Source organism: Lonchura striata, chromosome 17 (genome assembly GCF_046129695.1).
Source record: "Lonchura striata isolate bLonStr1 chromosome 17, bLonStr1.mat, whole genome shotgun sequence".
Taxonomy (NCBI): domain Eukaryota; kingdom Metazoa; phylum Chordata; class Aves; order Passeriformes; family Estrildidae; genus Lonchura; species Lonchura striata.
Window position 1 is genome coordinate 2206516 of NC_134619.1, and position 71337 is coordinate 2277852.

The following is a 71337-nucleotide window of genomic DNA, read 5'->3' on the forward strand; positions in this document are numbered from 1 at the left end:
AGGATCCCAGTGTACCCCTCATTAATGACTCAAGGATCCCAGTTACCCCACTGTACACCACATTAACAACTCAGGGATCCCAATGTACCCTACATTAATGACTCAAGGATCCCAGTTAGCCCACTGTACACCACATCAACAACTCAGGGATCCCAATGTACCCCTCATTAATGACTCAAGGCTCCCCACATTTATAACCCAGCCGATGCTGGCAGCTGTGGCTGCACCCCTGCTTTACTCAGGCAGCTGATTGCACCAGAGCCTCGTTAATTATGGCCACCAGCAGGCAGTTCTGGGTCTCAGAGCAGTGCCCTGACTGCGGCCTGAGCTGAAAGCACACCCTGACTGTACAAGTGGCAATAAATACATGCATGGCTGTAAATCACATTAAATCACACGCAGTTGTCTTTGCTTCCCCCTGTGCCATTGTCAGCCATCAGCAGCGTTTCCATTCTGCACAAAGCCCCCTCCAGTGACTTCCAGGGGTTCCAGCTTTCCCGGGGGCTGGCAGTGCTGGAGGGAACCCTGCACTGAGACCTCAGAGTGCAGGCTGCTTCCTGAGAGGCTCTGCTGAGAACAAGCAGCAGTTTTTCTTCAAAGCCCTGTGGTGAGGCTCTCAGGTGAGCACGTTTCCTCTCCACCACGGGCTTTGTTCCTCTCCTCAGCAGCTTTGTTTTAATTTCATTCTGACTCTGAACGGGACAGTAAGAGAAGAACAATACCACATTCACAGCAGCACAAAAAGTGACTTCCGTGTTATGGCATGACCAAACCTCTCCTGACCTTTTTGTTTCTTCTGCATCTGAAAGACAAAGGGACAATGGAGCAGGGAATATGTCTTTTCATATACATCAAGCACTTAGTCTCATTTATCCTCTCTCTTTTTAATTTAAAGGCACTTCTGTGGTGCTTGCTTAGCATTCTCTCACTGTGCAGAGTTACATGTTTAGTTTTAGTTGCATTGTTTTTTCCTGCCCTAAGCACATCAGTTTTTGCAGGATCAGTCTCTCATTTCCCCTTTAGCATCACCCCTTTCCCAGCACTCCTTGGCTTTTGTTTGCCCCACATCAGCTTTTGACCAGTGGGATCCCAACAAAGGCACCAAATGAAACCCCAGAGAGGCCCCAGCAGTGCCAGGCAGGAGCTCCCTGGGCCAGGAACTGGGACTAAACCACTCAGGGGCATCTCCTTATGGACAGCAGGAAACCTGAGCAGAGATCACCAGACACAACCCCCAGCCCGAGCTGTAAATCCTGGAGAACATCAAACCACCCCAAAAGAGCAAACAGAGGAGGAGCAGGGAGGCTGGGGGTGCTGAGCTGCAGCTGGGAGCAGCCCTGGTTCTGCTGAGGCTGCAGAAGTTTATTTACCCAGCACTGTGCAGAAATTGCTCCGAAAACATCTCGGAGGAGCCGCTCGTGATCTGTGGGAATCCAGAGCATCCCTCTGCTGTCCTGGGACCCTGGCAGGGGTCAGAACCCCCTGGACAGAGACCCCAGAGACACTGGCTGTGATCTCTGGCCATGGAAAAGAGTTTTCAATCTTACAGGATCAATTACCAGCTCTGAGGGTTTGATATACATAAGAATTAAGTGTGGCACGAGTGCAAAAGTAAAATTTTAGGATTCTAGATGAGGGGTCCAAAGGGGACAAGATGGAGGAAATTGGGTGTGCCTTGTCCTTTTTCTCCTTCTTCATGCCCTCCATGTCTCACTGTGGTGTTGGCATTTTTCTGTTGGTTCAGGCTGGGGACACACTGTCCAACGTAGGTGACAGATATTGGCACGTTCTTGTAAATGCAGCCCAGGGAGTTTCTGGTATTTAATGTTTGTCACATCCCACTGAGGGCAGAGCCCCACACGCTGCCCTGCAGGACAGAGCTGGGCAGGGCAGCAGAACATGTGAGAGATAAACAGAATAAACAACCTGGAAACCAGCACAGACCAATTATGGCTTCTGCTTTGGCAGGGGGCTGACAGACAGAGACTTTCTGCAATCTCAGAATCATCAATAGCTCCGATTCTGACAGTGATCCTCCCCCCAGGATGAGCAAAATCCTCTCCCAGAAGAGAGGAGCTGGAGTTGAGCACAGTGGGGAACCCTCAGTGCCACCCCAGCTCCTGCCCGGGCTCCATCCCGGATCCCAAACTGGGATCAGGCAGTTTGGGATTATGGCCTTGTCTGGGGCTTCTCAGGGGGGGAAAAAAGCCCAAAAAACCTGTAAGAATAGTTTTAGAGCCTGAACCATGCAAGAAATTAAATCCAAGTGCCCTCTGCTGGCATTGGAGAGAGAGATGGGGCTGAGGAGGGGAGAGAAGGAGGGCGCACAGAGGAGGGAAGTGATGTGAGGCAATGTTCAAAGGAACTGTGCCAGGAAAGGGGGAATGGCCGAAATTCGATCAGCCACAGGCCTGAGAGAGCCTGGGCTGCGGCTGTCAGGCTCGGGACATGAGAAAGAACATGAGAAAGAACATGAGAAAGAAAGAACATGAGAAAGAACATGCCTGTGGCAGGCACATTCTTCTCTCTCTCAGGATTTTTCATAGAGGAGCACAGAGAGAAGAAAAGAAAACAATTTCTATTTCTGCTCCTTGTTTTTCCTATGTGGAATGTGTTTGGACAATTGTATCCCTGGGGTGTTGCTTGGTTGGATTCTGGTGAGGATTGTTTGAGCTGGTGGCCAATCCAACCCACCTGGGGCTGGGCTCTCAACAGAAGTTCATGAGTTGTTAGTTAGATATAGTAATTAGGAAAAGCAGGTTTGTAGTTTTGGTATCTCCTTTAAATTGTATATTAATGTATTATAGCATAGTTATAATAAAGAAATCATTCAGCCTTCTGAAGTGAGTCAGACATCAGCATTTCTTCCCACTGGGCTCACCTGCATTTCCAATACATGCCAAAGAATATTTTTTTGTGTGAGAGCAGAACCAGGCAGGGTGAACAAACTGCTTCTGGTTCAGGGGCAGGGAAGGGAGATAAAACTATTTTTTTAATGTCATTTCTATGTTAGGACAGAATATCACTCTATTTTTTTACATTTAAAAAAAATTACACATTTTCAGTTTCTCATAGGAAAAATCAGTGGTGGAGGCAAGGAAGAAGAAACATTTTTGATAATTTAGCACTTCATGTGGTTATTTTAAAGCTGAGCAGTGTAACAGTGACATTACCACATGAATCTGGTCCTGGAAGAAATGATATCATCCATGCTGATGGGAACCTAATCCCTGAGGTCCAGCAATGCTGGGGTGGTGAGGGTGTGCAGCACTGACGAAACACTTCATGGAAAATCAGTTTCAGGCAGACATTTCTGCACAGAACAACTCATTCCTGCCCTGTTAGACAAGCAGCAGCTCTGATTTTATTGCTGACATTGGGTTTGAATGAGGAAGTTGTGTGTCAAACAGGATTGGAGGGCACTGAGATTTTACTGAGCTCACTAATCCACAGGATGCTCTCAACCGCCTTCGTAAAACTTAAAACAAAGTTTACTATAGATTAACTGCAGCACCAACAGCAGGGCTATGGCAAGAAAAGAATAAAATAAATAAAAGAAGAAAAAATGAAATAAAACAAGAAAAAATAAAATAAAGCTGCTTCTGATGGTGGAAGTTAAATGTGCAACAAGGAAAAAAAATAAAGAAAAGGTAAAAAAAAAAAGGAGAAGCCTGTCTTGCCTGAATGGCCACGGGGCAGTCAGGGCTGTGGCACCAAACCTGGCTGGTGCAGACACAGCTCAGGGAAATTAAAAATGCTGGGAAAAGGGAAATTAAACAATGGCTGGAGCTCCCTCATTGTGTGTTCTCTGCACCTCTGCCTTGAATGTAAAAAACCCCAAAGACATCCAAGAAGTGTAAACAAATGTAGGAAGAATAAAGCATTCTCCTCCTGGAGGGATCTGATTTGAAGTCAGCACTGCATTAACTTGCAAAAACTGATGGTTATTATTATTTTTTTTTTCTACAGACAGTTAACAGCAAAATCTAAATTCAGGCTAACAACTGGAATAAAAATGTCACTTTAAATATCTGAGATGGCTGTTGGTGATAACAGCTAGGCTGCTACATTAGTTTTAATTGCCTCGGATTGCAGATTGAGATCTTTCAGGAGTACTTTGTGTTCTCCTATTGGCAGGGCAGAGTTCAACTGCATGTGTTAGGGAGTCAGATATGAAGAAGTACTTAGATAAATGTGGTCGATATGTGGAGTCTACCAAATATTCCACAAAAACAGTGATTTGTCCCCAAACTTCCCAACTAACATAGTATTTTTCACCTTTTAAGAAGTACTTAGATAAATGTGGTCGATATGTGGAGTCTAACAAATTGAAAATAGACAATATTCCACAAAAACAGTGATTTGTCCCCAGACTTCCAAACTAACATCATATTCTTCACCTTTTATAGGAACTAACACTACAATCTTATGAAGGGTCAGTCAGGAGTAAATTCAAGGTAAAGGAGAAGCTGAAAACGAGCTGACAGTGCCAATTTGGGGTGACCTCCACAACATGTCACTGCCAAAGAATCAGCATTTATAAAACCTTCAGTTCTTGGAGGAATTACACGCAGAACCCCCCAAATTTAAAGCCTGCATAATCAGTAGTTGCTTAGGAATTTCTTGGCAGCCGAGTGCCCATCAGAACAAAGCTACATCTGTGAACAACAAGCCTGAGGAACACGTTCTGCAAACCCCGAAATTCTATTTCCAGCCTCCAATACAGACATTTACAAGCATTTCTGCCAGTAACCAGCAGTAATTTTAGTGCAATGTTTGTTTCCAAGCTCTTGAAAGCACCTACTCTGTGTAAAGGACTGGGAATAGCAACTACCATCTTTACCCTGTCTGCAGCAATTACATTTTTCCTCGCCTTGAAGCTCAAAAAATCCAGGCGCAGACTGGATGGAAAGTGAGGAAATTTTTCTGAATTCTTCCCCTTTCAGCATATGGCTTAGTTTCAATTTTTTTCCAAGCTAGAACAATGTGCTGTACAGGGGACAAGATGATGAATGCTTAATTTTGGGCTCGGTTAAAACAAACAACTTTCTCTAAAAGCAGATGCTTTGTTTCAAAGTGACATTTGGTAAAAACCTCGGTGTCCACATTGTGTTACATCACTGCAGGTCAGCTCCGTGACTGACACACGGGACCAGGGGAAAAAAGGAGATTTCCCTTAACCCTCACCTTGCCACAGCCCCCGGGTGCTCTGAAGGCAGAATTCAGGTTCCTTTCACACCATTTCTTAATCTCCCTGCACTAATCAAGGCTGTTACAAACTTGAGAGATGCTGTAATTTTATCTGTTGAGAATTAATAGAACAGAAACAATTTCCCACCAAGATTAACCCAGGAAAGAGTATTTCACAACTTCTTTCACCAAGAAAGCTTTTCTGATGCTGGAATTTGGGTTTCTTTTACACCATTTCTTAATCTCTTTGTACTAATCAAGGCAGTTACAAACTTAAGCGATGCTGAGAATTTTGTTTGTTGAGAATTAATAAAACAGAAAAAAATCCCCCACCAAGATGAACCCAAGAAAGAGTATTTCACAATTTCCTTCAGCAAGAAAGCTTTTCTGATGCTGATGCACCAAAATCCATCATTTTTTCACATCAAAACTCTCAATGCCAGCCCTGTTTGGGTCTCTCAGAGGCTTTAGTGTCACATCCCCTCCTTCCCAGCACATTTTACAGGGAAAGACAACTTTAAAAACTTGTTATTTCTGTGATAAATGTTTCCCTGTACTTCCAGGCTCCACTAAATTCACATTTTAGCATTGCTGTTCACCTTTAAATAGATATTTAAGGAGGTCAGAGTTATTTACGCTCTCAGGGTTTAATTAGGTGGCCAAGGCCACATTTTGGCTTCCAGTAAAAAGGTGGGAGAGCAGAGGGATGTGCTGGGCTGCAGGTGGGCAGCACTTCCCAAAGGGTGGGGCTGGGTGGGGATGGAGCCAAGGAACTGCACAGCACTGCCAGGGGAAGCACCCCACAAAATCCAGGGGGAAGCACCCCACAAAATCCAGGGGAATCAGCCCAAACCATGGAGGAACCATCCCACAAAATCCAAGGGAAACCACCCCACAAAATCCAGGGGAACCACCCCAAACCATGGGGGAACCACCCCACAAAATCCAGGGGAATCAGCCCAAAACATGGAGGAACCATCCCCCAAAATCCAAGGGAAACCACCCCACAAAATCCAGGGGAACCACCCCACAAAATTCAGGGGAACCACCCCATAAAATTCAGGGGAATCAGCCCAAACCATGGAGGAACCATCCCACAAAATCCAAGGGGAACCACCCCACAAAATCCAGGGGGAACTACCCCACAAAATCCAAGGGAATCAGCCTAAACCATGGGGGAAACACCCCAGAACCATCCCACAAAATCCAAGGGAACCAGCCCAGGGGAACCACCCCCCAAACCACAGGGGAGCCACCCCCCAAGCTCCAGAGAAAGCTGGAGCATAGAACCCCATCAAGCTCTGCTGTCTCCTTGGGCAGACACAAAAAGACTGAAAAGGCTCCAAGCCACCCCCGAGCTGCCTGGGCACAGCTTTAGCTGCCGTGCAAAGCCAGCCCTTCCTCCAGCAGCTCCTGGCAGCTCTGCCTCCCTGCCCCAGCCCTTCAGGGGATGAAACCTTCCATCACCTCCCAAATGAACCCAACTGGGCTGAGCCCTTAACCCCCTCCGGGCCCCGTGGCACCTGCAGACCCCCTCAGCAGATGGACGTGGGCAAAACCTCATTTTTACTAGCAGTTTTACTGGGTGGAGGCAGCAAAGTGGGAGAAGAGAACCAAAAACTGAGTTTCAAGTGTAGCCACAATGGCAATAAAAGCCTTTGCATGGATTTAGTCTTGCTGGAGTGAAATTTGTGTGGCTGTGTCTCTGGCGGGGCTGCTCTGCTGGAAGCACCAAAATCCTTCTGGTGTGGCCCTGGGGTTCTTGGGGTAAAGAGAATTTTTTCTATAACATCTAAGATTGGTTCTGCTCCGTAGCTGGCGTTGGGAATGTTGATAGAGCATTTTGTGGCAATAAACAGGGAGTAATAAAGTTATCTAGCCCTGATTGCTGAATTTGATGAAGGGCTCCCGAACAGGGCATTTGATCATTATGTGCCTTTTCAATATCTGAATATATGAAGGTTTAAAAAAAATTAAAAATATTTTTAAAATAGAAAAAAGATTGCTTCAGCTGAATTTTACAAGCAAATTTTTCACAAGCAATTATTTTCTTTCACTCATGGCAGCCTAGCCAGGGCTCAAAAGCTGCAGAGAGAAAAGCTTCCTGTGATGATGGAGTCCCAACATTCTGGGCTACTTCAGTTTATTTGCCAAAGCAATAAAATTTCAGCCTATACCAGCTCAGAATCTATTTCTCCAATGGACTCGAAACTGCTGACAGCAAAAAAAAAGTGAAACCTCTGCAGCTTAATCCCCACTTCCCCTCTGTTTTCCAGACAACTCCAGTGAAGTGATCACAAACATCCCTGAAAGTGGCGCCCAAAGATGAGTCTGCAGAATTCTAATTGTGTTTTCGGTGTCATTGTGTTTTAAATGCCATCGTGTTGAGGCCTGTCTTGTGATCAGAATAAAGGACCTTGCTGTGTGCAGAGGCAGGTGAAGGGGCACTGCTGGATTCTGCATCACCTGGGCTGTGATAAAGGAGGAATTTGGAGTTTGTCCTTTCCGGTTTAAAGTTGAATCTCCGGTGCTTCCTGTGCACGAGGTTCTTTCCTCTGCCCTGCAGCAGGTGACAGATTTAAGAGGAAATGATGAAGTAAAAGCAAAGAGTGGTGATAAGAAGTTTATTCTTCTTCGAGGCTTTTGAGAGTTTGTTTCCAGAAAATGACACTTCTTGAAGGAATTTGTAAGCATCTTCAGCCTGCTCAGGGCTGCTGCAGAATTTCCTGTTTTTGTGTTTTCAGAGCTGCTGAGCTGCTGAAATTGCCAGTAAAGCCCAGGGTGTGCTATCCAGAAGAGGTGGAGTCTATAACAAATCCAGATTTCTCACTGATATTCTCAGAGATTGTGTGACTGGACAGAATTCCACCTCCAGTCCCACAGCCACAACCCCTCTGTGTTTATCTCCTGACACACCATCCTTCCATGCAGGAAACCATGGGGATTTCTGCTTTAGGAGTGGCTTGAAAGCCAGCTGCAAACATTTACATCCCAAAAGGCGTCAGGTGTTCATAAAAAAACCTGATTTTGTTGTGGGTGCAGAGCTGTGAAACACAAACTGGAAGTCAGGGCCTGGCTCAGCGTGAGCAGACTCGGCTCCCAAAGTGGAGGATTTTAAACTTCCAAGGGGGCAGATCCCGCTCACATCCCCTGCTCTGGGGCAGATGGGTCTGGCATGGCCAGCAGGGAGGGATTTGGTGCTTTCTAGGCACTCTCAGAGGAGTTTATGGCCCTGCAGCCCACCTGGGAATGCACAGTGGGAGCTGAGCTCAGCTCCAGACACACAGAACCCCACTGGGAACCTGCAAATAAACCTCTGCATGCTGTCAGACAGCATTTCTTGCACAAAAGCTTGCAATTTGGATCCATTCCCTTTTATATTTATCAGATGTGTAAAACCCTTCCAAAATGCCCCCATGAAACACTCCCTGAGACCCTTGATCAGCATGATCTGCTCCAGTTGTGCTCCAAAGCATAAAAGCAGAGAATATTGTTGACAACGGGCTCCAAAGGCAATGTTTGGCCTTGGCTGCTCTTTTCCTTAGTCCTGCAGCCCTTTCCAAAGCTTTGATTTCCAAATGACTTGTTAAGTTTTCCTGGACATGAAAGCTGCACTTTAATATTCCTTATATCCATGTGGAATGCAGAAACTCTGCTGAGCTGGGGATGCTTCCCTAAGACCTTTCTGAGCTGGGGATGCTTCCCTAGGATTCCCTAAGACCTTTCTGAGCTGGGGATGCTTCCCTAGGATTTCCTAAGACCTTTCTTCCTCTCGGTGGCTGCTATGGGGAGCCTCAGTGGCTTCCTCAAAGCTGCTGGTGCTGCTGCTGGCAGGAGGAATCAAACAAAACCAGGCAGTTCCTGCGTGGAGCCCATGCCAGCTCTCAGAGTGGTTTTATTTCATCTGCAATGAGAGCCCTGTGCCAGGGAGGGCACCCACAGCCACTCGTGGTTCTTGTTTCTGTGCCAGGAGCGTTTCCTCACTCCTCAAATCAGCCCCTTTGCCAAGTGATGGGGTCAGGGCAGCAGCCCAAATCCCTGGGAGCAGAGAGTGCCCTCAGCACAGGCCTGCTCCCAAAGGGGAGAGCTCTTCTCCTCCAGAGAAAGCCTGCTCTAGCCAAAATATAAAAATAATTTATATCTACACAGTCTATAATATAGTAATATATATATATATATATATAGTAATATATATATATTCTATATATATATATTCTGTATTTTCAGCCTGGAAAAGAGAAACTTTTTTTCTCTTCCACTGCCTGAAGGAGCTGCAGGAAAAATGGAGAAAAAGGATTTCCAAGGGATGGAGAGGCTGGAAACAGGGGATGGAGGTTTGGGTGGGATACAGGGGAGGAATTCCTGGTTGTGAGGGTGGGGAGGGGCTGGGATGGAATTCCCGGAGCAGCTGGGGCTGCCCTGGATCCCTGGCAGTGCCCCAGGCCAGGCTGGACACTGGGGCTGGAGCCCCTGGGACAGTGGGAGGTGTCCCTGCCTTGGCACTGGGTGGGCTTTAATGCCCCTTCCCACCCAAACCCCTCTGTGATTCTGTGCTAATATAACTGGTCACAATCATAATTTTTATTTGAAAATTACTGAAATACTCTTACTGAGGTAATCACAGCAGTGTGATCACATCATTTATTCCCCATGCTTTGATAAGAGCTCCTGTCTCACACCTGGCACTCCCACAGCCCTGTGTGACCACGGGGGTTGTCTCCCTGCCTGTGCTTTATTCAATTCAGTCTCGTGTCATGTAGATTTTATTTTATTGTTAAATTTTATTATTAATTAAAATATTAAATTTTGTTATTAATTTTATTTATTAAAGCTTAATTTTATTTCTTTCTTTCTGTGGAGCAAAACTGGGTAGGACAACCCCAATTCTTTCATGCTGGGGCTGCACAGGAGTCACTGGTCCTGCCCAGAAGGACAAGGAGGGGCTGTGGGTCAGGCTGGAAACCTGGGAGCAGTCCCCAGGGATGGAGAAATCCCTTTGTGTGGCATCAAAGTGCCAGTGGGGGGAGCAGAAAGAGCCTTTGTAATTAAAGAACCTCTGGTCTGTGCTCTCTGCACAGAACCAGCTGCAAGTTTTGGCTGGGCACCCCAAAGCTGCAGCCAAAACCCCACAGAACTGCAGGGGCTTTTCACCTCTGTCCTCTCTGCTTACTAGAAACACAGTTCTGCAGAATTTACAGAATTCTCCCTTGCTTTCCAGGTGTAATCTTCACTCAGATAAAGAGAGGATAACTATTCCCTCACAGGCAAGGTTTGTCTGTGCTGATTTATAACTTAATGTGACATCAATCATCAGACCACGGGGGATGGAAATAACAAACTTGGTTTGAGCACTGAAGCAGCAACTGATTTTTTGTTTCAAAGGATAAGTATTAGTTTATTTAAAGATAAGGATGTCAAAATATACAGTATTGCATCATTAAGATCAGTGTGGATTAAAACGTCAGGTCCCTGGCTCCCTATACAGGCTAGGATGGAACGAGCAGAAATCTTAATTTTCTGTAAAATTTATTAACTACAGTTATTACAGGAGTCTTGTGAAGCAGAGAGCTGCCTGGGCAGCTTTGATTTTGGCTTTTATTAGGATTAATTACAAGTATGGATATAAACAAACATCGGGATGAACAACTAAAGTTTCCTACGACCTAAGGAACATTAATTGCGGGCTGGCAGGCACAGCCCGGCGTTAGGGGATGTGGCTGCCCTCTTGCGTCCTATTAGAACCTTAAATAGCTTTTAATTAGTTATCCCACCCGCCCGGCCAGGAGAGGAGCCGCCTCAATGGCGTCAAGCCTTTGCATTTTAGCGCTTTAATTTCCATTGATGAGCCGGGGGAGCAGGGCTGGGTCACCAGGGGCTGGGTCGGGCTGAAGGCTCCGCTGCACTTCAGCTCTGCGGGAACCCCAGCAAAGCCACTGAGCTGCTGTTCGGCTGCAGCAGAACATTTCGCAGGGGATTTGTGCTTTCCTGGCTGCCCTCGAGCTCTCTCAAGTGAAGGATCCTCTGCCCGGGCCTCGCTGCCATCCTCTGCCACGTGCTTTGCTTTTCTGTGCCATTCATTGAATTCTGTAAATCACAATGGGCTGAAAAATCCTATATGAAACCGGTGGTAACCTTGTGCAGCTCTGGCAGATTCTCTGCTTTTCCTGCCATTTATTGAATTCTCTGCCACCCTCATACCTAACTTACCCTCCACTTAACTCACTTCATCCACAGCACCTTACCTTTAACACATTTCATGGGGATCTTTAGAGCTGCTTTCTACAGGTGAGCAACAAACCCTGCCAGTGACTACCTGCAGTGATACCCCGGGGTTTGCTTCAGCCTCGGGGGTTTGTGGCAGCGTGGGGAGGAAAAGGAGTTATTCCTGCTGCCAGAAAGGAGTCATTTCTGCTTCCAGAAGGGAGTCATTCCTGCTGCCAGAAGGGAGTCATTCCTGCTGCCAGGAAGGAGTAATTTCTGCTGCCAGGAGCTCCCCGAGAGCTGCTGAGCCTCCCTTCAGCAGCCACGGCTGGGCACTACTTGGATTTCCCAGCAGGGAGGATGGACACGGGATCTGTCTGCACTTCAGCATCCGACATCCTTTTGGAGCCCTGTGGGACGAGAGAGACACCTTTAGGAACATTTCCAACTCTTTCGGAGTGGTCAAGTCTGGAATTGTGTCCTAGACTTTTGCTGCCAGGTATTTCTCACTGATTTAATCTCCCTGCTTCTCTTCATTTAATATGCACAAATATATGAGCACCATCTGCATCATGAGAACCACACGAAGTTGCTGCCTAAATGTGGGGGTTATCTCAATATAATTGTCTCAATTGGCATGGAAACAATTGTTTTCAGGAGCTGGGCTCACACAGCAGAGCCAGGCTGCTGTGTGTCTGTAGTACTGGAGTTTTGGCATAACTTTCCCTAACATTTCCCTGCCCTAAATGCTTCACTGCAGCCCTTCTAAGAGTCCTTCAAGCATGATGAATGGTGTATTCTAGCCAGCCCTGCTCTAGGTTAAAGGAACATTAAATACTTTTATGCATGACAGGTATTCGACAATGTTCGAGTGATAAAGGTTTTTTTTACACTGCAAACATAATTCTAGGTTTGGAACCACTCCAAGACACTAATCCAGCTTAGATGAAGGAAATGTATAGCTCTAACTATACCAACTACATTTTTCACTAACTGATAAAAACTTGGCTCTGGTTTAACGTGCTTGACCTAATTTTGCTGGCCTTGAAGCTGCCAAAACTTCAGCAAAACGGACCCACAAGCAGTGTTTGAGGTCACTGTTAGCACTGCGGGGTGTCAGTGCTGTTTGTAACCCAAATCATGCCTTGCTAAGCAGAAAATCCAGCAGGACAAAGCTAAAGGTGACTCTGTGCTTTCCCTAGGATAGGAACCAGGCAGAACAATGTGTGAATTGTCCTTCCCTGAGGCTTCTGTGTTACACAGGGAGAGTGAAAGGTCTCGACTTATTCATCCCCTTCAGGGAAGTAAAACCAGCAAGGTTTTTGCACTGATAAGACTCCACCTCACTGATCTTTCTTTAATTTTTCACCTTGGAGGATCTAAGTATGAAAATGAGCAGCCAAAAACAACAATGGACTGAAAAATCCCATCTAAAACTGATGGTAACCTTGTGCAGCTCAGCTGCCTGCAGTGGCTTTGCTTCTGCTTCCCCTGATGTTGAGTTTGGAGGAAGCTCTAGAGCAGAATAAATGGGTTTGGCCACTTACAGGTAGCAGCGAATCCATCATTTATCCATCAGCCAATACTAAGTGAGCTCTTCGTTCCAAATTTACCCAGAAACCCTAAAAAACCTCCACATCAGGTAAGGATTTTCCATATCACAGGAGTAATGGGGTCTGCCAGCTCCAGCTCCTGTCTGAACATGATGAAGCGACTTCTAAACTGATTAGGGAATAAGATGATAAAATTTGCCTTTCTTCCTATAAAAGGGTGGAGGGAGGAGACAGGAGAGGAGGCTCCTGGGAGATAATTCCCATTTTTGCCTCATTTAGCACTCGCTTTGCTGCAGTCTCCTGCTGCACCCATTTTCAAGGTGCTTGCTGATTAAAGCAGGAAGATCAGCCTGGCTGATGATTCCTGTTGAACTGGAATTTCCAAGCCCTTCTTTCTCCTGAAAGAAAGAACTTTGTTCTGCCTTTTTTAATGGACAAATTCCAGCTCTGCCCTGGGATTCAGGAGCTCAGGTACCACCAGCTCATGGCTTTGTGGCAGCGAGGTTGGAACATTTGGGCAGAGCATTTTAAAGTGCACACATAGCAAAATAGTGGTGCTGGAGTACTTTTTCCACCAGATTTTGCTCAGGAAAAGCCTGGCTCAGTGCAGCACATCCTCTGATCAGAAAAAACCCAAATACTTTCCACGTGCTGAGCACTCCCAGCTCCTGACAACTGCACTATGAGTTATTCCAGCTCAGGAAACAATGTTATTAATCTTTTTTCCCCCCTTTTTCTTTCTAATCTAATCTTTCAAAGACTCCCTTAATACACTTGCTACAGTTTATAAATTAATCTCTTTTACCATAGGAACAACCTTATCTGTGCTCAAACCCCGCAGCTGGGCACTGATGCTGTTTGCTTGCGAGAATGGCTCCAGCTGTAGCCAAAATTTCAGCATTTGTAGCCCAAATTTTGGCATTTGTAACCCAGCAGCTGGGAGCAGAGGCTGGAGCTGCAGTGTTTAATCTGCACTCCTGCCCTGTGGCATCCTCCTGCTCTGTGCCATTCCCAGGGGACTCAGGATCCAGGAGAGGGTGGTGTTAAAATCCAGAACAGGAGTTGTTGGGTGGGCACAAGCTGGCTGAGCTGCTGATCCCCTCTCCAACATCTCCTGCTCCCATTTTATCAACTAAAAGCTGAATTTCTCTGCGGAGTTGCTCGCAGACAATCGAGCTGTTACCTTGGGATGGCAACGCTGGCACTGGTTGGTGTCTGTGATCTAATTATTTTAGATCAATGATTGCAACTTCTGATCACCTAGGAGATGAGGAGATTATTTTTTTAGATTGAAGAATGAGTTTCTTAGTTCCTGGTAACCTTGAGGATATTCTAAGAGAGGTAATAATAATAATAATAATAATCCATAATTCTATTTAATGAGAATTTTTCCCATATACGGACTTCATTGTTATGTGGTTTGCTGCCACGTTGAAGCACAATAAAATGACCAAACCAACTTCACTGTTGTCAAAAATGTCTCTTTTTTTAGAGTTAACAGGAAAGGGAAGCTGCAGGAGCACTCTCTGTAATTGCAGCAGAAGATAAGGCACTGCACAGCCAAACTGAGGCAGAGTGAAAAAATAAATCCTACAGAACTTCTCCGCTTCCTCTACACTGATTCTGTTTTATTCCTCAAACGGTCTTTTTCCCTCTCACAATCTCCTCCTGATCTAAAAGCTTTTCTTGCCTTTTCAATCTGAGCCACCTTTCCTGCGTCTCTTCTTTCATGAATTTTGAAGGTGTTTCTGCACTCCTTCAGATCTCCCTTCCTGGAAGAATTCTAAATGTGTGTCTCTTGTTAAACTCCACGAAGGAGTTTTGATTTTGATCCCCTCCCTTGATTTGGAACTTGCAGGGATTTTGTCTTGCAGGGATTTGCTTTGGCAGGGATATCCCAGCTGCACTCTCACGGGGGCAGGCAGGTTCCCTTGGTAAACCAGCCCCACCTCCACTTTCCCTTAATTTTTTTCTTTTTATTTTAATTCCCTGTAATTTGTAGGAACATCGAGCCATTGAGGCACGAACCCCAAACCCAGCGCTGTGCCAACAATTCCTGGGTCAGCACCCAGGCCTGAATTTTCCTTCCTTTCCCAAAACCTTGCTGCTCCTTGGCCCGAGTTGAAGCTGAAGCACAAACCCCACATGGAGCAGAACCTGCGTGCCTAAACCAGCTGGAAAACAGCAAAAAAAATAATAAAAAAAAGGAAGAAAAATGAACGTACAAGGCCTTTAAAAAACCCTCCCAGGGACTGCCTCTTCTCTGTCTTCTTGTAGGAGGGCTCCTTGCTGTCGCCGCCGTTGTGGATGGAGTCGGGCTCAGGTGCTGGCTGCTCCCGGGGCTCTGGCTGCTCCTTGCCCTTCTGCTTGCCCAGCTCCAGCGTGGATTTCTTGTCTTTGGAGCCCTCTTTGCTCCTTGGGCCCCCAGGGTCGCTCTCGGGTGGGGCAAGAGGCTTCTCCGTGGCGTTCAGAGTCTGCAGCGGTTTCAGACAGGGTGTTTTTAGTGGGGAATGGAAAGAGTGCAGAAGGAGATCCATAAAAATGTTAGGGGAAAAAAAATCATAATTGGAAAAATGAACGGGCACCTGGCAGGAGGAATCCTGCTGCCCCAGCGGGTTTGCATTTCCCCAGGTTGGGGTGAAGTCCTGCAGTGTTGGCTCAGGGAGCTGATGGAATTCCATGAGCAAAGGCTGCAGGATCAGAGCATCCCTGCCTGGGGCAGCTGCACTGGTGGGACTGCTGGAGTGGGCACAGAGTCACTGCCCACTGCAGCACCCCCAGAGTCTGCACCCCGAGCTCGGAAAGCACCCAAAAAGTGCGAGGAAAAGATCCGAGAGAGGACAAAGATCAAAACACCCCATAAAGCAAAGGATGAAAACAAATTCCCTGTGAATGAGCAACACTCCAGCCAAAAACTAACAACACAGGGTTTGCCTGTGGAAAGCCAGAATATGATAGAAAATTTCATGTACAAGGGCAAAAGAACAGACAGGAAATCTTCCAAAAAACCACAATCACAAAGCACCTGTCTAGAGTAAAGGGGAAGATTCTGGAACTCAGAGAAATTCAGGATATATTTGAATTTCACACAAGAAAAATCATACCTGGCAAGCAAAGGATCAGACAATGAAATTGTCACTGTTTGGAAAGTAGTAAATGAGGGTGTTTTTGCCAGGAAATCTGTCTGTAAATTGGATTTTCCTTTTTCTTATGAAAAAAAACCAAAACAACAAAACCCAAACCCATATGGCTTTATTTATTGCCATCAGTAAAAGAGCACAAATTTGCCATGTTGAAAAGCTGGAAATCTCACATCTGCTCTCAGACCATGGCTCAAGCTTAAGGCTGTGTATTATTCCAGCATTGGGAATTTTACCATTAGTTTTGAAATATTTGGTGTTTTTCTGAAGGCCTGGGGTTGTGTGCTCACACGCCAGGCTTAGCTTACATTCAAAACAAAAACATTTTTAGATATCATAATTTCAGAGAAAACCCTGAAAGCAGAAACTCTAGAGAAACAGAATGCAATACACCTCTTGTATTTAAAAATACAAAATGTTCAAGCCTGTCTAATTTTGGGGAAACAAGAAGGAGAGGGGACAACAATCCTGCTGCTTGCCTTTTTCACTCAATTCAGCTCCTTGCTACCATATCTTTGAAAAGTTCCATGTTTAAATCACAGAAACTATTTAATACAATCAAACTTGACCAGGGGACTCAACTCCTTCACTAAATATGAGGTTTTGGAGTGATTTATTTTTCCAGGGATTGATATATGTGGGCAAATATTTCCTCACACCTGGATTGCTCTGCTCTTACACTTAAAAAATCCAGTCTTGTCCTGAAAGTTCCAGCAGCTTGTCTTTGTGCAGGACAAGGTGAAGGAGGGGATTTATAAATTTTTCAAGCAGGTTCAGTGGGGTCAGGGGGGAGCAGAGCTGTGGTCTGGGCTGGGTCATCTCACCTGGGAAGTGACACTTTGCAGTGCCCAGGGGATGCAGGAGGATGGACACCAAGAACATTTCAGGCTCACTTAACTCTGGGAGCTCTGAGCTGCTGCCCCAGCAGCTCTTCCCAAGTCCCTTCTCACTGGAATTGGCCCCAGCTCACCTCTGGAATGGCTCAGTTAATTCTGGGAGCTCTTCCCAAGTCCCTTCTCACTGGAATTGGTCCCAGCTCACCTCTGGAATGGCTCGGTTAAATCTGGGAGCTCTTCCCAAAACCTTTCTCACTGGAAATGGACTCAGCTTACCTTCGGAATGATTCCCTGGCGAAATTTTAAATGTTCACCTTTGCTGCAGCGACAAGCACAGCTCTGGGGCTGAGCCCAGACTCTGAGTTCAGAGGGGCCAGAGGAGCCTGGAACCCTCAGAAACACTCGGTGAAATCTGTGGCTTTGCTCTGTGGGTGTAAAATTAGAGTTTTTCCTCCCCACACGTGCCCGAGACGCTGCAGCCAAAGCAGAACCGTCCCCATGGCTGAGAGCAGGTGGGGCCTTTGATGTCAGGCAGACAAAACACTTTAAAAAAAATATTCATAATACATTTTTCCAGGCAAAAAATACCCAAGTCGAACCCTATCAGATAATCTCTTTGAGGTGTTTCATATTAACCTTGAAAGGCAGGAAATGGGCAGATTTGATATTGATGGAAGCAGCTCAGGAAATGCGGAGTGAGGCCAATGAATAATGAAAGATTTGGATGTTCCTTATTCCAAAGAGGAGCTGCTCCTGGCAGTTTGCTTTGCCTCCCTCAACATTAGCAGTGCCACTGAACTAAAAGAAGAAAAATGCACAGCATTTTCCCCGTTATCTTACAGGAGACCTTGGGCCAAAGCTGATTTTTATACCCAGGATTTCTGTGGTTTTGGAGCAATTTCTGGAGGGTGAAGAGTGGCAGGGATGAGGAGAAAAATCACAGCATTCCAGAGGCACTATGGCATAATTTAAGGAAATCCTTTCAAAGAAATCCCCAAAAAAGGAAAAAGTCAACAGCAGATCCATTTTTCCTTGGGCTCCTCTGAGGAATAAAATTGTTCTGCTTTACACCAGGGCAAGGAAGAGAAAGAGGAAGAACAATAAACTGATTTACAAAAATGGAAGGAAGCTGGCTGCCCATTAAAATAATAAAATAGATGCAAGCTGAAACTTTTGGTGTCTTACTCAGATCACTTCACAAAGCTCTTCCATGAAATAAGGATTAAGTGTCACAAGACAAGGCCCTTCTATATTTAGGATGCTTTTAGAGACATAATTCATAAAAATTAACCTTGGTGTCATCAGACATTGTGAAAATAGGAAAAGAGAGATATAATTTTACAGCTATTTATAAAAGGAAATTCTGAAATGTCAGCTGTGAATGCAACTTCAGTTTTCCTCTTAAAGGAAACTCTCAATAGACAAAACCTTGTTTTAGTTCTCATTACTGAGGGGTGAATTCTTCTGGATATCTTTACTTGCAAGTGAGGGTTTCTCTCAAATTAATAGAATTTGTATTTCTAATGAAAATATGATTTTTCTGAAGCATTTTGAAAGCCATGAAGAATAGAATGCAAATACCACACCCAAAGGTTGGGTTTAGATTTTATAAACACAGAATGAAAGAAACAAAAACAGAACAAGAAACAAATATTTTCATGGCTTTTGTTACATTGCAGTGCACAGTTTTCATTCTCATTTTCGGTTCTCTTTTGTAGAGTTTCCACCTAAATGATCCTTTCCTCAGAAGACAAGTAAATCAACAAAGTAAAAATAATTCTGTGTGTTTTTAGTTCCACTGCCTGAGCCAAGGTTCTTGCAGAAAGTCAAAAAGCAGCAAGAGAGAGGAAGAAGACTGAACACAGACACACTGATCACTGATTATTTTAACAAAAGGAACACACCCGGAAAAAAGCTTATTTAAAAAAAAAAAAAAAAAAAAAGATGACTCTTTAAAATCTTGTTTAATATTATGGATAGATCAAAGAAACAGAAAAGTTATGAGTAAATACACGAAGCTCAGGGAGTGCAGCACTTTCAGTGATTTTACATTTCAAGAGGCAGAGCTGTGTGGAAGGAGGTGACAAGAACCCATCACCAGAGGATGAAGAAGTCCAGGCCAAAAACACAAAGTCCACTTACGTGGTGTCTGGGGCTGGGACCATCTCCCTCTCCTGAACGGGGGGTCCCTGCATCCCCCTTGGCTGGCTAAAACAACAAAGGGTCCTGTTTGAGAGCTGCATTTGGGATGAAAACTCCCAGGAATCAAGGCTGGAAAGCACTCTGGAAATACCCAATGTCCAGGGTGGGTTTTGCAGGTTCTGTTCTCTGGGATTGTCTCTTGCCAGTCAGGTTTCCCATCAAAGCCTGAGCAGGGATCATTTCAGCCACTAAACAAGAACCTGCTGCCAGAGTTTTCTAGGAAAGAGCTTTTCTTTGCTTTCCAGAGCCAAATCTGTCCTACAAGACCTAGTGGGACTTGTTCTCTATTTATCCACCCCACTAAGTGCATGTGTAGTGAATAATTAAAGCCCATCAGCTTCAGAGGGATGTTTCCATATTTTGTCATCAGCATCCATTTAATCCTGATTTTTGCTTTCCAGTTGATTCATGCAGTCCTTAAATCTCTAAATAATAATCCTCCTTGATTCCCATACCTCCCAGCCAGGACAATCCAAGCAGAGCCTGAGGCTGCAGCACTGGAAGGTCACTCAGAGCGAACCTTGGCTCTGAAATATCTTTTAAAGGTAAAAAACCCATTTCCACCTAGATTTAAAAGTGAGAAACCTATGTTTGACCAAACTGAGTAAATAATACAGTGAGAATTAGGTTAGGCTTAAGTTACAATTAGTACTACAAAAGGGACGACAGGAATGAACATTTGTGTTTAAAAACATGTTGGAGAGTTCAGTGTGTTCTCCTGGGTGCCACAGAATCCAGAGAGATCAGCAGCAAAGCATAAAATAAACTGCAGGATTTCAGGGCACCCAAATTTAAATGTCATTTTTCATTGCAGAAGTTCAATGAAAACAATGAAAGGATGTGACTTTTGTTCTAAATTTATCTCAGGCGGAGCTGTGGTTTGCTGCAGCTCTACGTTTGTAACGTGAAGCACAACAGCACCAATGCCACAGATGGGGTTACTGCAACCCTGATTTTCCTACAAAACCACGGAAATCAATGCATGGCAGCAGCAGGAGAGAAGATTCAACCACTCCATGACAATTCATGGCTTTTGTGGGGAAATGCCTGTGCCTGGAAGGTGCCAGTGCTGAGCCTGGCACGGGTTTGTGCTCAGGGAGCTTTATCTGTGCAGGGGAGGAAGCACAGTGTGGTCTGTGCTGGGGACAAACCCGCTCCAGAGTGCATCAAGATGGGCTGGGACAAGATCTACTCTGCATTTCTGTTTTACCAAGTCCTCAAATTCCTTAAGAAAAAAACCAAACCTGCTCTAACAGCAATCAGCGTTACCTTTTCCCCTATAAACACCCCAAACCCAGATAAAAACAGCCCTGCTTTAGCCAACCTCTCTAACCCACCTCGTATTTTTATTGTTATTATTATTTTTAACAAAAAATAACAGAGTAAAGACCTTGAGGTCTAGACAAAGCTCCCTCTTGCTGCCAATGAGACGAGGATGAAACAATCCCAAGGATTTCTCTCCAGAGCTCTGCTGACCCCTTATCCTTGCCTCTGGTCACTTGGGCTTGCTGCTGGCCAAGGCTGCCCACAGAGTTTTCTGCAGCCAGCAGGGTGGGATGCTTTTAAATGGAGGAGGGTGGGGACAGCCAATACCCTGCTACATTTTCATCTATAGCTGTGACAACATAAAAGAGTTACTCTCAATTCTAAATGCTGTTGATTGCCTAAATTTGCTTATGTGGGGAAGCAGGGCAGCGCAGGGAGTGCAGATGGTTTGGGAACAATTTTCCTCTGGGAAGCAGGATTAGATTCTGCTTTCTGCCTTTCCTCTTTCCCACCTGATGGATTTTCCCACTTTGCAGGAGTGACTGCCTCCTTTCCTTTCACATGCTAATTTACCTAATCTACATAAACTGCCAAAAAAAAGCCGTGCCACTAAAAGTACAACTCCCCAAAGCCAGTGTAGGACAGGACACAGCACAGGAGGACTGCCAGTGCCGTGGCCAGCGGGAGATGGGTTTGGGGCTGGGGTTGGAGACGGGTCCCTCCAGGAGCATCCCACGGGGGGATGCGGTTTGTGAAGAGCAGCATCCTCGGTGTCGCGGCCCCTGGAGCTCCCTGGGCCACCTCGGCGGGGAAAGGGCCACCGGAGCCCTCGGGACATTCCGGGAGGAGCCGCGAGAGGGAGATGCAGGACGGGGAATGCGCGGGGGGATGCGGGGGAGAAGTCCCAGCCTTGCATCCCTGAGCACCGCCCACCGCTGAGCATCCCTCATCCCTGAGCATCCCTCAGCACCCTTCATCCCTCAGCACTGTCCATCCCTGAGCATCCTTCATCCCTCAGCACTGTCCCATTCCTGAGCATCCCTCGTCCCTCAGCACCCTTCATCCCTCAGCACTGTCCATCCCTGAGCATCCTTCATCCCTGAGCACCCCTCATCCCTCAGCATTGTCCATCCCTGAGCATCCCTCATCCCTCAGCATTGTCCATCCCTGAGCATCCCTCATCCCTCAGCACCCTTCATCCCTCAGCATTGTCCATCCCTGAGCATCCCTCATCCCTGAACATCCCTCAGCACCCCTCATCCCTCAGCACTGTCCATCCCTGAGCATCCTTCATCCCTCAGTATTTTCCATCCCTGAGCATCCCTCATCCCTCAGCACCCCTCAACACCCCTCATCCCTCAGCATCCCTCATCCCTGAGCATCCCTCATCCCTGAGCATCCCTCATCCCTGAGCATCCCTCATCCCTGAGCATCTCTCATCCCTGAGCATCTCTCATTCCTGAGCATCTCTCATCCCTCAGCACCCCTGCACCCTCCCAGACAGAGGCAAAGTGTTTCCCAAGCCTCTCCCCGGATCCCTGAGCCCCGAAGGGAAAAGCTGCTCTTACCAGCTTGAAGAACTTCCTGAGGTTTGCCTTGGGCGTTCTGCTCTCGGCCGCTCGCGGCTTGGCCCCGGCGCTCTCCGCGCTCTCGCTCTCGTCCCGGGCCGGAGCCGCCGCCTCGGGAGCCGCCTCTGCCTTCTCCCTGCCCGCGGCCTCTGCTTCTTCCGAGCAGTTCTGCGGGGCCAAACACAGTGGCAGCAACCTCCTGACTCCAGCCCTGAGGAGCTGGGTCATTTCTTAAAATTTTACAATCAAACGGGGCATAAAAACATCCTCAGTCTCACTGTTCTCTTCATGTTGCTTTAGGAATTTGATTGATCCCAATTGAAAAGCGCAGAGAGTTGCAAAAAACACTGCCCAGTTAAATTAGGCTTAGTCAGCTATTCAGGGATTGAATTGTTTCAAAAATCTGGGATTTTTTTGCATGTTTCTTCAGGAAATTCTTCTGCAGGACAAGGGGGAATGGCTTCACACTGCAAGAAGGGAAATTCAGGTTGGATATACAGAGGAAATCCCTCCCTGTGAGGGTGCTGAGGCCCTGACGCAGTTTCCCAGATTTGTTGTGGCTGCCCTGGATCCCTGGCAGTGCCCAGGACAGGTTGGGCATTGGAAGGTATCCCTGCCATGGCAGGGTGGCACTGGATGGGCCACTTTAAGGTCCCTCCAACCCAAACCATTCTAGGATTCCATGTTCTCCTTCACCCAGTAATTAACCATTTTGCTGTTTGCACATCAGTAAAAGAGCATGATTTTCCTGCAGTTGCATGGCAAGAGTTGCTTAAAATTCAAATTTTTTAAGCAAACACATCTGCTTTTAAAGGCAGATCCCAGAGCAGTGTAAATAATGCTGCCTTGATCACCTTCCACCCTGGCCTGGCCTGCTTTGATCAGATAAATGTGAAGCATCATGTTTCCCTGCCCTGATCAGATATCTGTGAGGCCTTGAAAGCAGCTTTCCAACACAAATATTGGAAATTGCCCACTGTAATTCCCTATTAGTATTCCTTCTGGAAAAAAAAAAAAAAAAGAAAAGAAAAAAGAAAAATGCTGGCACAGCAAATATTTGAGTAACAGTTCTGAAAATTCTGGTGAAGACTGATCAGGAAATGGGGCAAATACAAAGTGGCACCCAGCTGAGAAGCTGAATAAGGAATTTTTCATTTTGCCTTTCCATATTTATTCATCTGCAGGCAGAGCAGCAGCATTAACTGCCACGTGTTGACAGGCACTTCATTAGCTGCACTTTGAAGTGAAAGCTCATCAGAAGATGGATATTTAAGAGAGTGCCTGGAAAGAGAAGCTGGAGCTCAATCCTGCATCTATTGAGTGTTGTGGTTGCTGTTTGTGACTTCAAAAGCAAAGCTACTCTTGACTTTGAATTCTCCACCTATCTGAGCCTGGATTCTCTGTCCTAGCAAAAGGACAGTGCATTAAATGTGCCAGAAAAAGAGAAATTCACTGCAGAACACCCCACAGAGTCCTCAAACCAAGCTGAGTTTGAGGCCAACCTGTTACCTGTTGTTTTTTTGTACATCTCCGATCATTTTATTTAGTTTCAAGCTGACTGGGTCACCAGGGTAAGGAAATATAAAATATTATTCTCTTCCAAGAAAACTTAGTAAAGCTACATCAGCCTTTTACAGGTAAAGGAGTCAATGCTCAAACAGGCAGAGGCTGGTTTTTGTAAATTCTTAAGACCAAATTCAGTTTTCTACTGCAGTTTTCAGGAGGGAATTCCTGCAAAAACATTTGGTCTCAGCATGATCCCAGACCTAAGAAGTTCTAACCAAGCAGAAAGGAGCTCATCTGACAAAGTTCAGATTTCCCAGGCTATTGAACTCAGCGCATTTGTGTAAATGCTTTCACCAGCCCTTAATATTTTTGGATGCAACAAAATCTGCTTGGAGTGGTAGAGAATTCCCTAAAAACTTTCTATTCCCTGATATAAAGAGCTGAGGGTGATGTAGGAGAAATCAAACCCAGCATTATCAGCTAACAGCAGTGAATGTTTATTTTGATTGCAAAATAAATATTTTATTTTTTCATTTTAATTTGGCTGGACAGATTTTCACTTTTAACAGCTGCCCACCGCCAGCTCCAGTACCTTTTTCCAGAAGAGCTTGCTCAGGGGCAGAGGAGTGGCCGAGCCCTTGTCCTTGGTGGCCTCCCGGGGGGGTTCCGTGGTCACTCCCTGCGGAGGCGCCGCGGGCTCCGGAGTTTTCGGGTTCTGCTTGGCCGGCGGCTCTTGGGAGGGAGGGACATTTCTGTCTGCTTTCACACAGGTCACAGGAGGCTGCTCAGGAACCTGGGAATGAAAGGACATGGATATTGTGGGGAGCAAATCCAGCACGCTCAGCATCACCTGGGGCAGGTGAGAGTTGGAATCTGAGCTATTGATGATTCTGAGATTGTAAAAATCTCTGTCTGTCAGCCCCCTGCCAAAGCAGAAGCCATAATTGGTCTGTGCTGGTTTCCAGGTTGTTTATTCTGTTTATCTCTCACATGTTCTGCTGCCCTGCCCAGCTCTGTCCTGCAGGGCAGCGTGTGGGGCTCTGCCCTCAGTGGGATGTGACAAACATTAAATACCAGAAACTCCCTGGGCTGCATTTACAAGAACGTGCCAATATCTGTCACCTACGTTGGACAGTGTGTCCCCAGCCTGAACCAACAGAAAAATGCCAACACCACAGTGAGACATGGAGGGCATGAAGAAGGAGAAAAAGGACAAGGCACACCCAATTTCCTCCATCTTGTCCCCTTTGGACCCCTCATCTAGAATCCTAAAATTCGACTTTTATACCCGTGCCACACTTAATTATTACTTATATCAAACACTCAGAGATTGTAATTTCACCCTGTAAGATTGAAAACTCTTTTCCATGGCCAGAGATCACAGCCAGTGTCTCTGGGGGCTCTGTCCAGGGGGTTCTGACCCCTGCCAGGGTCCCAGGGCAGCCAGAGGGAAGCCCTGGACTCCCAGAGGTGAGCACCACCTCTCCCCACTCAGCTGCACCCTGTTACCCTGCTTTTTAAAAGTGTTTTCTTTTATAGTTCTTTTGAAAGTTTTAAAATTCTCATAGAACTTCTTTAGTTTTCTGATAATGTTTACATATTTGAGAGTCAGAGTTAGCACACAATTTCACATATAAATAGAATATTTTACATATTTCTTTGTGGGTGGAGAGAAATTATTAATTGGTCTTCAGACCAGTGTGGTTGGAGAGGTGGTAATTCCATTCTCCAGTCCACAGTCACTTTTGGAGTTCTATAAATACCAGATTTTTGAATAAAACTGAGTATTTTTCTCTTTTGAATTTACCAAACTTCTATGTACTCATTTCATGTTCAATAATAACAGCACCCTGCCTTTCCATCCATCCCTTCCACCCCTGCTGCAGACACAGCAAACCCAGAACACAGATAAAGAAACGAAAACACCTAAAGACTGAACATGCCAGCGAGAATTTCCCTTTTCCTGCGTTGCACAGATAATTCAACCCCTCCTACTCACTTTGGTGTTGGCTGTCTGCTGGGTTTCTTTCTCAGCCTGAAGGGAAACAAAAGACAAAGATGAGTCTGTCTGAGGCAACGGCAGCACTGCAGTTCCACAGGCCAGCAATTGTCTGTGTCACCGATTATTTTAGTTTTAGTGATTGTGGGTGCAAGTCCTGGCTCCTGCAGCCATGGAAACTGGATCCCTGGAAGAATCTGGAGGGAATGCCAGGTCCCATCCTTGTGCCTGCACCAGCCTGGTGCTGCACTCGCTGTGCTTGTAGTTCTCAACTTGTTCTTTAAAAAGATGTATATTTATATATGTATTCCCATATTGCCATTCAGCTCAGGTAAATCATGACAGAGAATTTCAAGGTATTCCAGATTTTTCTGTGTCTGCAGCTCCCAGTGCTCACAGACACAGAGCTGGGTGTTCTCCATGGGAATCCCACACCATCATCAGGGACGTGCTCCCATCACCTTCCTGCAGGAGGCTTGGATTTCTGGGATCCAAGGAACAACAAGAAGTCCTGGAAACACAGGGGTGGAACAGCCCTGGCTCTGCAAAGAGCAGCTCTGCAGGTGCTGGAGGTTGGTCCCACCCAGCCCAGTATTTTTGGGCATGAGGTGGGATTTCCTTTAGTACAAACATTCAGTGATGGCGTTCCTGATTTCAGCAGAATACACAAACCCAGGAGTTAAATCCCTCCCTGGCCAGGGATGTTACCTGCATCTCTTACCCCTCACCAGCAGAGCTCACACTGAAGGATGACCTGAGCTGCACAAAAACCCATCCCGGGGCCAGGCCCCAGCAGCCTGGGCAGACTTTGGGAAGTTCTCCACAGAACAGGTGAGATATTTTGCAGGTGAGATATTTTGCAGGAGCCAAGAACTCTTTTTTGGGGGTCAGCTTTGACAAACAACATCCAGAACAGGAGGTGAGAACAAGGGGGAGGATGCCACAGCTGCCTTCAGTGTTAGTGCTGCAAGTGGGGGATTCACCCTTCTCTTCCAAGGGAAAATTCTATCCATCAGCACAGTTATATGCAAAATTAGCATGGAATGAAGGGCAAATATGCATGGATGGGAAGAGCATCACAAGTTTAGAGTTAGGATTTTGTAACACAGGAGCCTGAAAAACAATTTTGCCGTTAACCCACAACCAATCTAAGCTGGATTATTTTGGACGTTCACAGAAAGCCCTGTCAGAAAAGACAGTGAAGTGTTTAAACAAAATTTATCTATTTAAATCATCATTTCAAATAAAGGAATTGGTTATCTATTCATCCAATTCATACAGCATAGAAAGCATAGAGAATTTAAAGATATAAACTATATTTTAATTTTCTTCTTACTAGAAGTGGTAACTCCAGGGCCTGCCTGTCACATCCCTGCTCTGAGTTGAATTCCCACTTTTAATCAGTCTTACAAGCAAATTATTGGCACCATTTTAATCCCTCTCCTCGATTCCTAATAGGTCATAAATGATATCTCAGCTCCTGCTTCTGTATTTTGGATGTGGAAAGAAAATTGTCAAAATAAACATAGAAACAAGAAAAAACTATTTTAAAAGTGATATTTTATAAGAAAGATTTTACTGGTGTGAAAAATTTCTGCTCTTGCATTCCTTCAAGATAAGTGCTGTCATTCCAGACAAAAAACTCTTTAAACTTCCATTAAATATTCCAGGGAATTCAGTACAATTTATTGCAAGATTAATTATTGGAACAGAATCTTTAAAAATGCTAGCCAGGTTTGTTTTTTACCAGGAAGCTTTAATTCATTATGAACAAGTAAATAATATTTTAATTTTATTAAGAAATGAAGCTGACATCTCCAATTTACAGTTTAGGCAAGAACTACACACTTGAACTCATTTGAAATATTATTATTCCTTCAGCAATATGCACATGACATTTTTTTTCTCAGAAATGAGACAGTGGAAAGAACATTTTTGGTTTTAAAATGTATTAAAGGATGGCCTATGCCCATGATTATAAAGCCCCCTACTCACCAGAAATTCCACGTGGGTGTCTGGAAGGAGAATTAAATATTAATTATGTTCCTCCCCCACTGGAAGGGTCTTTGCTTCTGCATTCTCTGGGCTAAAAAGCTGCAATTCTCTGCTGTGACAAACTTCAGAGAGTGCAGAAATCCCCAAATGCAGAGCTTGAGACCCAAAGTTGTTGCTGATTTCTGGTTTTTAATATAAAAGCTCATGTCCTCTGAAACAGCCATTTGCTTGACTGTAATTTTAAGCCCTTTAAAGTACCCATCAAACCCAGATTTTTTTTCTACTCCTAACTAAAGCATGACTAAAATAAATTAGTGTTCTTGGTTGCAGGGAGAAATCCCTATTTCTGCAGGAAATTCCATGTTCCAGCCTCCTCTGTGCCGTATCAGATGTCCCAAAATGCCAATTTTAGCCAAGTTCTGGTGCACATTAATGACATAAAACCTGAACTGTGGCCGGGCTGAGCTCCAAAACCTCTGTGGTTTCAGGCTTTGTTCACCTCTGCACAATTCATTGTTTGTCAGCACCTCTGATTTTGGTTTTTAGTGGTATGGGGGCGTTTAGTCCGTGTTAGTAACGGGCAGGAATTGTTCCAGGAATTGTTAGAGGAATTGTTAGAGGAATTTTTATAGGAATTGTTATAGGAATTGTTAGAGGAATTGTTCCAGGAATTGCTTCAGAACCCCGAGCTCACAGAGGGCCCAATGAGAGGAAGGTGCAGCTCAGGATGGTTCCCATCCCCTGGCACAGAAATGCTCTCCCAGGGACTTCCAGAGCTCTGCACATCTGGCCAGATGTTGGGCAAGAACTCCAGAAATGCTCTCCCAAGGACTTCCAGAGCTCTGCACATCTGGCCAGATGCTGGGAAAGAACTCTCTCTCTGTGCCAGCTGTGATTTCTCAGGGTTCTGCTGCTCCTGGAGCTCCATACCAACCTTGTGCCTAAAGAGTTTGCTAAAGGTGCTGTGGCCCAGCTTTTTGGGGCTCTCTGCCTTCTTTTTCTTGGCTCCTTTGGAGGGGGATCCTGCGGCTGCCTTCGGGCCAGGCTGTCCCCCAGGGCCCTTCTCCGCCCTGGAGCCCTTGTGCACAACAGCAGGTGCAGGTGAGTGTTTGCTGCAGGTATTTGCTTTATCAAAGACATTATTCCATCGCTCACACGCGTGGCATTAAAGGAAAATATTCCCTCTTAGCCCTGGAAAAATTGTGGTTTTTTTTCCTGAGTGATTTCTCAGCTCTCCTCAGAGTTTCTTTCACACGAGCAGCAAAATAAAAAAAAAGCCAAGGCAATCCACGTGATTCCAAATTAAAGCACAACTTTCCCTTAAAATCTCCTCTAAACTGAAACCTAAATCCCATAAACATCTGCCTTTTCAAGTCATGAAGAGGCAGTTTAGGATTTATAATTTTAAAACAGGGAAATATATAAATCTTTGGAGGAACTGTCAGTCTTTTTATTGCAGCATAATAGGGACTTTAAAATGTTGTATATAATGCATTATTTAGGAAAAGGGCAGTGTGAATATTCATGACATACACTGCCTAAAATATTTCAAACTTGCATTAATGTCCTTGAAATTAATTAATTAATTGTTCAAGGTCTCAGGCCTTAAAGCAGGAAGATGCCTTTGATTACCTGGCATGAAGGAGGATGAAGGATTATTCCTTATTAATTCTCACAGCAAAACTGACCCTTTTTCCAGCAAAATTCCTACAACTCCTGAGCACAGAGTGACCCAGGATCGGCTCAGGGTCTGCCACAAGAGGGTCAGGTCAGTGATTTGGGGCAGATCTTGTCCAAACAAGCTCTTGGTTTGTAGGAGCTGCCCAAGCAGGTGTGGCTGGGCTCTGAAGTGGGGTGGGCACAGAGGAAGGGACAGCCACCGAGGGACGGCCCTTGAGGTGATGCCTCAGGGTTTGGCTTTATATTTTTCACATTCTGTGCTGCTTCAGTGTGTGGGTCTGGGCTTCACATGAGGGATGCTGAGCTCTGTGCACATAGCAGAGACAAAACAATTGCTTCTCCAGCTGGGCACCAAGGACAAATGATCCAAACCTCAGCCCAGCAGCACAAACAGCGTGGGCTGGAGAGAGAAAAACAAGCAGGGTGGGACTGATGGGCTGGAGCTGGAATGGGACAATGAACTCCAAGGTGCCAATGGAGCAGAACTGGTCCCAGGGAGAGCCCCGGGAGTGCTCGTGCATTTTGGGACCATTTTGGGTCATTTGGGTGCAGCCCTGGCTGGGCTCTGGTGCTGCCCACGGTGGATCCATGGAGTGGATCCTTTGAATAAATCCCTGCTTTATTTTTTAGCTCTGCCCAGCTCTGCTCTCGCTCAGCTGCACCAGGCAGCAGAGGGATGCCACGGAGGGGGTGCCAGGCTGCTGGCAGCACACACAGCCCAGCAGCTGATCAGGGCTGCAGCCAGCACTGATAAGAGCCTGACCCTGCAGAAACAGAAGGTTCTTCCCCCCAGAGGGTGCTGGGCACTGCCCAGGCTCCCCAGAGATCGTTCCCTGCTCCAAACCTTCCAGAGCTCCAGGAGCGCTCTGGGTGGGATTCTTGGGGGTCTGTGCTGGGCCAGGGCTGGATGAACCCTTCCAGCTCCAGGATATTCCATGATTCTCTGATGTGAAGGCACAGCAGGCACCCAACCGCCCCACAGCACTCGGAAAAAATTCACTCAGCAAAGCTTTACTTTTAATACACGTCAGTTGTTTGTTGGGGACAAAAAAACAACCCCATTATTTTCTATCAGCCAAAAAATCTGCAGCTTTTCAACGTGGGAGCTGATAAACTACCCTCCTCGACATATTTCCCCTTGATTAAAGTACAAATGCCATATCAGATAAAAGAATTCCCAGTAAAAGAGAACTCCCACTTAATCTCCTGTAAGGAGTTTGCACATCCTGCAAGTCACCTGGATTTGTTTGCCCTGCCAGGTGTGCCAGCAAACCAAACCCACCCAGAATATTCGTGCCCAAATGAGAGCAGCACCAGCAGTCACCTGGCACAGGAGCAGGGGACAGAGTCAGGGAGGGAAATGGGGTTGTTTCCATCCAAACCAGATTGTTCAACACCTCTGGGAAGAGCTGCCAGTCTCCCTGAGCCAAGGCACGTTAATAACTGCATTTTCTGCATTGCTTGGAAAAGCTTCACCCTATTTGATGATTTTCAGAGTTATTCAGAATTATTGAGAATCATTTTTAGAGTTATTCAGAGTTAAATCCCCCATGTACTCACCAAGCTTGCTGCAAAGACTGAACACTGAATAGGACAAAATAATGAAAAAATAGGAGAAAACTCAAAAATGTTGTGATTTTGGCTAATATCTGCATGGGAAAAACACTTCAGTTTTTAGGGTTTTATTCCCTTGTTTCTTAATAAAGTTTTTTTCAAGTCACAAGGAAAACTGTTCTACGAGCAAACGTAATTTTTTTGTGGACTCAACTGCAATTTTACATCAAGGACAAGTCAGAGAAACAACCGAAAGCGTCACCAATCAACACCAAGCATGTAGAAAACACAACAGATTTTGATTGTAATAGGCAGTATTAGGAATTGCACTGTTTAGTCTTTTCCTTTTCAATTTATCCAGGGAAAAAAATATTTGAAATTACTTCAAATGATGACATCAGTTGGGAAAAAAAACCTGACAAAATGAAGAGGAAATCCCTGTGTGAAAAACACCTAACCACCAGTGAAAAAGGAATTGCCTACCTTATCTTCAGAATCACTTTTGGCTTCAGCTTTGCTTGAGGAGACCTTAAAAGAATTTGAGAAGAAACAGTCACTCAACCCAGCCTTTCAAAGGATGGAAAAGATAAGTTTGAAATCAGCAGGTTTTATTTGCACAAAGGGAAAATACAAATATTGCTTCCCTCAAGTGGGAAAATTAATAACGCAAATATTCCTTGAGAACAATGTAATGGCTATGATGAAAAAGACCTAGATGGAATATTTCCTGTTCAAGCTTATAATCATCTAATAAAAAATATTTTTTAGAGGTGGTACAAAAGGAATATCGAGCAGAAAGTCTTTGAGGCAGTTAAAGATCTGTATCTTTAGAAGTATCTGTAGATACAGATGTGTATTTTATCTGTATCTGTGTTGAGGTGGAAGTTTGCAGAGCAGGTGGCACTCACTTGATCATTCCACTGTTCCCCCCACACCCCTCCTCATCCTCCCAGGACAGAGAACATTTTACATTTATTTCTCCATTTTTACATGATTTATCCCAATTACCCAATGCCACGGGGGATTTTTGGAAGCGACTGAAACCCCAAGAGGAGGAAAGGAAAGGGAGAACTCACCAGTGTTCTGAGGAAGCTCATGACTGAGCCCTGTCCTGCAGCTGCCTGGGCACTGCCCTGCTCCACCTGTGCCCTGCCAGCTGCTGCAGCAGCCGGGCTCTGGTCACCTGCAGAGTCCTGCCCGAGCTCCTTTTGCCTGCACTCATCTAGCTCCTAAAAAATAAAAAGGGGGCACAGCTTGCTGGGTGCCAGCTTGCCTGATTCCCAGTGGAATGCAGAAGTGGCTTTTGTGACTTGCTGGGAGTCACAACAGCAATTCCAACCATTCCTGGCCAGCCCACGGGCAGAACAATCCAGCATTTATCCCTCTCCTGCCCCTCTCTCCTCAGACATTCAGCGCTGCTGCTGCTTTTGGGGACGTTGTTCTCAGCCACAACAAGCCCAGAGCGAGCCCCAGCCTCCACTTTTCAAGGCTGAACTTGTGAAAAATGGGAGCAAGTGCTGAGATTTTGGCCCTGCCAGCTCCGTGTCTGAGGGCACCATGCAAAGTTGGCTTCTGCTTCTCTATTTTGCCACGCCAGGAATCATTTTTATCTACCAAACACAAATGTGACACGCATTAAAAGAAGGAAAAAGGCAACAAATCAAAGTAATTCCCCTTAGCCAGATGGAGCTGCCTCTTCTCTTCATGGAATTACAATTCCCAGAGCCCCAAAAGGATTTCCAGTGATCAAACGCTCACAAGTAGGTAATATTAAGGTACTTGTTTTCTGTTTAGACACCTGGAGAAGGGTTAGGTTCTAAAAATTCACTTCTTGAACCAGTTTTACAGAGTTTGGCACCTCTCATACTGAATTTACCTTTCATTTTAGCCACCTTTGCCTTGAGCCTGTATAGGAAAGCTCAACAAAAGTGTCGTGCAGGAGAGAGTGACATCAAGGGGTGCCCAAGTGATATCAAAGGTATTTTTTCCTAACCAGCCCATTATTGCTCAGTGCTTTTTTTAGTGGAAAATATTAGAATAAAAACATTTTAAAGAACCTTGCCCTGTGCTGGGTGATTAAAATACCACAATAATTGTACAATATGGATTTCTTTATGTCACCAGTGGGAGGAATAGACTTTAAATGCTGTAAAACTTCATAGGGATCAGGAGAGCTGGCAGAGGGATCACCCCAGGGCGTGGGGTGGGCAGTGCCAGCAGAACACAGGGAGTTCAAGCAGCCACTGAGATGCCAGAAGGGACCTGTGTGTCATTCCCCACCCACCCAGCTTGGCCCAGGCAGCAGCAGGGCCCTGCTGGAGTGCTCAGCAGGGTCTCACACAGCATTTTGTGCAGCTGCCAGCCCCAGGGTGGCCCCAGGAACAATCTGTGCCATGCAGGACACGCGTGGCCACGCCAGCCCAGGGTGGCACACACTGAGCTCTGGGGCCATGGAAAATGCTGGCTCTGCTCCAGGTGCTCCAGGGACAACTGAGGCAGGAGGAGGAGGAGGAGGAGGAGGAGGAGGAGGAGGAGGCCGATGTGCTGCTAAACAAAACCAGCTGCACAGCCCAAGTGCTTGGTGACATCAAGCTCTTTAGAGCTGGATGCTATCAAGAAAAAAAAAATCAACAGATTTAGTAACTTTTAGGAATTATAGACAAGCCCAAGCCCTGGCCTTGGGATGCATTTCAGGAGGGAGCTGCACACAGCTGTTTCCAGCACCTCTGGCTATCCAGGACATCTCCCTGACAAAGCCACACTGAAAAGAAAGCCACTGCAGACCCTGAGGGTTGGGGCCATCCCAAAATCCCTGAACTCCAAGCTCACAGCTCTGATGTGCCCCATTTGATGTGCCCATTTGAACTCCCTGTGTTCTGCTGGCACTGCCCACCCCACGCCCTGGGGTGATCCCTCTGCCAGCTCTCCTGATCCCTCTGAAGTTTTAAAGCATTTAAAGTCTATTCCTCCCACTGGTGACATAAAGAAATCCATATTATACAATTATTGCCGTATTTAATCACCCAGCGCAGGGAAAGGTTTTTGTAGAATGCTTTTATTCTAATTTTTCCCATTAAAAATGACCCTGCCCTGCTTGAGGATCCCTCTCTGTGATTCCCAAGCTGAGGCTGCTCTTTTCCACAGAGAATCACTCCAGTCTGGCCTCGGAGAGGGGCTGTGATCCATCCTGTGCTCCCATGGGAATATTCCTGCGGGAAGAGCACAGGCTGGGGCCATCAGCACAGGAATCAGGCACAGAGAACACACAGCCCCGCAGGATCACGGCTGCAGAGCCACGAAATCACCACAAAAGCCTCTGTGGCAGCTCCCTGCTCAAAGCCCTGGGGGTAAATAATGAAAGAAACCCCAGGAATAACAGAAGATCAGTATTAGGAGTTATTAGACGCTATGTAAATGTTCAATTCGTGTCTTTGAGAAGCTAAATTTGGGGGTAATAAACACCTTAAATGTACTGTAGTTTCAGTTCAGTCATCAGGAAAAAAAAAACCCCAAACATATCAAAAGAATGTATTCCTGCCAGCACTTTTGTTTGCATGAATCATGGCTCAGTGAAACATTTCAGGCATATAATTTATCTTTTCTTTGGCTTACATAGTAAATGCTTCATGAATTCATGAATTCTGCCCTTGTTTTAATTATGCTGCTCTCTGAATGTAGTTTTGTAGACCACAAAAATAAAGAGTGGCTCAGCAAACACAGAATGTTTGTGCAGCTCTTAAGCTACAACTGTGGAGCCTCTCTCTTACTCACCAGCAACGCTGTTTGTTTTGTCTTGGCACTCAGTGCAAGGAAACTTTGCTTTTAGCATTTACAGATACTACAAGTCATAATCCACAAAGAAAAAAGACAGAGAGAGAGAGAAAAGAGGAGCTGTTGGCAGCGGTATCTCGATTTTTAGTATGATTATTTGGTAACAGTTTGTAGTTACTACAGGAACAGTAATTAAATTAGGCTTGGTCATTCTCTCATCCTGCAGGAGAATTGGAACTTCAGAGGGAACAGAAGGCAACTGTGCAAGGCAGAGCCACAGCCTTTGTTTTAGGGATTGAGTTAAATTTGGCAACACATTGCAGTGTCTAGCTGCAGTGTTTTCCCCCAAAAAGGTGCTTAACTCCTCTCTGCCCCTTCTTTTCATATCTGAAAGCACCAAAGTCAAAATTATAGCCCAAAAATTCAAGCATAAGTTTAAAAATCCTCTCCCTGTGATGCAGACCTGCCTTTTCTTTACACAGTGAACCCCAAGTTTGTGATTCCTCAAAGATGTCCATGGTGCAGCTTTAAGCACACACCTAGGAGGTGCAGAGGCATTTTTGAGAACCAGACCTGTCCTCAGGAGTGTTCCTGGGTTCCCAAAAGCTGCTGGGATCCTGCAGCCACTCCCAGCCAGACCCAGCACCACCCACAGCTCAGCAGTGCCTGGGATTTCCAGGTTATTCCCAGCAGGCACCTCCAGGATGGGGATGGGTACAAGGGGCAGAACTGCCAATCAGAAGGAATTAATAAGAAATCCAGGTGTTATTGGTATAATAAAGCTTGATCTGGATGAGCAGTGCTTCCCTGTTTGAACTGGGAGAATGATTTGGATTCCCTTCTGTTCCTGATCTTGCTCTGCCTCACCTGAGCTTTCAACAGGATTGCTTGCTCCCAGCAATGTTTAACTCTGAATTTTACTTAAAACTGCTCCAAAGTGTCCTTTCCTTGGACTTTCACAGCATTCCTTCAGCAGCAGCAGCTGTGACCTTCCCCACTCTGTAAATGAAAGCAGTGTCATTGCAGTGACAGCAAAATAAGAAATGAGAATTTGGCATTTTGGTGGGAAAAGAGACAATTCCTGCAAGCCACGGAATTGTGTGTGACAGTCAAAAATATCTGCAGGAACTCGGGGTGTTGAAAAGCTTCATTCCAAGAGGCTGAACACAGAAGTGCCAGTGTGCCCTGAACAGAGGATTCATCTCAAATGATCCACCCTGTTCTGCTTAGGTGCTGAATGCTTTTATGGATTCTTTAAATGTTCTTTAAGTGTGCATCCCGAGCTGCCTGAAACACTCCTGCGGGGCAGTGAAAAATGCAACTGTTCCTCTTCAAAATGAACCCTCAGAAAAGTATTACAATGTGTAAATTTATACAAGAAATGTGATCTTCGGATTTGAGAAGGTCTACAATAGAGAAGACAAGGATTAAAAAGAAAAGAATTTTGGGGAAACTTGCATTGCTGGCAGTGTAAGCAGTGAGTATCCCATGAGTTCAGCTCAACACTACCCAAAGCATCAGTGCTCACCATCTTATTTGTAAGCCTGAACTGGCCAATAAAAGCAATTATTAAAGTGGTAATTACAGATTGGATTTTCCGTCCTGTTCCTGACATTAGACAGGGTTTCAATTTGATCACCAATTCCTGCATTCCACTTTTCCAGCAGAACTCAGATTTACACCATTATTCCCTTTCAGAGGATGGGATTTTTCTGTCATTAATTACCTGAGAATTACACCTTTGCTGATATCAGATTTGGCAGAAGTGTAAAATCTAAACTCTTATTATCTTTCAGCTCATTTGACCAGTGTGCTCTTTCAGTTAAGATCCACAATTTCTTATATCACATTTTGATCCTGTAAAATCATTTCTAATGAACCACTTTTCCTTGACTAAAACATCACAATAAGCTGGAGTACAAAAAAATCACTGCTGCCTAATATTCCTTCTTTTGATGAATAGGGTATCCAGCATCTATTGCTCAAGGAGCAGGATTATTTTAAAAATGGCACAAAACACACCAAAGAACTTTTAGAAAACCATCCAATGTCAAACATCCTAAACAAGAAACTGGTTTAGTGTCAGGTGTTTTTGCTTTCATTTGCAGCTGGCAGTTGGAGCTGTGTTGTCCAAACTTTCAGAGAATTATAAATGGAATTAAACCGGAGGTCAGGATTTAGTGATGAGACAGAACTTCACTCATGGCCACAGGTTCATCTTCCACACCTCCATCCTGGGGTGTTACCCATGGTCATTTTAAGGGCAATGCTGGTTCATTCCCACCTCCATCCTGGGGTGTTACCCATGGTCATTTTAAGGGCAATGCTGGTTCATTCCCACCTCCATCCTGGGGTGTTACCTGCAGTCATTTTAAGGGCAGCACTGGTTCATTCCCACCCCATGCAGAGTCACCCCACTCTGCCAACATTCCCAAGAGGTTTCACCAGCAAAAATGAAATTAAGGGTGTTTTATGGAAGCACTTGCCTTGCCCAGCAGGACCCCGTTGGGCGCGCCGGCCGCGATGCTCCCATCGGGATCATCCAAGCTCTGCCTTCCCTCCTGGGGGTCACTCTGTGTCCTTCCCTTGCCCTTCTCCAGCCTGAAGATCCTGTCGAGGAGCGTCACTTGCCTGCCCTTTGGGGCGGCCACATCGTGTCCCTCAGGCGTCCCCGCGAGCTCGGCGTCCTGGCCCAGCTTGGCACGGGTTCCCTCGAGGGTTCCCTGGTGGGGCGCCTCCGTGCCCTCGCTCGGGGCTCCGTTCAGCCTGGTGGCACCGAGGGCGGCCTCTCGGGGGGCTGGTGGCACGGCGGGCTCCTCGGCACGGCCTGGCACAGCCCAGGGGAAGAAGGGCGGGGAGCGGAGCCTGGCAGCCGGCTGGGCTCTGCTGGCAGCGCTCCCGCCGCTCTGCCCGCCCGCCCGGGCACCGGGGCCGGGCTCTGCCGGAGGCACGGCTGCGACCGCTGCAACACGGGAGAGAGGAGAGAGGAGAGAGGCTATCACACACGGGCACTGGGTTCTGCCAGCCTGCAGCACCCTGGCATCCCCTGCAACACGGGAGAGAGGAGAGAGGAGAGAGGCAATCACACAGGGGCACTGGGTTCTGCCAGCCTGCAGCACCCTGGCATCCCCTGCAACACAGGAGAGAGGAGAGAGGAGAGAGGAGAGAGGCAATCACCCACGGGCACTGTGCTCTGCCAGCCTGCAGCACCCTGGCATCCCCTGCAACACGGGAGAGAGGGAGAAAGGCAATCACACACGGGCACCGGGCTCTGCCGGTCTGCAGCCACCCTGGCATCCCCTGCAACACAGGGAGAGAAGGAATCACCCACGGACACCGGGCTCTGCCAGCCTGCAGCCACCCTGGCATCCCCTGCAACACGGGGAGAGAGGAGAGAGGAGAGAGGCAATCACCCACGGGCACTGGGTTCTGCCAGCCTGCAGCACCCTGGCATCCCCTGCAACACAGGGAGAGAGGGAGAAAGGGAGAGAGGGAGAGAGGAGAGAGGCAATCACACACGGGCACCGGGCTCTGCCGGCCTGCAGCCACCCTGGCATCCCCTGCAACACGGGGAGAGAAGGAATCACCCACAGGCACAGGGCTCTGCCAGTCTGCAGCTGCTGCAACAGAGGGAGAGAGGGAATGATGGAATCACCCACAGGCACCAGGGTCATGCTGTGCCGGCCTGCAGGCACCCTGGCATCCCCTGCAACACAGGGAGAGAGGGAATCTCCCACGGGCACCAGCAGCTGCTCGTGCTGGGGCTGAGGGCTGCAGGGCGCACCAGGGACCCCGGTGCTGCTGCTCAGCCCCCAGAGCCCATTGCTGCCTCCCCTCACTGAAATCAGTGCAAGTTTTACCCTCTGGTCATTCTTCAGAGCTGAAATCAGTGCGAGTTTTACCCTTTGTTCATCCCCCTTGCTGAAATCAGTGTGAATCCTTACCCTCTGTTCATTCTCCTCACTGAAATCAGTGTGAATCCTACCCTCTGTTCATTCCCCTCACTGAAATCAGTGTGAATCCTACCCTCTGGTCATTCCCCTCACTGAAATCAGTGTGAGATTTACCCTCTGTTCATCCCTCAGAGCCAATTTCTGCCACCCCTCACTGAAATCAGTGCAAATTCTACCCTCTGTTCATCCCCCTCACTGAAATCAGTGCAAATTTTACCCTCTGTTCACCCCCCTCACTGAAATCAGTGCAAATTTTACCCTTTGTTCATCCCCCTCACTGAAATCAGTGTGAGTTTCACCCTCTGTTCATTCTCCAGAGCCAATTTTTGCCCCCTGCCCTCACTGAAATCAGTGTGAATTTACCCCTGCAAAAGCCCCTTGCAGCATCAAAGTCAGATTTCAGCCCTGTTTGCCACTACCCAGCCCAGTGGGCAGCAAATTAAAATCAGTGATATGCAAAAAAAAACCCCAAAACCCAATAAAACTCAAGACAGTTCTATATCAATATATCACCTGCTCCTCTGTCAAACATAAAGAAACAAAAGGAAGATCCCATTTCCTGCTGCCTGCTCTCCTCACTGCAGCTCCTACCTGCACTTCTCCTCTGCCTGTGGGTTATTTTGAGCCTGATTTGAATCCTGATAAATCACAGGTTTCATATCCTTGCATTTCTCTTTACATTTTACATTTCTTCTCTCACAAACTGTGGCTCAGAATCACATTTCCTCCCCCAAAACTCACACTGATCATTCCATGTGTACACGTGGGGCCATCACACCTCAGATGCAAAAACCCTTCTGATTTAAAAGTATATTTTATGATTTTAGGAAACAATGGTGCTTTCATAGGACAGTTGAGGTGGAAATCCCTGGTATGGGATTCACAGGCAGGAAAAGGCAGCTCCTGCTTTACACAAGACAAAAGAAACAAGAGACAAAAGAAGAATAATCTTGCTTGGATCTGTTTTGTGGCTGGGAGGCAGAACCAGAGATGAAGTGGTGTGAAGCCTCAATAAAAAGGGGTCTTGTGAGAGGTAAATCTTACAGCTCCCCCCGAGCTTCGGCTTCTCTTCCCTACTTGGACTGGAATATGGATCTGATTTCCCTGTCAGTCATCACCACATTTCAAGGATGAATTTAGATGTATTTAATTATAACTGTGGAAAACTGACAGACTCAAACTGACTTGCTGAATTAGAACAGGAAAATTGTCAGTTTCAATGTAAGATTGAAATTATTTCAAGTTATAATTGTAATAATCCAGTCAATATTATGCCTTTCACATTTTCCTTTAAGAAAAAGAAAACCCCAGATACAAAAAAACCCAAAAAACACAAAAAACTGATTGAAGCACATCTTCCACAAAGCACAGATCTTAAGTGGGAAATTATTTGAGATTAGGAAAACAGAACAATTTTAGACCCAGCTTTCAAAGCTACCCCTTGACTTTTCACAGCAAAATTTCCCCAAGTTTCCCACCTCCCCAGGGATTGTGGATAAGCCAAAAAACATCAGCAGGTTCTGGGCTGATGTGTCTGTGTCCATCACACTTTTCCTTGACTAAAACATCACCATAAGCTGGAGTACAAAAAATCACTGCTGCATAATATTCCTTCTTTTGATGAATAGGCTATCCAGCATCTATTGCTCAAGAAGTACGACTATTTTAAAAATGGCACAAAACACACCAAAGAACTTTGAGAAAACCATCCAGTGTCAAACCTGCACCCCACAGCTGCCAGGACCTGCCTCCCAACTCCTCCCCTTGGATCATTCTTAATGAACCTTTTGCTCCCTCTTTTTTGGGTGTTTTGGGCAGAGCTCCTCAGCACAGCCTGCTCTGGCCAGGCAAAGACATTCCCACTTTCTGGGCATACATGATTTTTTTTTTTTCTTCCTGGATTCTGCTGCTTCTGTTCCTGTAAGGAAGCAGCTCCAGTGGCAGAAATCCTTGGGCAGCAAAATCCTCCTGTGATGTTTCACGAGCAGCAGTTTCAATTTCAGTGTCCTGAGAGGCACAGCAAAAAGTGCAAATCACAGCTACTCCAGCACCTATTTAGACACTCAGCTGGGGCCACTGAGATCAGCTGTAGTTTCCTGAGTAATGTTTGAAAAAGAACTTCTAATTATAGTTGGAAACTTGGGAAGGAAGCAAAACTCAAAAAGCTAAAGAAAGGAGAAACAACATCCATTGGAAAATACTTGTAAGGGATGCTGAACTTCTGCTTTATGTAACAGATAACAAATGGACCACAGGAAAACTGGCTTTGGCTCAAAAATAGGGATATAAGCTCAGCACTGAGAAAACCAGCGAAGCAAGCAGCAGCTCAGGAAGCGATGGAGCTCTTTTTATCTCAAATTATCACGGGAGGAATGGGAGCCCTGGAAAATGTCACTGCCATGGGCTCTGCTGGGTGTGCGCTGTGTCAGAGAGCTCCAGCTGCTCCCAGGAAATTCTGCTCAGGCAGGGGCAGAGCAGATCCCACCAGCGCTGGGCTGGGCTGCACTGAACAGCCACAAACTGAGGGAGAAAAGCCTTGAAATTCCAGCATTTGAGTGAAAAGCGTGTGTTATTTTTGTTTTTAAAGACACACAAGTGCCATTTTTTTTCAGATTTATTCCTTGATCCAGAGGCAGAATCGCAAAGATAAGCAAAACCCCCCAAATTCTAGGCCAGGTCTTTGAGCAGATCAAAGCTGCTCATTATGCCTGAGATTAAAAGCTGCTCTGAGATGAAAATCAATATACAATTTACAGGCTGCATTTCAGACTACTTGCCTTTCAACTCTTTAACAAAAGGCAGTCACACTCCAGAAGATCTCTCTTTCCCCTTCCCTTCATCAGAGTGCGTTAAAAAGGAAATTTTGTGGCTACACAAAGTCCTTTTTCTGTAAGAACACTTTTTTCCCCCTGGAATTTGACAAATTAGACCAACATTTTTTTTCCTTGACTTAGCAAAAAATAGAGAAGCTCAATGGTTAATGGAATATCACAGAAACATGGAATGATTTGGTTTGGAAGGGACCTTCAAGCTCATCTCATTCCTCTCTTTTGAGTACAAGCCAGCCACAAATAAATATTTTGCTTAGCCATGGAATTAGAGACACACAGCACTTTTTTTCTCCCCTGGTGTTCAGATAATTGTGGAGAAAATATTTTAATGGCCATCAAGAAAACATTAAGGGCTACAAGGCAATATTTAGCACCAGGAATTCCAGCAGTGCAGGGCAGCACAACAGCCCTGAATGAATTTCTGCAGCAAATACAAATCCAAAATTACAAATCCAAAGGATAATATTATATTATTCTTGTAATAATAATAATAATAATATATAATTATCACAATAATAAGCCACTCCTCCTTCCTTAAAACCAGAAGGAACACACCAATATCCTTTTGCCATCTTGCTCTACCATTCCATGCAAATTTTGTGTTCCAAGAATCACCTTGTTTCACTAATTTAATTTGCATTGTTAAATACGTTAAAAATATGTTAAAAATACATTAAAAATACGTTAAAAATAAATATTAACATTATTAAAATGATTTAAAAATTATTTTAAAATAAAAAATACTTTCAAAAATACTTAAAAAACCTGCAGATTTCCAGAAATTAATGGAAACAGGGAGAGAGTGCCAGAAGCAAAAATAGGAGCGCTCATTCTCTAAAAGCATCCCCAAAATCCTTCACATTTCAGGCCTTACAGGCACAGCAGCTGCTGCAGTCGGGATTTGCTGAATGGGATTTATCCTCTGGGACAAAGGAGCTGCATCCTCACTCAACCTTTCTCCTTTGTAATCTTTTTAATCCCTTTGTAACTCTTTGGAGGAGCAGGTCGCTGTTTCAGTCTGCCTGGAATTACCACCCAAGGCCACAGGAATTGGGAATTGTTCCTGGTTTGTGCTCCTGCTGCATTTCTGCTCGGTGCGGTGCAAATCAGAGACACAAAACTCCAATTTCGTCCTTCCTCCCTTCACCTGTTGCTCACCAAGTGCTTTTATTACTAAAAGTGCAACAAAATTCCCTTTCTTTAGCTCTGGCTCCCCCCAGTATCCTCACTTTACACCCCGAAACTGCTATTTATTGCAGTATTTTAGAAATACAACTGTGTTTTCACTGTAATAACTTCCATCACTTGTATTTCTCAAAAATCTTGATTACTGTGCACAAACATGGAGATTTCAATGGTATCTCAATGATTTTAAACTGCTTTACAAACAGGAAAAAAAGGCAAAATACAAGAAATATCAACACAGCAACGTCTAATTTTTCAACTTGCTACTTAAGCTGATTTAGCAGTTACATTAATTAGGTAATCCATTTAAGTAAAGCAGTCCCATATGCTTCATTTTAGGTATGAGGAATAAAATGTACATGTATTTTCTAGGTCTTCAGGCAGTGAAAATCATCTGGCTTTTATTTCCTCCTCAGAACTCTGCTGGTTTACACCAAAAAATAAAAAAAACACACAGAGAGAAGCTTTGCTGGTAGGCAACTGCTTAAAGTGACTTATGGTGGGATGGCACTGGGAAATTTGGGTCATGGAGCAGAAATTCTGGGCTCTTATCAGAACCATCTGCATATCCCCACACCAGCCTTTGATTATTTTTACCTAAATTTAGATTTTTCAAGTGCCTGTGACAGACTGAGAGGGTTCTCTTAACAGCAAATCATAAAGTATTTTTCTCAGCATGGGGTTATAATGTATTTTCTTTGCTGATAAGATTGAAGAGGAAATGTTGGGGTTTATTTATTCTGAAAAGAAAAGAAACTGCAGTGCTGCTGCTCGGAAAGGCTCCAAAGCCAACAAGGGATGGAAGGAGGAATTAAAGAGGTGTGAAAAGCAAGAAGAGCCACGTGCCTGTGGATGGGAGCAACTGCCCTTGAATATATGGAGATAACTTCGAAAAACCACTTGGAAATGCGATTTTTTTAATGGTCAGGCCATGTAGTCACAGCAGGATTTTGAGGGGGGCACAGCTGGATTTTTGAGGGGGGCACAGCTGGAAGTGGGGCTCAGGGTCCTCACTGGGGTGCTGACCTGCAAAACCAGTTCCCTCTGACCCCACCCAAACTGGGCTGAAATAATGGGATTAACTCGCTCAACTAACTTCATCAACTGTTCTACACCCAGTTTATCCATAAAAGAGACAGTTTATTTAATTAGTGTGCAGGGAAAGAATGAATTACTGAGCTTCGGTCTAAATTCTCTAGAATTCGAGCTCAGGAGCTGCATTTTGTTGAACAGCTTGATTTTGTTATGAAGATCTCACTGGAGATTCTAGATGGACAGTGCTCTCTTCAGGAAGGGCTGCAACCTCCAAAATGAGAGCAGGGATGGTTTCTGTACATTAAATACTCACTAAGGCCCAGCTCAGGAGCAGAAGAGGCCAAATGTAATTCTAATTTAACAACTTCACTGCAGCTTTAATGCCTGCCCCTTTCTGCTTCTCTTTTCCCAGCCAATCACTATTTTAAAATTAAAATCAAGACCAAAAAAATCTCTATATATATTTAATTATTAATAAATAACTGCTCAGCATATGTCAAGTCAAAGCAATGCCCCTGCTCGAGAACACAGGACCAGAAAAGAGAGAACAAGATGGAAATGCTCAGATGGATAAGGATTCTATCATCAATAAGGCATTTCTACAGTTTCAGTTGTTGGAAATTGCTGCTGAAAAGATCAGAAATATGGATTCATATTTAAAAATGCAAAGCTGGTTTTTAAGACTTTATCATCCTGTGGATAGGAACACACAGCCAGGACATGGATTTTTTTTATCCCTTTCCAACACATGAACTGTTCTCTTCTTGTAAAACATTTCCTGGTGTCCCCCAGAAACCCCAAACCTCTCCAAGAGTCCATGATCCCCCTGTCCTGATGCCACTTCTTCATTTTGTCCTTTCCAGGAGCCTGAATTTGGGTTCCTTGCAGCAACAATTCCCCCAGGGCTTGTTGGGCCCACAAATTCACCAGGAATTCCCCCAGAGCCTGGGCAGAGCTCAGCACCAAAGCATCCCTGCCTGGTGATGCTCCACACAAACCCCCTCCCCTGTAAATCCATTTTTTGGGGCCAAGTGCCCAGAAGTATTATCCAGCACCCAGAGAATATTGGAAATAATTTCTTATTTTTCTTTTTGTTGTATGTAAACTTTGCATCTTCTGTAGAGACGCGTTTCCAAGTCAGAGCTAGAACACGGGTTCATCCCCTAATGCAAAGCCATGCAGGAATATTTCTCGTTCCTTCAGGCCAAGCCTCCCCCAGGGCACTTCCAACCCCCTTTCCCAGTCCATACCTTCACCATTCACTGCCAGGGGAGGGGTCTGGACAAACACCACGGATCCATTGGTAATACTTTCAGGAGACTCCGGGAGAGGCTGAAATAACAAACAGAGTTTTTAGGACATCAAAGGGGTGAAAACTGCTCTGGCAGCAGCCAGGGGAGGTGGGAGGGGGGTTGCTCACCTGGTAACTCTTCACTGTGCAGGTGTTGTCATCCTCAGCTTCCTCTGGCACACTCAGGTTATTCCCCATAGCTCCTGTGAGGTGCAGGAGAGAAAAACCCCAAATAAAATAACCCTTTTTCTGTCACTAACACAAATTCACCACCTAATTCTCATTAAGAGACAGGCAATGGGGCCAGGCTGTTAAAACCCCTAAAATCCCACCTGCCTTCCCAGGGCACCTGCCCCAACCCCATCGTGCTCGGGGCTCACAGCTGCTCCCCAAAAATGGCACAAACCAACAAACTTTTCTTGTTGGTGGAGGCAAACTGGCTGCAGCCCCACCTGCAGCGTTCCTCGGGGCTCAGGAGTGCAGGCAGCAGCTGAGCAAGCCTAAAACCTGAGCAGGAATTACAGCAGCTTGTGTATTCTTGTTTGGGTTTTATTTCATTAAAAGCAGAGGGAAGGAAAAGAGGCAGCACGGAAAGGCATCACACATGGAAACTCTGAACTGCAGCCTGTGGATGATTTCACATAAATCTTCTGGGGGATTGTTTTGATATTAAGAGGAAAAGAAAAACAAATACATTTGGGGGATTTTCTTTTCTTCTCCCTTTATTCTAAAATGCATTTATGTGCCCTCTGATCTTACTCTGTAGATTTTTTGGGGCCAAACACTCCCTGAAAATGGAGGAAGAGCAAAGCAGACCCAAGTCAAGAGGGGAGTTCCTATTGACTTAGGATATAAATGTGTGTTTGCTGTTAAAGTACCCAAATAAACAATGAGGAGTGTCATGGTTTGTGCCAGGACACACCTCAGGTACAGGATGGAATATTTGCAGGTTTGCTTCCTTTCTCACACGTTCTGTAAAGTCTGTGTGTGAGAGAGAAGTAAATTCCTCTATTTTTTTTTTTTTTTTTAATTTCAATGATTTGTAGTTGATTCCTTGCCCCTGCAGTTTCCTGCTGATGCAGATTTCCTCACACCAGGTGAGTTGTCTGGAGCTGATGCAGAGCAGGGACCACAGGCTCTGATCTCTGGCAGACTTTGCTCCAGGGGAGCTCAGCCATTTCCTAAAATCCAGTTTATAATTCTCACTGAAATAAAACACACACAGCAGCCATGTGGAATTTCAAAACATTTTCACTCACAGGAACTCTCTGAAGGAAAGATGGAGATGAATAAGAGGTGCTTTTTGCTAAAAATGGGAAAACTTGCTACACAATCCCAAATGTGATCCCAAACCACCAAACTCTGTTCTCTGCTGTGCACGTGGAGCAGAGCAGCTGTGGCTGCTCCATCCCTGAAGGTGTCCAAGGGACAAAGGAAGGTGTCCCTGCCATAGGACAGGATGAGCTTTAAGGTCCCTTCCACCCCAAACACTCTATGATATAGAAAATATCCCTGTGTGCTACTCTTGCCCTATTTTAAAGAAAAATAACAGGTCACTGCCACCTATAGACAAATGTGAGCAGCAGCAGTGACGATCCAAACACAGAAAATGGAACAATTTGCCAGCTGATGCCACAGCTCTGCCCTTCTCTTGCAGAGGTTGTCCCCGTGTGTGGCTCCAGAGCTGAGCAAACCAGCAGCTCCAGCCCTGCCATTCCCAAGGAATGGCTTTGCTTTTCCCAGAGTGCTCAGACCTCTGTTTATGTGGTCAGATCCATTTTTCTCTCACTTGTTATACCGTGGCTTGGAGCTGGAGTTACTCAGTGCGAAGGCAAAGAGGTTTTCTGGAAAAGAAAGGAGCTCCCCCGATGTGTTTGTGGGTTAGATAATCACAGAATTGCAGCAGAATCTGCTTGGAGCTCACCCTGCCCAGGCAGGGCCACCTGCAGCAGGTGACACAGGAACTCAGCCAGGTGAGCTTGGGGTGTCTCCAGAGAGGGAGATCCACACCCTCCCAGGGCTGTGCCACGGCTCTGCGGGAAGAACTTCCTCACTTTGGGAGAGAAAATCCCACAATTTTATAGGAGAAGATGAATTTGGAGGAATGGGTGGGGAAAAGAGATGACTCTGATACAAGAACATTCTTCAAAATGAGAGGAAAGCCCTTAAAAGTCAGGAGGAGCTGCAGTAATTCCTGTCATCAGGCTTTCTTTCTAGTACAGGTTTTCCAGCAAGTTCCAAGGATATTGTCCTTGTGGGGGTTTCCCTCAGGCCAGCTGGAATCCAGCCTGACTGGTTCCAAAAGGAACACCAGCTACCAGCTTCTACAGCTCTGAAACAATCCCTTTCCTAAATTATGCTTCACTGCTTCCATTGTAATGCAGAAAATAATTCAGAAGGAAAATAAATGTATTTTTAATTGGTTTTAATGTTATGTGAACCAAAGTGTGCCAAGTTCAAGGCTTGGGAAAATCTTCCTTTTTCACTCTCTCTCTCTTAAAAATTGTTGGTTTTGTCCTGGCAGAATGGTAAAAGCTTTGAAAATATGAGAGAAAATTACAGAAAAATCTATGATCTGCTGTGTACTCCTGAATGCATCCAAGCCTCACCTTCCTGATGTATTGACCAGCCTGGAATATTTCAACCCCAATATCTATTAATTGCAAAAGTCCACAATGAATTCCTCACTAAAACTTACCATATGTTGTATTTAATCATCATAGGAAAGAATCAATTTTCCAGCTCTTGGAACCCAGGTGAGCTTGAAGACACGGCCGTGTCCAGGTGGAAAAGGAGAATTTTCACCCCTGAAATCCCAAATCCGCCTGCAGAGTGTGCAGGCAGAGTGGAGGGAAGAAAGGGCTGCTAACAGCAGAGAGATGAGGAATTCTGCTTACCTCGAGAGCAGCTCTGCCTCGTCCTGCAGGGAGAAGCACCTCGGGGCCGGGTGGCTGCGAGCCCTGGCACGGCAGCGGGCACAGCAGGGACAGCAGCAGGGACAGCAGGAGGAAGGGCTGGCATGAGTCACCTACAGCAAACAAGGAACACCCAGCAACTCCTCAGAGCCTGGCAGGGGTGGGCATGCACCACCTGCTGTCCTCAAGGCTCTCGGGACAGTTTTGTACAATTCTTTCAGCCACTCCACGCTGGAGCCAAGTGGGAAAAGCAAAATAGTTCCAACACTCACGCCCTGGGCTCTCGGGGAGGGGACAGCTCCACAATGCCACCAGGTGAGCACCCAGCCCCAGTCTGGCTGGGGAAAGGCTCTGCCACAAAGTTGTGCTCCCATTCTGCAGGAAAGGCCAGGACACCGTGGGGGAGAAGGCAGAGAGGTGATTTAAAGCCCAACTTGCAGGAGCTCCCAAGATCCTTGAGCAGCAGAGCACAGGCAGGACTGCTGGAGCAGAGCAGCAAAAAGCAAGCGCAGAAAATGCTTTTGTGAGAGCAAAACCCAGGAAAGGCAAACCATCCCAGCAGAGCTGCACATTGGGGAAGGAAGGATAGGAAGGAGATGAAGGAGAAGGAGATGAAGGAGATGAAGGAGATGAAGGAGAAGGAGATGGAGGAGATGAAGGAGAAGGAGATGGAGGAGATGAAGGAGAAGGAGATGGAGGAGATGAAGGAGAAGGAGATGGAGGAGATGAAGGAGAAGGAGATGGAGGAGATGAAGGAGAAGGAGATGGAGGAGATGAAGGAGTTACCTGGGGAGAGGGGCCAGGACAGCCTCTGGGAGCCGGAGCTGGCCCAGGTGAGGTGCTGCTCACCCAGCCCCAGCTGTTCCCACTGTCCTTGTCCCTGTCCCTGCTGTGTCCCTGCTGTGTCCCTGTCCCTGCTCTGCCCCACAGCCAGCCCAGGGTGTGCTCACAAACTCTGGGTACAAACACAGCCAGGGTGGAGCAGCCCCGTGCCCCTCCCCAGCCCTCCCCAGGTGTTTGCTGCTCTCTGGCCACCCAAACCTGCTCTGTTTCTGTAAGAGAAGTTCATTACATTCACTATAAATTTGCACCATATTTTGCCTTCCACAGATCTCTTTGCTCCTAAAATATCTTCAAATTCAGCCTTAAAACCTTAATATTCATCATGAAGGAAGTAATTTGGATTATCATGTCCTTCACCTGTGAATATAAGGATTGCAGTGCTCCTTTTCCTCAAAAAAAAGGCTTTTCCTTGAACTGAGCCATCACAGTGAGCTTTATCCTGATTAATTTTTCCCAGTTGTATGGACAATGAACCATCCATTCTTTGAGGTATCTTTCAACTCTTTAATATTCTTTCCCAGTAATTCCAAAGCCATCCCATGTTTTCATCAAGGCCAGACCAGAGGGGCACACGGTGAGTTTTGTTTTGCCAAACTGGGAATTATTTAGCTGGGTGGCAGCCACAGAAAATCTTCTGCAAAGCACATCAAACTGTGCCGCTTTCATGATTTTTCAGCGCTCAAAATGCTATTTTTTCTTCCTAAAATCTCCAGTGAGCCTGTCACCAAAGAAATCTTCCTCCCCTGCAGGAAATGCTCAGCTCGTGCATCTGACAGCTGCATAAAACTTCCTGTTTGTCAATGGCACAGAGCTCCCAACAATTATCAGTGATTAACCAGCTTCTTTTATTAGTGTCCAGAACGAGAGCCAAGAGCATTCAAATATTGACAGTGCAGGAGCAGATGACTCCTGCTCTGTGTTTGCATCTGCTTTTGGCACACGTGGTCTGGAGAGGGGCTGGTGTGTGGGTTTAAGGTGAGGATTTCCATCTGGCTGCTGCTGTCAGGGTTTATTCAGCAGAGCACAAGGGATGAGCAGCAAAACCCCCCTGGCAGCATGAGGAAGGGAGGGCAGAAGGAACCTGCAGGAGAACAGCTGAGGAAAAAGCACAATTAGGCATAACTCCTGTGGAATTCTGACAGTTTGGAACAAAATCTAAATGAGGTTTGGACTCAGCTTTGATGCTTCACTCAGAGGAGGATGGATGGAGTGAATCACGGATTCTTTCAGATGAGAGAGCCCAACGTTTGCATGGATTGATGGATCCTGGATCCTGGGCAGGGAGAGCTGTGGGAACCTCCTGAATCCCAGATCCAGGCCTCTGAGAGCCACAGGGTTTGGTTCTTCACAGTGACACCTCTGAGGGTCACAGTGTCTGTTCAACCTACTCAGAAAAGGTTTCCAAAAACCCCGAGGCACTGCAGTGACTGATGCTGTTACACAGCTGGGCCTTCCACATCTGCCAGACCCCAAAACAAGGTGCTGGCACTCCAAAACTCCTGATATCCATTATAAATCCATAATCCTTGGGGCAGACGTGAGCTGGAAGCTGGCGCAGAGGTGAAACCATCCCCATCAGCACAAACATTTGAGCTGAAAAAGGAAAGCACATCTGAACTCGTGCTCCTGCAAACCTGAAAAGCCTGGCTTGGAGCTCCAGGGAAAACTGCTCCTGCTGAAGTTCTGCTGAAGTTCTAAGCTTGGTTGGATCTGGCTCCTTTACAGCTGCTGGTTGCCCCAGTTATGTTTTCAGCCTGTTGGGTTTCCCTGCTGCCTCTCAGGGAGTTCCCATCCATGGCAGGCTCTGCCTTGTGTTTCACCCCTGTGCCCTGGCTGGGTAGTGAAAAGGAGACAATGATTGCTGCAGTGCAGGAGCTCTGGGGAGCAGATAATTCCCTAATTATTGCCATGCTCCCCGTGCCTCTCAGTGGGCCCCGGGTGAGGCTCAGCCCGTTCTGTGGTCTGGCTCTGCAGCAGCTCCACCAAACCCAGAGCAACCCCTGCAGATCCACGCTGGGCTGGGAGCAGCCCCTGGCTCACACCCTCCAGCTGGAGCTCAATGGGAAACATTCCCTCATTCTGCTTCCCAGAGATGCCTGAGCAGCGTTTTTAAATGATATTTCACTTTCTGCAGACTGTGAGTCACAGTGTTGATGTAGGAAGGGAGCTGCTGATCTGATTGTCTCTTCTTCCCCCATCACAAAAATCCCCCAGGTTCCTGCTGCCACTGTTCTTCTGGTTTTAAAGAGGGAGGATTACAGACTCTACACCAGCTATTTCTCCACGTGGGAGCTTCTAGAGCAGATAAAAGGTTCCTGTGTCAGGATTGAGACAGAGAGTTATTGTAGACGTGGTGCCTCAGTGGGTGGAACAGGCATTTGAACCACAATTACTCTCCTGTAGGAGCACTGTAAGTCTCTATCAAATATGCAGCGATGATAACAATACTATGTCAAATATTCACTTCCTTCATGCAGCTCCTGCGCTGCCTGGGTCACCACTTTCCCCAGCAGACTCTGCTTTGAACCCCCAGGCTCTGCTTTCCTCTGTCAGTGCTTCCCCTTCCCAAGCCTGAAATATGGAAAATTTGAGGAGCTGCAGCTACTAAAAAGAAAAATAAGTGGAAAAGTCTTCTTGTAAACCCTGTATTTAATTCTTGCCTGTAGGGAGGAAGTACCAGGCTCCTGAGCATGGACCTGCAGCAGGGGCAGAGCAGTGCTGGTTTTTGGGGGTGTTTGACCCACGTGGGTCAGGTCTGGGGTGTTCTCCTGTCCTGAGGAGGGGCCGGGCACGAGCTGAGCCTGCTCTGCTGGGATGTGCAGAGCTGGGGACAGCAGAGTGCCCACAGCCAGCTCTGTCCTGGCACGTTCCTGCTGCCAGCTGGACAGGCTGAGGCGATGGCCACACTCTGTACCTGTGAAACGTTTGTTTCCCCCCCCGTGTGGCTTTGGACTGAGGGAATATCCCAATTTTTTTCTATTTTCTTTGGGCTTCTTCCAAAAAAAAAAAAAAAAAAGGCATAGATGGGCTTGTGCAACGTGTCCTGTGCTCCCTGCTCATGGGATCACCTGGGAGAGCTCTCCCTGCAATTCCAGCTGTGAATTCCTGCAGCTGGCCTGGAGCGAGGGGTTAAAGCACAGGACAGCCCCCTCAGCTGGATTAGGGCAGCTGGAGCCAATTTTTCTCCCTGGAAAAAGATGATTTGCTAAACATTTGCTGAGTGGAAATTGAAGGATGGATATTCCTGCTGCAGTCCACTGAAGGGATAAGAGCTTTAAAGCTACGGGAGGAAACATTAATCTTAGTGAGGGATAAGAATTTGATATCACTTTATTGCTGCCACTGGGATATCAGCCAGGAGCTGTGCCAGCCCCTGGGCTGTCCCTGTCCCTCTCTGAACTCGTGTGAGCTCCGCGGATTACTCAGCACTGCCGAGAGCCAAAGCTTTATTCCAGGAGAATTCCAGGGCTCCCTGAGCAGCCCTGTCCTCCAGCACAGCTCCCCGGCGGGCAGGGACACTGCAGCACAGCCTGCCTGCCTGCTGCAGCCTGGCCTAGAGGCTGGGCAGAGTCACAGAATAAATGTATTTATTCTGTAAATCGTAGGGATTCATAATATAATATAATATAATATAATATAATATAATATAATATAATATAATATAATATAATATAATATAATATAATATAATATAATATAATATAATATAATATAATATAATATAATATAATATAATATAATATAATGCAATGCAATACAATATAATACAATACCATATAATACAATATAATGTAATGCAATGCAATACAATATAATAATATTATAATATAAATAACAGGGATTATTCTGTAAATACAGATTTTTTCAAAGGATCTCCTCCATGGATCCACCGTGGGCAGCACCAGAGCCCAGCCAGGGCTGCACCCAAATGAACCAAAATGGCACAAAATGAACCCAAATGACCCAAAATGGTCCCAAAATGCACGAGCGCTCCCGGGGCTCTCCCTGGGATCAGTTCTGCTCCATTGGCACCTTGGAGTTCATTGTCCCATTCCAGCTCCAGCCCATCAGTCCCACCCTGCTTGTTTTTCTCTCTCCAGCCCACGGTGTTTGTGCTCCTGGGCTGAGGTTTGGATCATTTGTCCTTGGTGCCCAGCTGGAGCAGGAATTGTTTTGTCTCCCTGCTCTGTGCAGAGAGATCAGCATCCCAAATGTGAATCCCAGACCCACAGACGAAAGCAGCACAGAATGTGAAAAATAGAAAAGCCAAATCCTGAGGCATCAAGGTGACACCAGCATGAGAGAAACAAAGCAGAATTTCAGGCAGCACAGGGAATCCTCCTGGTTCGTGACACCGCTCGTTTCCTGTAAAAAAACTTATGCACCTGGGATTTTGTTGTTTTATTGATTCAGTGGTGCCTGGCTTTGAATGCATTTTGAAGTGTTTTGATAAGTTTGGGTTAAAAAAAGGAATTATCAGGGTGAGAAAATTGTCAATGTTGCAAAAAGAAGCAAAGAGGAGATATCAGATATTCAGAATTCATAGTGCAATTTGAGGATCTCCAGCCTGACTTAACTCACTGGCAGTAAAATCAATAATACCCGAATCCAGCAATATTCTACAGTTTTGGAGGGGATAATATTGCCAGGTAGGAACCTCGTGACTCAAATATTTAAACATGTAAATCCTCAAAAGCAGAAGTGGACTGTGCCTACAAAGAAAGGCATGCAGCAAAAAAAACCTCATCTTGTCACATCTGACCTCGAAATTCGTTAAAAAAATGTAAACTATTAGGAGATTTTTAGGGCTGGTGCAGCTTGGAACAGTTGCTCCTGGATTCAACCCCAAATATCACTTTTTGAGCTTTAAATGGAGAAGTTTCACCTCATTTGAGTGCAGTGACACTCCTGAGCAGGACCTCCCTGCCCTCCATGGCCAAGGCTTGCGAATTACACTTCCCATATAAAATTTAACTTTTCCCTGTATTTTAACCACTTGTAAAAAGCAATTAGAACTTTACATCTGATCACATTCTCAGCATCAGCTGGCAGAGATGGCCAGGGATGCCGAGGGGTGCTCAGGGAAATTCAGGGATGCTCCGGGAAGATTCGGGATGCTCCGGGAAGCACAGGGATACCCATGGAAATTCCGGGATGCTCAGGGAAGTTTCGGGATGCTCAGGGAAGTTCCGGGATGCTCAGGGAAGCACAGGGATACCCATGGAAATTCCGGGATGCTCAGGGAAGTTTCGGGATGCTCAGGGAAGTTCCGGGATGCTCAGGGAAGCACAGGGATACCCATGGAAATTCCGGGATGCCTGTCAGCAGGTGGCGGCGTTAAGCCACGCTCAGCGAGGAGATGCTCAGAGCGCTCAGCTGAGCCCAGCGTTTTAACCCAAAACGGGCAATGAATTCCTTCCCTTCCCTTCCCTTCCCTTCCCTTCCCTTCCCTTCCCTTCCCTTCCCTTCCCTTCCCTTCCCTTCCCTTCCCTTCCCTTCCCTTCCCTTCCCTTCCCTTCCCTTCCCTTCCCTTCCCTTCCCTTCCCTTCCCTTCCCTTCCCTTCCCTTCCCTTCCCTTCCCTTCCCTTCCCTTCCCTTCCCTTCCCTTCCCTTCCCTTCCCTTCTCTTCCCTCCCCTGCCTTGCTTTGGAAGTCTTGGATCACTCCTGGAGCCAGCAGGATCCTTGGCTCAGCCAGGTCTCACCTGGAACAGCAATTCCACTGATTGCTCAATCATTAAATGGCATCCAGGTAACTGTAGGAAAGAACATCCCTAGCAGCCAGCCATATTCCTCCACCTTATTTCTACCAAATGAGATTATTCCCAAGATTTCCATGATTGCAGCAAGCATTAGTTGTGTCCATGACTTGGTGTTTCCTTCTAACCCACGCTGAGGTTCCTGGAGGATGTGACAGTGATCCCAGTCTGAGCACGAGGGATTCCAGCCCTCCCAGCTCATCCTGTGGCCGTGGCTTTGGGAGTTTGCCTTTCCAAAAGGCTTTGGTCTGGCTCAGAGCTGTCCCTGGGTTTATCTTTGTGCAATTGCTCTGCATGCTGTTTATGAATTCGGGATTAGAGAGAACTCCAGGGAAGTCTGGTTAAGCCCAGCAGATTTTTCTGAACTGTGGGATTTGCATCATTTTCCAGCAGAAACTCCCTCTCACCAAATGCCAGCTGCAGTATCAGATTTAGGATTATTGGAAACACAGGTTTGGGCTGTCCAAAATCCCTCTGGGACTTCACACCTTGCCATAGGATCCCATTTGGCAACTGCTGCAGGGGAGTTTGAAGCTGATTTTGCCTCACCTGTCCTCAAATCCAAGGCTCAGCAGGGGTTCTGGACATTATTTACACAACTCCTTCTGGCATCTGCATCCTGCAACATCCAGGGCTGGAAAACACTCCCTGCCTTGCCTTTCCTCCCTGGGAGAAGGTGCCACAAGATAACCAACCTCACTTTTGGGTTTCCAAACCCTTTTCTTCCCTGGGAGAAGGTGCCACAAGGTAACCAACCTCACTTTTGGGATTCCAAACCCTTTACCTCCTTGAGAAAAGGTACCAAAAGATAACCAACGTCAGTTTTGGGTTTCTGAGCATTTGGGACTCAAAATGAGGTGCTCTCAAGCAGCCTCGTGCCTTCCAACCCTTTCCAGGTACTTCCATCCATTTCCTCCTCCTGCAAAGGAATTTTCTGTCTGTTCTCCTCTGCCTTCAGCCAAGGACAAACCTGGCTGATGAACTGCATCTGTCTGTGCACGTTTGTGCAGCTCAAACTGGAAGTGAGATTTCTACTCTTTATTTGCCTACTCTGGAAAAAAAAAGTAATCTTTTCAAGCCCTTTGGGTTTCCTCCATGCTGCTACAATCCCAACTGTTGTCCTGGTTTTGGTAAAATAGACAGACTGTGGTGACTGAGGGGAGAGTTTGGCTGCACAAGAGCTGTTCTTGTCATGACAGACTCATGGGCAGGTTTGTTTTTAGCATCTTGGGTAAAATCCTAGCTCCCAGCTGTGAAAACAACATGTGGGTGTCAACAGGTCAAAGAGATACTCATACATCCTTTAAAAAATTAGGTTATCATGGTGATTGTCTTTTAAATAAAGAAATACAGTCAAGAGAAGTTGAACATTGATATTTGAGTAATTAGGAGCAACTTAAGCATTTCTTTAACTACCCAATTTCTCTCTCTAGCATAAATGAACCAGCTGTTATGATGGACTCCTACTCCAGCTTCATCCCTTTGTTCCCATTTTGAGCAAAAAACCCCAATTTAGGCATGAGAAGGCTTCTGAAGATGCCTTTTGTGCAGGCAGAGTGGAGGGGGAGATAAGTGCCAGCACAGGACTCAGGCTGTGTCTCCAGCCTCGCAGCTGCCTCTGCTTGCTCTGAACCTGGCTCATCCTAAAGTTAGCTTTGTTGTTTTTTTTTTTCTTTTTTCCTCACATCAAGTTTTTGTGTTGTTAAATTTGTTCCCTGGGGTCAGGGAGTCCGTGCTGGTGTTTTCAGGTGTGGTTAATGATTTAAGGTGACTCATATGTCAGGGCTCACTCACTCAGGCCTCACAACAAACCCAAGCTGTGACTCAGGAAGGTTTTTTATCATTGTGTGGAGATGATGTGTGCTCATGGAATTCTAAAAGAAAGAGGAATAACAGATATTTAAGCAGGTTGTTTTTTTGGTGTGTGTGTTTCTAGTTGTCGGAATCTGTGGTATTGATGATCCCAAAATTGTAGAAAGTCTCTGTTTTTCTGCCCCATTTCCAAAGCAGAAGCCAGAATTGGTCTGTGCTGGTTTCCAGGTTGTTTATTCTGTTGATCTCTCACATGTTCTGCTGCCCTGCCCAGCTCTGTCCTGCAGGGCAGCGTGTGGGGCTCTGCCCTCAGTGGGATGTGACAAACATTAAATACCAGAAACTCCCTGGGCTGCATTTACAATAACGTGCCAATATCTGTCACCTACGTTGGACAGTGTGTCCCCAGCCTGAACCAACAGAAAAATGCCAACACCACAGTGAAACATGGAGGGCATGAAGAAGGAGAAAAAGGACCAGGCACACCCAATTTCCTCCATCTTGTCCCCTTTGGACCCCTCATCTAGAATCCTAAAATTTTACTTTTGCACCTGTGCCACACTTAATTATTACTGATATCAAACACTCAGAACTGGTAATTCATCCTGTGAGATTGAAAACTCTTTTCCATGGCCAGAGATCACAGCCAGTGTCTCTGGGGGCTCTGTCCAGGGGGTTCTGAGCCCTGCCAGGGTCCCAGGGCAGCAGAGGGATGCCCTGGGTTCCCACACTAGTGCCTGTCTGTAGCTCAGTGAGAGAATTGCATAGCCCTTACATAGCCCTTATCTGGCCACATGTCCCAGAAAACAGCAGCTCCTGGGCTCCTGCAGGGCTGGGTTTACAGAGGACACCGTGGTTAATGTTTTTGCAGCTGGCATGTGACATCCAGAGGGGACAGGGACAGGGACAGGGGAGCTCGGGGTTGCTGAGTGCAAGAGGCAGAAGCATTCCAGCTCTCATCTGAACACGTCCAAGCCCAGGGAAGGGCACCCACCCATTTTGGAAAGCACCTTTAATGTGCACAGAGATGAACAACGAGCACCTTGTGCACAGGGTGGGAGGGACATCAAAGCTCATCCATCCATGGATCCGTCTGGCCAGGGAGCTCCAGCCTGGCCTTGGACACTTCCAGGGCTGGGGCAGCCACAGGCAATTTGGGAATTCCAGCCCCTCAGCACTCTCACAGAGAGGAATTCCATCCCAATGTGCTGAGCAGGGATCACAGAGGGAATGATTCCCACATTTCCACGTGTCACTGTCCCCTGCTAGAGGCAGGCACAGCACCAACAGAAGCTGAGGTTTTTAAGGTCAAAAATAAAGAATGAGCTTGAAGTGTTGAGTCACAACAGAAATCCCATAGGAAAATTGTGGGTGCATTCCATAAAATGAGACTTCTTCAGCAAGCATTAGTAACAGCTTAAGTATTCTGTTACATAAATGTCACTTTTTGTAAGGCTGCTGAGAGATAGGAACTACTTCTTTCTCCCAGGAAAAAAAAAAAAATTGGCTGGGAATTCTAAAAGCATCTTTATTGTATTTGTGTATCCTGCAAATTTCACATGCAAACACTTCCGAAGGGTGAGCCTGGAGCTTCCCTGACTCCGGGTTGGAGGAGTTATAAAAAACTGCCAGGAAGCACTACACGTACCACTGGTTTGGGAAATATTTAATGGGGGTCAGTGTGCACTGAACTCCTCAGGTAACGGAGTCCACTGGACAATTATTGCCTGACACTTCAGTTTTCTATTTGGATAATTTGACCTTTTAATTGAGCACTTAACCTGAAAGTTTACACAGTTTGAGGCCACTCAGAGAAGAGGAAAAACCCCAGTAGTATACATATTCTTTTCCAAATTTCCAATTAAAGGAAAACCGTGGGAGATGGAGTTTTCCTGTGGCTGCTGGCTGGTGTTGGAGCTCTCAGGAGGAGATCAGGGGTGTTTGAAGGCCAGGGATTTTCTGGTGGGGCAGAGTGGGTCACGGAGTGCCAGGGCTGGGATGGGCTGCCCTCGTTGGCCTCTCCCTTATCTCAGGAGGGATTCCTGCTGGGGTGAGCTGGGTTTGCTGTGCCTGCACTCTGTGCTTCCCCCAAGGCTGGGGGATTTTTGGAAGATATTGTAAATGCAGGCAAACCCAATGGGAAGAAATGACAGTGTCTGACACAATTCAGAAGGCTGAATGATTTCTTTATTATAACTATGCTAAAATACATTAATATACTATTTAAAGGAGATACTAAAACTATAAACCTACTTTTTCTAACTACCAAATCTAACCACTCACAACTCGTAACCTTCTCTGAGAGTCCAGCCCCAGGTAGGTTGGATTGGCCACCAGTCTCAAACAATCCTCACCAGAACCCAACCCAGCACTCACCCCAGGTAAACAATTCTCCAGACACATTCCACATGGGAAAAACAAGGAGCAGAAATTTAAATTGTTTTATCTTTCATTTCTCTCTGTGCACCTCTATGAAAAATCCTGAGAGGGAGAGAGAAATGTGCTGCCACAGGAAGAGCAGTTCATTCACTCAGCAAATCCTTCAGGAGTGGGAAAAGGCTGGAGGAGGCACAGCCAGGACCGGGCTGCTGCTGCTGCAGGGTCCAGCCTGTCTGTGCATTCCCAGCCTGCTCCCAGTCCCAAGGCTGCCCTGATGCTCCAGGCACTGCCTGAGTGCATTCCTGGGGGCTGAGCTGCTCCCAAAGATGCCTCAGGGTTTGGCTTTATACTTTTCACATTCTGGGCTGCTTTAGTTTGTAGTTCTGAGCTTCACATTATGGGATGGTGAGCTCTGTGCACAGAGCAGAGACAAAACAATTCCTGCTCCAGCTGGGCACCAAGGACAAATGATCCAAACCTCAGCCCAGGAGCACAAACAGCGTGGGCTGGAGAGAGAAAAACAAGCAGGGTGGGACTGATGGGCTGGAGCTGGAATGGGACAATGAACTCCAAGGTGCCAATGGAGCAGAACTGATCCCAGGGAGAGGCCCCGGGAGCGCTCGTGCATTTTGGGACCATTTTGGGTCATTTGGGTGCAGCCCTGGCTGGGCTCTGGTGCTGCCCAAGGTGGATCCATGGAGATCCTTTGAATAAATCCCTGCTTTATTCTGTGACTCTGCCCAGCTCTGCTCCAGCTCAGCTTCACAAGGCATCACCAAAGGGAATTCTGCTGAAAACAGTGCTTAGAGAAGCCACACCATGGTAAAATATATATATTTATACTTCCTTGTGAACTTTCTGCAGCTCTGGTGGATCGCCCAGCTGCTAAAATGGGTTGTAACTCTACCAAGGAAGTAGCTCAGAGATTCAGATACCTGAGGTTCCAGTGGGGGTTTTTCCCCACCCTTAATAGTGTCGAATAAAAGTTGGGAACTGTTTTCCTTCAGATCAGCAATTTCTGAAAGCCAGGGCAGTGCTCTTACTCATGGGCAAGCCTGATAATCCCAGCAAACTCACTCATCCATCCTCCAAGAGGAATTTATTCCAGCCCAGATCACTCAGTTCATTGCTGGTAAGGAGGAGGAACAACCTTTTGCAATATGTTCTTCCCAGCCAACCCTCCTTTGCTACTGGCTTCTTCCTCCCAGGTTGCCCAAGAACATTAAAGAAAATTCAATGAGACTTTTTCACACCCAATGTTTTTGTTGGTAGCAACAAACCCAGGCTTGAAAGTTTGTGCAATGTGGAGATGGGATGGGTGGGTGGGGGAATAACTGAAAGTGCAAAAGCCAGCTCAGGGTTTAGGGTGTGGGATTTAGGATGCTTCTGCTTTGGGTCAGACAGAGAGGGAGAGTAAAAGAGAAAGAAATTCAACACAGAGGCAGTTCCAGCTGAAAATTCTCAGTGAAACTGTAGAGAAGAAATGGGTTTGGGAGAAAATTTCTCTAAGCATTTTCATAGCAAAAGAAAGACAGTGGCTACAAAGATTTTTACATCTCTGAATATTTTTGGTATCCTCTGTGCTAACAAAGTGGTCTTGACTCAAGCCCTGCTGGACAAAACATCCACAACTTCCCTTATTGATAGTTCTGGCTGAAAAAACCAGCAATTAGCACACAAAATCAATGCCAGCTTCTCTGCTAGAAAAAACTCCTCGAGGTAAAGGCCAATGGAGCTTTAATGATCTCTTTAGAAAATGGAAATGGTCATTTCCAGCACAGCCAGCCACTGCTCTGCCATTGTAACCATCACTGCCCAACCAGGAAATATTGCTGTGCTCTGAACTGCTACGAGGTGGTGAAAATCTTGCTCTGAGTGTGCCTGTGACAAAGAATATTTTACTTGTGAGGGCAGGGAAGAGCAACCAGTCCTTCTGCTCGATTTTATTATTTGTCTCAATCCCGTCCAGTCTGGAAAATATAGAAACAAGAAACACTTTATTTCTCAAGTTATCATAAATATGGATTAATCCTTCGAACCTTACAGGAAAGCTGAGGGTGCTGCAGGATCAAAAAGAAGGGAAATCCACATGGGCTTAGAGAAATGCTGGCATTTTTCACCAATAAACTTGATGTGCAGTGGGATGACCAAAGCTGCTGCATTAGTTCAAATATTATCCTTGGAACAGAGCCATGGCCACTCTGTTCTGTTTCTTGCTTAACCTCTCAAGGAAAGGTCCCATTACTCATGAGGGTGTCTGTCAGAACTCAAAATGTCCTTCAGACATTTTTGGATGTTCCGGGCCCAGGTCAGAAGCATTTGAGACCCTGGCAGGCAGCTGCAAACAGCTGTGATTTTGGGTTTGAGCCATGGAATGATTTACCAACCTTGCAGGAAGAACAAGTCACAAAAGTTTAGATATTATAGTAGAAGTAGTCACAAAGTAGAGGGAAGAATTTTTGAGTGCTGTACAGGGGGGGTTTGGTTTTGTACATGGGGGTCAGAGGGTTTAAGATGGATTTGGGATTTGGGCCTGCCCTGTCCTGCCTCTTTCTCCTTCCTTACCTCCATGTTCTTGGTGATGTTGGCACTCACAGATTGGTTTGGAGTAGAAAATCACCATTTAATATAGGTAATAGGCATTGGGGAAACTGTAACCATGTAACACGTAATGTACCATATAAAAGATAGAAAATCACCATTTAATATAGGTAACAGGCATTGGGGAAAACTGTGAACATGTAACACGTAATGTACCATATAAAAGAGAGCAGCAGCCCTGGGTGGGAGAGAAGAAGCAGTTGGGGTCAGAGAGGATGTCAGGGTGTGTGTGTGCCTCTGCCTGAGCTGTGAGCAAACCACAGCAGCCCCAGGAGAAAATCTTTGAGATAACTTGCAATAAACTGCCTTGAGACCAACAACAGAGACTGCTGAGCCTTTCTTGGGAAGCAGGGTTGGAGGAGAGACTTTTCCAGCACACGGAGCCACCCCGACCTAGGGATTGCTCGGGCAGGTGTCTCACCCTGCTCTGCAGCTCTCCTGCTCTGCCTTTCCTGCTGTTTTCCCTGCCCTATCCCGAGGTCACAGAGCTGCAATGTGCTGCTTGCCCACTCTCTGATCCTGACTCCCACTTGCTGCATATTGGGGTCACATCCTGACCCTCATTATCTTTACAAAGTAACTTAAAATTACCTGGCTCTTTTATTTCTTCTGACACCATCCCTCTGCCCTGCTTGTCGGACTCAGAGCAGTTCCTAACGTGGTAATATTTGGGAAATCTGGGCAGATGTGCAGCTGAGAGCTGCATCCCAGCTGAGCCTGCATCCCTGTGCTGCCCTTCCCTCCATCCCCCGGAGGCTGGAGGGAGGAATCTGGGGCACTTTGGCCACAGTTCATCCCAGAATGGTTTGGGTTGAAGGAAACTTTAAGCTGAACCCATCCCACCCCTGCCATGGCAGGGACACCTCCCACTGTCCCAGCTGCTCCAGCCTGGCTTTGGGCACTACCAGGGATCCAGAACAGCCACAGCTCTCTGGGAATTCCATCCCAGCCCCTCCCAGGGAGGAATTTCACCCCAACATCCCATCTAACCCTCCTCTCTGTCAGTTTGAACCCATTCCCTGTGTCATGTCCATCCATCCCTATCAATCCTCTCTCTCCAATTTTCTGCAGCTCCTTCAGGCCACACTGAGCTCACCCCAAACCTTCTCCAGGCTGAACAATCCCAGTTTTTCCAGCTTTCCCTCACAGCTGGGGGGTACCAGTGTCCCAGTTCTGGCACTCAGGCTGGGCCATTTCCCTGCTGTGTCCCTCTTGCCCTCATCCTGAGCTGGTTTTTGTGTGTGGCTGCTCGAAAAGGTCTCTGGCTGAAGGTTCCCCCTGACCCCATGCCCTGGCACTGGTTACTCATTAAACCCCTGCTATTAATAGCAGAGCACAGGGTGGGAGTGCAGGTTCAGCCAGTGCGTTCCCCTACCCAGCCATGCCAAAAATAGACACACAAAAGTCCAACTCTGATGAAACTTTAACTGTGCTTAGTAAAAAAACCCCACATACTATACTAACTAACTGATCCCTGACACTCATGTCCGAATTACTCAGAAGCGTGCAATAAATGTGTTAGAAACCCCATCATCTCTTTATATTTATTATTTTATATTTGCATTATATTGACAATATATTTTAATATTTACATTATATTTGAAATACATCTTTTGGCTGTATTTCCAACATGTATTTTCTTTTCCTACGTTTCAGATGATGAGGTGACACTGTGTGACCCCCAAAATGGTTATTTCCACATCTCTGTTTGCCCAGGGGCTCTGATTTCCCCAGAAATTCCAGTTGCTCCTGCTATTGTTGTTTATTTTTTTTTTTCCCCTGGGTGCCATTGACTTCTATAAATAGCACACTCCTCTCACTCCATGTCACAAATCCTTTTTTTTGACAAAAAATAAATGTTCTCCAGTCTGGCAGCACTGTGGGTGCCAAGCAAAACCCCAGAGAGGCTGGGAGGAAACAGCAGCTTCCCCAGGGGATGTTGAATATGCAAAAAAATCCCTCAGTGCTCTGTGCTTGTGAGGGCACCTGCCAGAGCCCTGCTGCTGGATCAAAGCACAGATCAAACATTTGGCACCAGCCACATCCCTCCCTGAACAACTCCTGCAGGCAGCATAATGTGCTATTTTTAAACCTTTATTCCATTCATCTCTATCCACACACAAATAAAACTTCCCCCACTGCAGTGGTTATCTGTTGCCTCATAGCTGACTCTGATTTTTTTAGGCAATGAGTTTCCCTTTCAGTTCTGCCTTTGGGCAAGAAGGGCTTTGCAGGAGTTATGAATCAACTGAATTTGGAGCTCCTGTCCTGTCTGGAACATGTCTTGGGCACACCTTCCCTTGTCTTCCTTGCCAGGCTTCCCTCAGAGCCTGGCCCTGTGCTGGGAAGTTGTTTTGCTGCTGTTCAGCAACAAAAATTCCCTTTGCAATTCCCTTCCAACCAGAAGAGAGGTCCCCGAGAGGTTCTCATGTACCCAAGGTGGAATTTTAGTGTTTAGAACAAAAACTAAAGTCCTGTTGGTTTTATGTGGCTTCATTCTGCTTTAATATTTAAAAACCTGAGGGGCTGCATCCCAAACTAAATGATTCAGCACCTGAAGTTCTCTTGAGAGAGACCTTGGGGATCTTCTTGGTTCCTTTGGCTACACGTAGGAATGGTCTTGCCCTTTCCAGCCCCAAGGTCTCATCCCCATTTGTGGCACACAAATTGGTGCCACATTCCTGCTGGTGACTGCAGCAGTTCTGCAGCCAAGAGCTGAGTCAGAGCAGCCCTGTGACCCTGCTAAAACCCAGCCTGCACAAAAGGGTTTTTGTCAGGATCAAAGTCCCAGGATCCCTGCTCACAAAAGGGGGTGAAGGACAATAGCTGATAATCAGTCTGTGAACCAAAAAGTTCCTTTTGTGGAGGTGCACCTTCCCTGTGGGGGTGCAATCTCACAGTGTGGGAACCCAGGGCATCCCTCTGGGACCCTGGCAGGGGTCAGAACCCCCTGGACAGAGCCCCAGAGACACTGGCTGTGATCCGTGTCTATGGAAAAGAGTTTTCAATCTCACAGGATTAATTACCAGCTCTGAGTGTTTGATATAAGTGATAATTAAGTGTGGCACGGGTGCAAAAGTAAAATTTTAGGATTCTAGATCCAAAGGGGACAAGCTGGAGGAAATTGGGTGTGCCTTGTCCTTTTTCTCCTTCTTCATGCCCTCCATGTCTCACTGTGGTGTTGGCATTTTTCTGTTGGCTCAGGCTGGGGACACACTGTCCAACGTAGGTGACAGATATTGGCATGTTATTGTAAATGCAGCCCAGGGAGTTTCTGGTATTGAATGTTTGTCACATCCCACTGAGGGCAGAGCCCCACACGCTGCCCTGCAGGACAGAGCTGGGCAGGGCAGCAGAACATGTGAGAGATCAACAGAATAAACAACCTGGAAACCAGCACAGACCAATTATGGCTTCTGCTTTGGAAATGGGGCAGAAAAACAGAGACTTTCTACAATTTTGGGATCATCAATAGCTCCGATTCCAACACACAGGGCTTTTATTGCAGGTGAGGAAACCACACCTGAAAAATTTCCCCAGCTACCCTGTCCTTTGGGATTGGTGTCAGCAGCTCCCAGGGACCAGTTATCTCAATTTCAGGAGAATTTCACTTCCAGTGACTCCCATTCACTGCTACCCGTGGTATCGAAATGAAAGCATCATCTATAAACAGATCAATAAAGAAATCATCCTTACAATTCTGGGCTTGAATTCTCCTTGCAACTCTATGGCTCCTTCTGTCCCCAAAAATCCTTTTCCATCTGCTCACAAATAGGTATTTCACAGACAGGTAGGATGCACCACTCGTTCTGAACTAATAAATCTGATAAAATGATACTTGACTACCCTGCAAACATTTCCCTCAGCTTGCACTTCTTATCAGCCCTTCCAGGAACACTTAGAGGTGAAGTTTGAAATTGCAAATTTTTGTAGGAAAACCAAATGCCTGATCGCTTATGGAGCCAGCTTCCCCTCGTATGCCTTGAATCACAGAATCACAGATTAATTTAGATCCACAAGATCCCCATGGGTGCAACCTCTGCCCCATCTCCACCTTGTCACCTAAACCAGAGCACCGAGTGCCACCCCAGTGGAGGTGGAAACTCCCAATAGGAATGTCCATTCCACTTCTGGGACACTGAGTTGATAGTGGAGGGTAAAGTGCCACGGACGTGCAGATTCCAATTTGGGGCAATTTTTGTACTCCTGGCTCCCCTTTATTGCCCTGCTGTTGTCTCTGCCAGCAGCTGACTGCAGTGCCTTCCCTTCTCCTGTCCCTTCCCACTGCCTGGAGTTCACCCAACACAGGGAAAATTGGAGGCAAAGAGTTTGAACTTGTTGAGAGGAACATGCCCAGGAAAGCACAGGATCATTTTCCCTGATTATTAAATGCATTCCATTCCACGCTTGTTTTGACATTGTCCCTCAGAGAAAAATATTTTGTTTTATGGAGAGACCTCATTGTTGCTTTTCCTGTCAGGAATTATTGCTCCATAAGTGTTCAGCTCCATCCAAACCCTACAATGTAAAGTTCTTTAAAATTCCTTCTGGATCCAAGTCCTACAGCTGAAGTTTAACTTGTTAGGTTGTTCCAAAACCTCAAAGATCACAGAACTGAGATAAAAAATGTGGACAAGAGTTGAAATTCAATGTAGTCTGTCCTCTGCTAGGATGGATTATGGGAATATAGGAGATAAAATCCATACAGGGATTGCATGAGGCATTAATGAAGCTGTAGGTGAACAGACAGGAAAGAAAAACTCTGGTTTTCACTCTCGTCAACAGATACTCAAAAACACCCAATTATAAATATAAGTGAATAAGCACAATGACCATTTTCATAATGTAATATTCATACTTTTCTCCAAGCCTTGCCTGAAAGGAGACATTAAAATAAATTTAAATACAGCCACCCACACCTTGAGCTATCAATGCTCAGGTAATTCACACATTCACATAAGGGATCAATGAGCAGCTTCAATCTCAATAAACCTCTTGTTTCAATTATCTGAAGCCAAAACCACCTTTTTCTGCTAAAGCTACAACTCTTCCCTGAATTTTCAAGAAATGTGCCACTAAGGACTGAAAATTGTCCAGCTTTCTCCTTTTCTGAATGATCATGCATTAAAAACGCACCCCCCACGGGCAGTGCCATTGAATTAAAAATGAAGTTTCACATCTTTAAAATGAAGCATGGGATGAATTTCCTGAACATTTATCCTTAAATGAACTTCAGCTGGGAGCAAGTCACAGAATTAATTTCTTAGATTTTGGGTTATTTTTCACCATTAATTGAAGTATTGACAGAAATGTGAATTCTGCCTCTGGTTGTTGAGCACAAGGGTCCTTCTCAGGCTGGAGGGGACGAACCTGAGCTTTGTCACTGATGAGAGCAGGGAAAGGTCTCTAAATCCCTCTGCAGGGACTGACTCAGGGCTGTGGCACATCAGTTGTCAGGAACAGAGCACAGATCAAAAATTCCAGATTTCTAGGCTTGAAGATTGGCATTCTTATCTATAAAAAATCAGGAATTATTGGCTCTAGTTTTACCTTTTCAATTCCAACACGCCCAAAGCCTGAACAGAATTTACTTCCTTTTGGCCAGGTAAACCTCACTCCCTTCCCTGTTGGGACAGGGAATGTGGAGGGGAATTCATTCCATTAAAGTTGTGATCCTGCTGCTTTCCTGCAAGGAGAGACTGCAGGAATGATCCCAGGGAAGTGGTGCTGAAATGGAAATTCTGAATGAGGGACTCGTGCCAAAGCAGCAAAGGGATTTATCCTGCTGGGCAAAAGGGCTCCCAGATATTTATTAATCTCAGGGCATCCTGCTGGGGTCCTGCTCCGGAAACAGGAGGGAAAGGAAATCTCTGCTGGTGTCTGAATGTGGAAGCCTGGCTTGGTCATTCATTGTCTGTGCAGTTTGATAATTACCTATTTCCTAAGCAAATTGCTTTGGACATTTACTCGGGGGTAGGAGATTAATGAAGTTCTCTGCAAACTTCAGGAACCTGGAAAACTCCAAAGGTTCCGGAACTCCATTTTCCAGGTCAGCGGCTGTTGGTCACCCAGCAGAGAGCTCAGGTTTGTACCCGAGCTCGCACAGAATGGATCCAAACCTCCCTCACAGCAACACCCCTGTGGATCTTTGAGTCCACTGCATGGAAATAGCAAAAATCCCCAGCGGGTCAGTAAATATCCACCTGGGATTTACTGCCCAGGAGCAAGCCAGGGTTTCCAAAGAGCTGCTAACGAGGCTGTCAAGGTCAGTTCAACGAGATAACAACGCTCCTCTGAAGGTTAAACCATAGAAAGAACATTTGTGAGCAGTGAGAGATGCCCGGAGCTGAACAAACTGTTTCTCTTAGCACTTGTTCCATACTGGCACAGCCCCACTGGCTCCAGTGCAGTAATATTAATTTATGATGCTGTAAGAAGAGGCTTTGTGTGGGTTTTTGTCCCGAGATTTTGGGTAGATCCCCCACATGGACCTGCACCTCAGCACGAGCTTCCCGGGGATTGATTTCCCATCCTCTTTGCTCCCAGTGTCACCCTCACCCCGCCAGGAATGGTATTTTTAAAATATGCATAATTTCTTCTGATTCTGCAAAAATTCCAGCTATTTTCATCGCTCCTCAGAACTTTCTATGGATTTTATCTTGTCCTCATGGCAGACAAATGTCCCAGTCCCCTCCCTGGGACCTCCACCAGGCTGTGTTCAGGCTGTGCCAACGATGCAGAAGCCTCTTTTGCAAAGCTGCAAAGGCTTCAAAATAAATAATGGAAGACTAATTCTAGAGAAAAAATAGAACTCTTTATTTTCTTAGAAAACTGCCTGGAAACATTCATACAATGCACAAACTGTTTTAGACATTGTTATGGGGGTACATTTACATGTCTGAGCATAACAGAGGAGACCAAACAAATGAAAAACAAGGGACAGACCAACAAGTACTAAGAAGTGCATCATTTCAGCATGTAAAAAATAAATTGAGGGTTATATATAGAAATAAAGCTGTACTTGAAACTGCAAAATTGTAAAACCAGTGACCATAACAACCAAAATCCAGTATTGCATGGAGGGCAGTGACAATTTGAACCTTTAGATATTGTAGTCTCCATGAGAAATAGACCCCCTGGAAATGTTTAGGGTCCTCACTTCCTGTGGAACTGTTCTTGGAAGCATAATTTTATGTGCTTAATCTCACGTAACTATCCTGTTGGGATCATCAGCATTCTGCAGAGGCAGAACCCATAGGGTTCCCGTGGCTCCGTTTCTTTTCATGCAATGAAAGACCACCAAGTTTTTACAGTGAAAGTGGGATAAAAGGGGTTGTGCAGGAGCTGCAGGGATGGAAATCCACCGGGAAGAGCAGAGGCTGTGTCAGGCATAAGCTTGCAACTGCTCAAAGCAAAGCAATAAATCCTGCCAGGTGCCTTTGTCCCCATTTCCAATGCCAAGGAAATGTCTTTCTTTCATTATCCCAATCTGCCAGCCCTGTTTTAGCCTTTTTCCAGACTCCCACCTCCCTTCTCTGGCACTTTGAGAAGGACTGAGGCAGTTTCCTCTCCCACTCCGAGCTCCCAGGGCCAGTCCAGCCCTGACTGGTCCCAAACTGGAGGCAGCTCTCCCCAAACTGGGCTGTCCAACCACCCCCGGGGCTCCTCATCCTGCACAGTCCCTCAGCTGCACTAAATCCCCGGATTTCCACAGCTCTGTGAAAGCACTTGGCATTTTTCTCTCTTTTTAAGCACATTTTTCCCAGTGAAACAGCCTGGGAGCTTTTCCTGGTGCCACTTCTGGCTCAGTTGTTCAAGGGATGTGGTGCAGTTCTTCCCTGGGTTCTCCAGAGCTCCGACTCCCACAGCTGATGTCTCTCTTTCAAGAAGAGGCAGCAGCAGGGCTGTCCTTTATTTTTTGCAGCCTGTATAGAGCAAAAAAAAGAATCTTTATAATGATTATGTCAAAGCAAACAGCACTGAATAAACTTCAGTTAAAGGAGTGAATATTCAGATTATACTGGGAGATATTTTTTCCTGTGGTGTTGGCTGGCAAAAAAATATCTTCCCCAGTGTTGAAATGTCCTTGATTTCTAATTGGAGGATTTCATTCTAGATCAGAGATTTGTTTTCTCCATTTAAGTTGTTGCACAAGTAAGTTATTTTGTTAGCTCCTTTGTATAAACTTGTGAGAGAGAACATTTTACATTCAAAATATTTAAGTTGCAGCACTGCGTGACTATTTACAAGTAGGTTTTTCTCTCTCCCTCTCCTCAAATGAAGTTTTTTTATCTAAACTCTGCAGTGAGCAGTTCCTTCACTGAGGAAATCTGCAAATTGATGCTCAAGATCAAATGGCTTTTTCCAGGCAATATCTCCCGGGAATGCAGTGGAGAGTTTCTAGCAAAACCCTGGCTGTTATTTTCTGCAGTGGTGGGTATTGATTTCCCTGTTTTTGATCTGCATCACGCACAGAAAATGTATATGGATATAATGTATATGGATACCATGTATATGAATATAAATGTATATGGATATAAAATCAGCTCCAGAGCCACGAGCTGGGCGACACACAGGATATTCCCTGTGAACACACTGAACTGGGACGGCATGAATTGGTTAAAACACAGATTTGGGATGGCCGTGGCCCTGTGAACACACTGAACTGGGACAGCATTATTTGGTTCAAACACAGATTTAGGATGGCCATGGCCCTGTGAACACACTGAACTGGTATGGCATTAATTGATTAAAACACAGATTTAGGATGGCCGTGGCCCTGTGAACACACTGAACTGGGACGGCATTATTTGGTTCAAACACAGATTTGGGATGGCCGTGGCCCTGTGAACACACTGAACTGGGATGGCATTATTTGGTTAAAACACAGATTTGGGATGGCCGTGGCCCTGTGAACACACTGAACTGGGATGGCACTAATTGGTTCAAACACAGATTTGGGATGGCTGTGGCCCTGTGAACACACTGAACTGGGATGGCATGAATTGATTAAAACACAGATTTGGGATGGCCGTGGCCCTGTGAACACACTGAACTGGGATGGCATGAATTGATTAAAACACAGATTTGGGATGGCTGTGGCCCTGTGAACACACTGAACTGGGATGGCATGAATTGATTAAAACACAGATTTAGGATGGCCGTGGCCCTGTGAACACACTGAACTGGGACGGCACTAATTGGTTCAAACACAGATTTGGGATGGCCGTGGCCCTGTGAGAAGGAAGAGCAGACGAACACCAGTCGTTCAGGCTCCCGCTGGCACAGAAATGCCCACCAGGTCCCGGGAGGGCTGCGGGGTGCAGAGCCCCATCACAAACCTCCTCGGGGGCGGAAGGCGACGGGCAGCGCGCGGCTGGGCACCAGGATCCCTGAGTGCAGCGTCTCCACCGGCGCCCGGTCCGTGGCCACCAGCCGGTACCTGCGGACCAGCTGCAAGGAGAATCAGCGTGCTGGGCTGGGCTCAAACACATGAGCAGCACAAACCCCCCCAGATGGCCTTTTTGGGGTGCTTACCCAGCAGAGGGCCAGGTGCAGCTGCAGCTCGGCCACGCGGCGCCCCACACACATCCTCCTGCCCATGCCGAAGGGGACGTGGGAGAAGGGCTGGATGAAGCCCCTGTGCAGCCAGCGCTCGGGCCTGAACTCTGCCCAGCCCCTGAAGTAGTCCTCGCTGCAGCCCAGGGCGTGGCTGTTGATCATCAGCACCGTCTGCAGCAGAGCAGGACGGAGAAGCACAAGTCACAAACCCACCCGGGCTGCCCAGGGAATCGGCAACGCGATGGAAAACCGCGGCACGCGGCGCAGAGACACGGATGGAAATCACAGAGACATGGATGGAAATCAGAGACACAGATGGAAATCAGAGACACGGATGGAAATCAGAGACACGGATGGAAATCACAGAGACACGGATGGAAATCACAGAGACACGGATGGAAATCAGAGAGACACGGATGGAAATCACAGAGACATGGATGGAAATCAGAGACACGGATGGAAATCAGAGACACGGATGGAAATCACAGAGACACGGATGGAAATCAGAGACACGGATGGAAATCACAGAGACATGGATGGAAATCACAGAGACACGGATGGAAATCAGAGACATGGATGGAAATCACAGAGACACGGATGGAAATCAGAGACATGGATGGAAATCACAGAGACACGGATGGAAATCAGAGACATGGATGGAAATCACAGAGACACGGATGGAAATCAGAGACATGGATGGAAATCACAGAGAC

At 46.2% G+C, this 71337-nt stretch overlaps 2 protein-coding genes across 2 annotated transcripts in view; both read right to left on the minus strand.

The window, feature by feature from the left end:
• Positions 1 to 10554: 10554 nt before the first annotated feature.
• On the minus strand, positions 10555 to 44954 carry BCAS1 (brain enriched myelin associated protein 1). Its single transcript, XM_077787068.1, has 12 exons — positions 44886 to 44954; positions 44716 to 44797; positions 38117 to 38167; positions 36948 to 37423; positions 31767 to 31919; positions 31174 to 31218; positions 28391 to 28534; positions 25462 to 25497; positions 24055 to 24255; positions 21957 to 22124; positions 15170 to 15418; positions 10555 to 11801 (listed from the first exon to the last, which is right to left on the minus strand). Exons 1-12 carry the CDS (start codon positions 44952 to 44954, stop codon positions 11727 to 11729), a joined length of 1749 nt encoding a protein of 582 aa, XP_077643194.1. The 3' UTR covers positions 10555 to 11726.
• A 25404-nt stretch (positions 44955 to 70358) lies between these two features.
• Positions 70359 to 71337, minus strand: part of CYP24A1 (cytochrome P450 family 24 subfamily A member 1) — a 9408-nt gene continuing 8429 nt past the window's right edge. Inside the window, exons 10-11 of the mRNA XM_021534045.3 lie at positions 70601 to 70795; positions 70359 to 70516 (exon numbers count right to left, since the gene is read on the minus strand). Of these exons, the coding sequence (XP_021389720.2) occupies positions 70397 to 70516; positions 70601 to 70795 (315 nt within the window). The 3' untranslated portion in view covers positions 70359 to 70396. The remainder of the gene's footprint in view (positions 70517 to 70600; positions 70796 to 71337) is intronic.

What these genes read in the sequence shown, in the direction of transcription:
- BCAS1 (XM_077787068.1), bottom strand. Translation starts at nt 44,954, where the DNA reads ATGGGGAATAACCTGAGTGTGCCAGAGGAAGCTGAGGATGACAACACC. An exon ending in CATGACCCTGGTGCCTGTGG is followed by an intron (nt 37,424 to 38,116) that starts GTGATTCCATCA and finishes CCCGTGTTGCAG; the next exon opens with CGGTCGCAGCCGTGCCTCCG. An exon ending in AAAGTGATTCTGAAGATAAG is followed by an intron (nt 28,535 to 31,173) that starts GTAGGCAATTCC and finishes GTTGTGCACAAG; the next exon opens with GGCTCCAGGGCGGAGAAGGG.